Genomic DNA, 71,690 nt, shown 5'->3' on the forward strand with positions numbered 1-71,690 from the left:
ATAAAATAACAGCGGAGAGTGATGGGTGCTTCCCATGTCACTCAGAGGAAGGAAGAAAGCATTAGTGTCCCAAGCCCTAACCCACTTTCATACTCACACATGCACTACCTGAAGCTGGCCAGGCCTGGGTGTAACATAAGAAGAAGACGGGGAAGGGTGGATGGGAGTTCTGTCCTGTGCGCACAGGTCGTGTGGGTCCGCTGTGATCTCCAAATTGTTCCAGCTCTCAGGAGGGTTTTAAGTCCCAGGCTCCTTGTAGGGAGTGGGGCAGGTTTGCTTCATTCAGGGACCTCTGCTCCTGGTGCCCTCTGTGCCAGTCCAAACTGGCTTTCCATGGTGTCTTCAGTTTTCTCAAAACACCCCGGCTCCAGGGACGCAAAGCTCGGCTCCCTGTCTCACCGGTGCAAACCTCACCATGTGATGACTTGGTGTAGTGAGGTGGAGTGGCCTCCCTTGGAACTGGAGTGTGAGGGACCACTACACTCCCCTGGGTGGACAGAGCCAAATCCACCTCGCCCCCCTCACTGGAAGTACCAGAGAGGACAGGAAGTAGAAAAGGATAGCCCTGGAGCTCAGTTGCTGCTGGGCCATGGGAGAGTCTCTTCGTGGATGTCTCTTCTAGGGAGCAGATGCCTCCGCAAGAACCTGGCCCAGCCCCAGAGTGGACTGACAACTTGCCATCAGGGGAGACAGATGAGGACCCCTAAGAGCTGATGGAGCTGAGTACCCTGAGGAGATGGAGGATCTCTGGACCCTGGGGCACTACACCCTGACTCTGGTAGGAAGTAGCCCAAAGGGACCAGACTCTAGTCCAGTTCTGATGCCTGAGGGTGAGTCTGTGTTTCAGGAGGATCCCCACTGACCCAGTGGCAGACCCATCTGCCACTGTTAGGGCCCTGGGCTGGGATCTGGTGGAGTAGGGTGGGCCTGGGCCCCCCTACCTACCTGCTGCCAACCCCACCCCTGGGGTAATGGCCTATGCATCCCTAGGCGGAAGGTCCGTGTGTTGCTTGTACTCTGCCCTGCCCAGAGGGCCAGAATTCCTCTACAGATTGTTTATAGCTCTTTGCCTCAGCCAGGGGGCTGTGGTTAAAGACTGTTTGTGGCTCTGCCCTGCCCAGAGGGCCAGAGCTCCCTGATAGATTGCTAATTATAGGCTGTTAATTACTGTCTGTCCCAGCCAGGCGACCGTGGGCCAAAGACTGTTGTGCTTCACCCCACCCACGAGGTTGGAACTTTCCCCGATAAGACTGTTACTTGCGACCTGCCAATAGTGAGGCAGAGTGGCCTCCCTCCGAACTGGAGTGTGAGGAACCATGACACTTGGCAACACAATATCATGGCATTGTGACATGCAAAATCTGTGGGCCCAACTCTACTTAGAAAATACATACCCACTTCTTAGAATGAAGGCACTTCATATTACTTTTCACCATCTTCTTTGGTTTGGGTCTCATTGTTTGTTTGTAAAATTTCAATCATATCTGGCAATAATAATGCTTCTTCACCTTTGTTAAGCATTTTGAAGTTAGTGGCGATGACGAGGAGAATCTCTACGTCTTAAGTAGTAGTATTATTTCATTAGTATCAGGCAAGTACTTCATTAGGATTGATAGGGCTGCATAACATTCAGTTAAACTATTGAATGACTAAGATTTTATTTTAAATCACTGCCATTAAAATGGCATTGAAAATTATGATAATCTGAATATTTTTTTCTTCCAAAAAATGTTCCCAGGAAACTTTATCAGAAAGGTAAAGATATATTTATCATAAGACTATAAAGTAACAAATTAATATTCGAAACAAGCATCTTCATTCTTTTATCACTTACATGGGGTTTACACAATTGAAACTGCATTGATTTCAGAGGAGTTAATTGTTGTTCACAATGGTGTAACTAAGAGCAGAATCAGGCCCAGTATTAAGAAATATTTATTTTTTCCATAACTATGAAATATTCTGGTGTTTCTCCCAAGGCTTGTCTTCACTGGAAAATATGGTTGTGTTAGAACATAATCCTGAAGAATCATTTTAACTAATGTGATGTTAAACATAACTTAGCAGTCAGTGTAGACATGGAGAAGTTGGGTTTAATGTCATATCAGCTAGCCATTTGAAATATCTCTGAGTGATTCTGGATCATAGCTTCACATACTGCCAAGATCTGACAGAGACCACTGCCAAGATAAAGGCTAGGAATAATATAAGCCACAAACTAATGAGGATCAGCTGTTTACACCTTGTGGACAGCTACTTTGGCCCTTGTCTTCTCAGCAGCTGAACACTGTGCACTAATATAGGCAGGTAGTGCATCTACAAAATTCTCATAGCAGTGCAGTTGAACACTGCTATCAGAATTGTCACAGGAGTGTTGAAGTCAGCACAGCAGTCTGGCTCCCTGAACTCACACATACCTTTCCATCATCCTTTTGAAGACAAGCAGCACTAATACGAGAATACAGCCATGAAGAAATTAACCCAGACTTGCTCACCTATGAAGATCTCATAGACCCCACCCCTCCCCTTCCACCCCCGCCCCCAAGATGCTACCTAAAAGCCAAGAACCTTTTATAGCTAGATGCCAAAACTCTCAAAACCTCAGGACTGTCACCAATAGAAAAGTGGTGGAGGCTGTGGGAAAACAGAACGGTCAAAAATCAACATCTGGTTACAGATCCTACAGATCAACCATCTGGCTTCACCATGCGATATGGATCACAGTGAACTGTATCAGAACCTCAAACTGGTATTGCAATTATCTACTACACAAAGACAGCCTGATATGTGGATGTGAAGAAGACACCCAAACCATGGAACATCAAGTGAACAGCTGCCCACTAAGATCCTCCAGAGGGTGGCCTTGATTCATTCCATGCCCCCACAAGCCATAGAGTAGATGACAAACTTGAAGGTTGACCTTTAATGTTATTTTTCAAGTTCCCCATACAAAAGAAGAAGAAACTGGCCATGGTTTGTCACAATGCTAAAACCAACCTGTTCTGCTCTATATTGACTTTTAAATCATGTTTTACATCATGTTAACATGACTCCTTCAGCTCCTAGTCTAACATGACCTAATTTTTCTAATAAAGATAAGCCCTCACATTCTTCAGACTGCAGCTCTTGTTGGGAAGGAGGTTAAGACAGAAAATATAGCTGATTATTTAAAAAATAGGTATTCAGAACTATTCAAAGCTGTTGCAAGGTAAATCTACTAATACAGCTGGAGTTCTAGGGGTAACTACAGTTAAGGTTACCTAGGAGTTTCCATTCTGGTACCCTGTTTTCAGTTGCTTATCCTTTAAATAATTTTCACCTTGAGAGCTGAAATTTTCCTGGCCTTGTGTCCAAATTGAGAGCACGTTTTTGTAAAATTTGAACAAAAACAGTTCAAAGATGTTTGAGAATGTGGGAAGTAGGGGAAACCCCTTTTTCCCCCTTATGGAAAAAAACCTAGGAGTTTTAAAAATTTCTGTAGCACTGAAGTGGGTGACAGCAGAAAGTTGAAATGTGGTGGGGAGAACAAAGTTCACTGTTCCTGTAAAAATCTGTTTTGATTTGCCCACATAATGGGCATTAAATTGTAGTTTGTGTGTGCAAAGTTTAACAATGATAACACTTTATAATAACATTGTAAAAGAAAGAGCTGTGCTGCACATATGTGACTAATGTAGGACCACAGTTAAAATAGTGAGCCCTTCATTATTCAGGCTGAACAGTGCTGAGAGACAGCACAAAGTCTAGGAATTACTGAAACCCCACTTTTAAGCCTCCAAAATAGGTAGTGAAGCAGGATACTATGAAAGTAGTGTGTATGTGACTGAATGGTTAAGGCACTTGACTACAACCCTGAGTTGCAGTCTCCACTTGATCTCCTGCTGAAAGGCCAACTCCAGTTCACCCAGCTGCAAAATAGGTCTCTGATCCACCAGGTCAGAACAATCAAAGGTGGTTGGATGTGATGCTGGCCACATCACTCCCTTGTGTGCGGTTGGCTCAATGTCACCTATGGGACCTTTGCCATCATTAATTATACTGTTATACTATGTACAACCTTCATTTTGGCAGTTCATGAATTTTTAGTGACTTAACATTGCAGTTTTAATGTTCTTCCTAATGTAGGTTTTTGAGCAGAATACATGGGAATATTCATGTAATGGGAGTGTCTAGGACAGTGGTTCTCAACCAGGGGTAAGTGTACCCTGGGGGTATGCAGAGGTCTTCCAGGGGGTACATCAACTCATCTCGAAATTTGCCTAGTTTTTTACAACAGGCTACATAAAAAACACTAGCAAAGTCAGTACAAACTAAAATTCCATACAGACTTGTTTATACTGCTCTACATACTAGACACTGAAATGTAAGTACAATATTTATATTCCAATTGATTTATTTATAATTATATGATAGAAATTAGAAAGGATGCAATTTTTCAGTAATAGTGTGGTGAAACTATTGTATTTTTATGTTTACTTTTGTAAGCAAATAGTTTTTAAGTGAAACTTGAGGGTACTGCAAGACAAATCAGACTTATGAAAGGGGAACAGTAGTCTGGAAAGGTTGAGAGGCACTGCTCCAGGACGCCCCAGGGAATGGACAATCTAATTATTGCATAGCCCTGGCTGTCTGTGGAGCCTCCTGATGTCTCAGATATAAATGTGGCTCCAGCCCAGCAGTGGTAAGGTAAATGAGGTGAGCCTTTTAGAACCGGTTTTGCACCGAGCCAGCTGTTAGCAACAGGATCAGAGGTCAGGTCAGGCTTGTGAATTGTGCTTTTCAAAACGCCAAGCAGCTCACTGTCAAAGCCACGGCCCTACCTCGGGGTTTTACACCACCTGGGCCCTTCCTCTGTGCCAGACCCGCGGAGCGGGACCTGCTGAACTGCGAGGAGCGGAGAGCCCCGCGCTGAAGGTGGCGCTGTCTGCGCCGGGACATTGTCCTCCCCATCCCCAGCTCCGCCGAGCCGCGCTCAGTGGCTGCTCTCCTCCAGCAGGGCCCGCTCCTGCCCAGGGCGCTCAGCCCCTGTGCACGCAGGAAGGGCCCCTGCCAGGGAATGCCGCGGCCGGCTCGGAGCTCCGCACGCTCCCCTTTGTCACCAGGCCGGAGCCCCGCTGGCTGCTGCGCTAGGGAAGGTCGCTTGTGCAGCGGCTCCCAGCGCAGAGGCGGTGGCGGTCCCCCGTGGGGGGCGATGAGCGGCAGAGCTGAGTGGGCTCCGCTCTGTCACGATTCCAGCTCCCGAAGCCAATGGCTGCATGGGGCTCGCTGCGGCTGCCGATCGGCTCCCCCCCCCCCCCCCCCCACTTTTTTAAATACAGACACGGTGGGAGGCCATTGCTTCTGTAATGCATTTCGCCTCCTTTTTTTTTTTTTTTTTTTTTTTTGTCAATGGAACAGCTACAGCTTGGCACGGGAACTATGTCATGGGCCTGGGAGCCGGGCTATCCCCTCTGGCCAGGCGTCCTCAGGCCCGCGGGGGCTTTGTACTACAGAAATGAGTAACGAGGAAAGGATCCCTCTGCTATAGAGGACTCTTTGATGTCAGGCTTTCAGAACAATGGACAATAAACCTACAGGCGGACACCAAGGCAAATGCCACATGACTTTCTAAAACACACATTAACTCTGGCCCACGCCTAGCCCTATTTAAAACGGGCACCTGGACAATTAGCGTTGCTTGCCTGGAGGGGAGAACAAAACCCGCATTTTCTTACAGCAGGCCGCTTTGTCTCGGGAGCCTGTTTGAGGTCATCCGCACAAACAATGTAAAACCCTTTGCAAGCGACCGTATGTTTATTCTTAAAGTGATAGCGGCGTTCGAGCTCTGTTTCCCAGTCTAGCGAGAGCCCGGTTTGCGTAGGAAATGATTAGATTAGAGCGGTACGCTTCACCACTGCAAAGAGCAATCAAGGACAAATACAACACTTGCCCCGCCGGCCGGAAAGAGGGCTTTAAAAAAAAAAAGTTGTAATTAAAAGCCAGGCTAAAATCAACCCAGAGGAGTTGGGGGAGATACAGCGGCCAAACCCGTTCCTACCAAGATCAGGCTTTTGAGGAGACAATTCGGAGAGGGAGAAGGTCCCTCTTGTTCCTCATACAATTGCACCATTTGTTGTGTAATCGCTCTGCTGCTATGTGTGAACTTTACCAGAAGGAAACATGAGCCTCAGCAGCACGGCCCTGGTGGCTGCGCCTCCCCCCTCACCTGCCCCCACTCCTCCACCGCCTCTTTCTCCTTCCTCCCGCTGAGCTGCTGTTGCTGCTTGTTTGCACTCAGCTTATCCGGAGCGGAAATTCCTTTCCGTTTTTGTGAATGACAAACTCATTAACAATTCATCAACACAACCTGTTCTAGCCGGTCCGTCTCCACGGCAACAGCCCCTTCCGCGCGCCCTCATTGGCTGGGCGAGAGAATGTATCCATTGAGACGTTCCGTGTTTGTATCCATTGAGGAGCTGCCTGGCGCTGGGGGCGTGCGGGGCTGATTCAAAGGGACATTGATCGCATCAAGGGGACGGAGCGGAGGAGGAGGGGATATCACGTTGTGAGAAGCAGGGGGGCGAGTGGGGGGGGAGTCGGGGCTGACGAGGCGCACACAAGGGGGGCAGAGGGAGAGGGATCACACAAGAGCAGGGGCCAGTGCAGTGTTTTTGTGCTCAGCGAAAGGAGGGCAAGTCAGTGGCCCGTTAATTGGATTTCATTCACTCAGGGAGGAGAAAGAGCCCGAGCGGCTGGACTGGGCCGGCGATTAGACAGGTTCATTCAGGGACTCATTGAGAAAAAGCGAGGCAGTCCGGGCGTGCGGCTACCAACCGCATTGGGGAGTCGGAGCACTGGTATCCTCCCCGCACATCTATCGCTGTCCGTGCAGGGGAGGCAGCCCGAGGTGTGTGTGTGTGTGTGTGTGTGTGGAGGGGTGAGTCATTTTCCTGGGGGCCGGAGTTCAGTTTAGGTTTTCAGCCTTATGCCTCAGTGAGCGGGCAGTTTATAAGCCGCACGCCGCTCGCCCCCAGCCTTTCCTCATGCTAGATACGTTCAGGCCCGTTCCCTTCGCGTCCGAGATGGCTGTCAGCAAAACGGTGGCTTGGCTGAACGAGCAGCTGGAGCTGGGCAACGGCCGGCTGCTGCTCATGGACTGTCGCTCGCAGGAGTTGTACGAGTCGTCCCACATCGAGTCGGCCATCAGCGTGGCCCTGCCCGGCATCATGCTGAGGCGGCTGCAGAAGGGCAACCTGCCCCTGCGCGCCCTCTTCTCCGCCAGCGACCAGGACCGGGAGAAGTTTGCCCGGCGCTGCGGGACCGACACCGTGGTGCTGTACGACGAGAACAGCAGCGAGTGGAACGAGAACACGGGCGGGGAGTCGGTGCTGGGCTTGCTGCTCAAGCGGCTGAAAGATGAAGGCTGCAAAGCGTTTTACCTGGAAGGTGAGGGGTTAAACCGACCTGCCTGGGACCGGCCCCAGTTCCGCGGCTCTGGGGGGTTGGGGGCGCCCCGCTAGGACCTGGCGCTGGGTGGGTTTTGTTCTTTGTCTGTCGCCTGCGGCATTTCAGCTGTAGCCGGGCCGTGCACATGCCTCGAGCTTCTGTGGGCTTATGACCCTCCATGGCGTTGAATCCGAAGCGTGCAGGAGCCATGTGGGGACACGCTGCCTCGCGCCTGCCCACCTGGGTGCAAATCCCTGCAAGCCACAAACCGGGGGGAGAGGGGTAAGGAAGGCACCCGGGTGGGGAGCTAGCGGGGCCCGGGGCAGAGCGGACGGTGCTGACCCGTTCGCGGTCCGTGCGGAAAGGAAGGGTTGTGGCTGAAGGAATGCGCTGCTATCCATTTGTGTGGCGAGCCCCAGCAGGAGGGAAATGCATTGAGCCCTGCTGTGGACTGGATTCCTGTCCCCCGCTGGCACCAGTGCGGTTTCCCCAAACCTCGCCGCCTCACGTGGCTTCATTTGTGCCCCTCTCTCCGTGTGTGGCTTCGGGGGGATACAGAGTCTGTCTCGGCAGAGGGTCTCTAGCAACTCAGATTGCATGTGTGCTGTGCTTTCCTCCCCAGGTGGCTTCAGCAAGTTCCAGACCGAATTCGCCCTGCACTGTGAAACTAACCTAGACAGTTCATGCAGCAGCAGCTCTCCTGTGCCAGTCCTGGGGTTAGGGGGCCTGCGAATCAGCTCCGATTCCTCTTCCGACATTGAATCTGACACGGACCGAGACCCCAATAGTGCCACTGACTCAGATGGCAGTCCTCTGTCCAACAACCAGCCTTCCTTCCCGGTCGAGATTTTACCCTACCTCTACTTGGGCTGCGCTAAGGACTCCACCAATCTGGACGTTTTAGAAGAGTTTGGCATTAAATACATCTTGAATGTGACCCCCAATCTGCCTAATCTCTTTGAGAATGCCGGAGAGTTTAAATACAAGCAGATCCCCATCTCCGACCACTGGAGTCAAAACTTGTCTCAGTTCTTTCCCGAGGCCATCTCTTTCATAGGTGAGCCCTAATGAATTATGACCGCTAAAGGACCACCAGATGTTTGTCATTTGCCGAGTTTAAACCCTTAATCTTTCGTATTTGTCAGCCGCATGTCTCACGTAGCCGAGGCGCAATGTTCGGCTTTCAAAACTGATTGAAATTAAAAGGGCGGATAGAATTTGTTTTTCTAGATTTAGGCGACAAGTCCTTTTGAATTAGCAACTGTATTCACAGGTTGCAAATATGTTTATTTGTATGTCGAGCTGATATGGGATCACCCCATAACGATGTATCCCAGTGTGCTAAATTTGGGGAATAGAGAGAATCCGCACTAGTGAATTTATTATTAGTAGTTTTATTATTGTTTATCTAGTTCCTAGTCTTAAAAACAGAGGTGATATTTTAAATTTTTTGTTTGTTTGTTTCCAAGAGAGAATTGCAATTAAAAGTAATTTCAGATTTATAGTGGTATACTTAGCTATATAGCCTGTAAATAATGGTATCCCTTCCAGAGGTATAGTGTCTTTAAAGGTAAATCTCCTATAAATAATTGTATTCCTTTCAGATTTAGCGCTTAAGCTGGAACTCCTTTAAATAATTTTGTCCATCAGTTTCCCAAATGTAAATAGTGAGGAGTTCTGCCTAAAACCGAGGGTGCAAGATAAAGTCACTTCACACATATCACTCTAGGTAGATAGTACACACACCTCAAAACTCTTTCATGTTACTGATTCAGATTGATATTGCTTTTCTCGCTGAACCACCATGGGGATTTCTGATCTCCTCTGAGTTGATTGCTTTTCTTATTTGAGGCGGGGAAGAGAGGGTTATGGATGGGCATATTGTGTGTTGGAAAACTGTGCTGTGATCCGGCGGAGAGATACCGGTGCTAGTGCAGTATGTAGGTAATCTGAGCCCAGCAAGAAGAAATGTGGGCTGGAAGCCGCGAAGAAACTAATCTACAGGCATTGTAATGTATTTCCTTTTACAAAGGAACCCATTTTCCAGCAACGTTGACATCCTGTTCCTCCTAATGGGCTGTCCCCTGTGACTTCCCTCATTCTTTTCAAATGCCTGAATACCTCCATTGTTAGCAGCACAAGAGTTGGAGAATAATTTAATAGACCTTTGCAGCCTGCTGGTCTGTGAAAAGCGTTCAGTGGCACACGGCGAGGTTTCTAGTTTTCACATGCTGGGGGAAATGTGCACAGGGAGACGGGTTTTCTTTGGGCCAGCATTCAGTGCAAATAGCATCTTCTGAAAATAAAAATAAAAAGTCTGGGCTGGGTCACAGCATGTTTCCTCTGTGCCACTGTGAAGTTGCATCAGCCTTCTGATTTCCATGCAGTGCTGAGCTTAGGGTCTGATTCTGATCTCACTTCGGTTTTGCACTCGTGTAACGGTCTCCCTTGACCTCACTGGGGTCACTCTTGATTCACATTGGTAATAAGTGAGATGTGAATCAGCCTCCCCCATTTCTCCTATGTCACAGCTGGATCATGAGCATCTCTTCTGTCTTGTGTTCCCTGTCTCTGTGTGTGCAGATGAAGCTCGGGGGAAGAATTGCGGAGTCCTGGTGCACTGCTTAGCAGGGATCAGCCGCTCGGTCACCGTCACCGTCGCATACCTCATGCAAAAGCTCAACTTGTCCATGAATGACGCCTACGACATTGTCAAGTTGAAGAAATCCAACATCTCGCCCAACTTCAACTTCATGGGCCAGCTGCTGGACTTCGAGCGGACCCTGGGGCTCAGCAGCCCCTGCGACAATCGTGTGCCCAGCCAGCAGCTCTACTTTACCACTCCCTCCAACCAGAACGTCTTCCAAGTGGATTCCCGGCAGTCCACGTGAGCGCTCCCCCGTGGCCTGCCCACCAGGTCTGAATCCTGTGATCATTCCTCAATGGTTTCCCTCTGGCAGCAGGAAGGAGATGGAGCTTTGCTCTCTCGTGTCCCCTGCCAGTGCACGCTGGAAAAGGTTACAAGGGGACTTGCCGAGGTCTCCCAGAAGGAACAGCCCCAAGGCAGGCAGCACACCTGCTGCCTGCACAACCACCCGCCTGGCCAGGGGCTTGGAACTGAGGACTTCCAACAGTAGGGGGAGACTGGGCATTCTGAGCACGTGTTCTCCAGCGACTGGGAATTTCCTACTTCCTTCTTTGCTTTGGGATCTGTAACATAGATTGTTGTCTTCAGTGAAGACTGGTTCTTTTTTAATTTAGAGGAGCCAAAGAGAGAGGTTTCAGCTCAGTGTATTTGGAGTACTTGTTTGCTGCCAGTTCTGTAGTGTGCTATTTGATCAGTGTAAATATTTAATCTTAAATCCATGGGCAATGTTTTTATTTTGTAACTTTCGCCTATAGAAAAGAAATCAACCCAAAGGACTGCTACATTTTTGTGCTCTTCATGAATTATTTTTCTGTCCCCCTGCCCCCTTGCAAAGAATACATTTGCAGCATGCTTGATTTTATTGTTCAATTGAGCTGAGGCAAACTTGAGAGACAGTGGCTATGGTCAGAAATTTGCTATTCACATTCGGGGAATCAGTGGAGTCTCTTCCTTTTTTATTTTTATTTTCCTTGTAAGTCCCCCCTCTCCCCTTGTACTGCTGTTTCTCACTTCTTTTTTTTTAAACCTTTGTAAATAGATCGTCTTGGAAGAGATTTGTCTTCAGAAACATTTCAGATACTCTAAACAGTGCTTTATCTCTGTACAAACTCTTCAGGGAGCTTCACCTCAAATGCAATATTTTGTCTTTTTTTTTTTTTGTATAGAACTGGAAGTACATGTGAGCATGTGTACTTGTGCGTACGCAAGGTGAACTTGCATATGATTGCCAATGAGGGAGAGCCTAATTCATGGTGTAAAAGGTTTAAGCTGGAATTTATTATAAGAATGTACATTTTTAAATTATTAATAAATTACTATTTTTGGCTATTGAGAATCTGAGTGGTTTATTTCCCTCCTAGTGATGAATTGCATATACATTGGAATATTTTTAAGGAGGGCATGTCTCTTAACAACATGTTTGTACAGCCCTTGCACAATAAAGTCCTGATCCCTGCTTTGGCCCACCGTAATCTAAATTAATAGTTACAGCACAGATAGCCCTATCATCTTAGCCTGGCGGGGAGGATGGATTTCTATAGCCTCTGCTTAATCACAGAAAAGACAGAGCATACATAGAAACAACTCAGACTTCCCCCACACTGCCCCATCAATGTACTGCTACCCTGTTATGGCAGGGTTACTTCTAGGGATGGGCGGAATAGTTGGTTTCTATGCTGATTGAATAATTTTTGCCTTTCTGCTGAGCATGTTTTCTGTGGCGTGGTTACTTATCCACTAATAATGGGTTTGGAACTACCAACTCATGTCACTGAGACCCTTAGGCAGTCCACAGAGAGTAAATGACTGTCAGTCACTGCTGACCTGTGCTGGAACGGTGCAGGTTCTAGATACAGTTAACAATGCCTGGGACACCCAGTTTCTTCTTTAGCTACACTGAAACAATTCTGTCTGTGCAGAAGGAACAGGTTAGATTTTAGCCAGGGTAACGCTTCAGACTGTAACTTCCTGTTTGTTCTAGTTCATTTAAATAGCAAGGATGGTAATAGGGTGAAATGTATAAGTCTGCATGTTGTCAAGTCAGGACTGGCTGATTCTCCAGCATACGCTGCGGACTGGGTGCTTTAGAATTCCTGGCAACCAAAAGGTGTTTCCTGTAACTTTAGGAACGGCAAGTGTGTGAAACGAAAAACAAACACAACACAGAAGAAAAAAAAAAAAGTTGGTGTGTCTTGTAGTAGTGACCTAGATTGAGTGCCTAAACTGTGAAAGTAGAAGTGGGTTGCGGTTAAATTTGGCTTGTGCTAATCCAGTTTTGAACGGTTTCCGCTCTTGGCATTCCCCATACTGTGCTGTTCAAAGTGGAGATTTGCAAGCAGCTCTAGCAATTTCCTGTCCAGCTGCAGCTCAAGTGACTTTTTTTTTTTTTTTTTAATATGGTCTGTGGATAATTTTAGGCAGTTTCCTCTTTGTGGATTATTAATCTGCTTTCCTTGTAGAAGCAGCATAGCTATATTCCTACTGTTCTGCTGAAGCCGACAGATGGCCTCTCCACCACTTCCTCTCGTTTCACTGTGGGTTTGTTGTCAGGCCACTTCTGAAATTAATAATGTTTTCTGGCTGAGGGCCACAGGCCGTTACCACAAAAGGGAAGTAACACATGTGAATAGCAGGAAGCCGGGCAGGGTCACTGTGAACTGAACCTGTTGAGCCTCTCCCATTGAGCAAGTGTATGACTTCCTCTTTTTTTTAAGGGAGTCCACTGAACTATCCTGCAACTAAGCAATTCATGCTGTGAAAAGGTTGCTGCTAAATTAGCAAATGCTAATTGTGGTGAGGTACCCAGCAGGTGGAGAGGCAGGGGAGAAGTGCAGCACCAGCTTGACCCATAAAGATCTAGTTTTCTTTGCAAACTTGCAAACTTTGGGCTTTGAGAACTTAGTATTCACAAGGGTTTCCTGCTTCCTTCCTGTTTCACCAAATGACTAACACTAAATTGGTAGTTCTGCAATTCATCATTTTCCCCCCCAGAACTAGCAAATAGCGAAGGCCAGTTCTTCAGCTGTTGGAGATCAGTGTTGCTATGTTGATTTTTTTTTTTTTCAATAGAGCGACACCAATGTACACCAGCTGAGGTGCTGGCCCTGGCTGTTTAGTCACACACGATTTTAGAGGTGGAAGGAGGTCTACCCCTTTCCAGCAGGAGCCCTGTTTAGCCCCATGTGACTCTGGTTCCTGGGAACTAGTAGTTGTCAAACATCCTGAGCCCTGGGTACTCTTGCTAATTCCTCCCCCCTTATTTTATGCCTGCCAAAAAACACTTGCCTTCAATGTTAATTAACATAATTCTCTCCCTCCACCCCTGCTTTGGTCTTTGCTGGGGTTAGTGCAAGGTCTCAGGTTTGGGGGGAGAGGGAGGGTGAGGGCTGGCAGCTGCTGTAGTGGTTTGACTGATCATTTGTAAGTGGGGAGAATAAATCCTCTGTGTTTGTGGGGAAATCCAGTGGGAGGATCCTCCCCTGGAAATTAAAAATAGCCCTGCTCTGCCCTGCCCTGTCCTCTGCTGTAATGTGGTACATTCCAAAGGGAGGCAGATATGGAATTGCTGTTCAGAAGTTTCTAAGATTTTAGCAGAGAAAGTGGTGCCTGGCAGGCTTGAACCGGTTCACCCTACTGATGTCTTCAGCTCTGGGCGTGAAGTCCTGTCCCCTGAAAGTCAATTGGAAAACTCCCCTTGACTTCAAGGGGCCTGGCGAGACTGTGAACCTGCATTAGCATTTTGCTTTCAACCTTCTATTTAATAATGTCACGTAATTAGCACATTGTGTCTGTCACTGCTTTTCCTCTCCCTTCTTAACCTTTTACATCTTTTCCAGCCACTTCCCCCTTTAAAATGTCTTACCCCTTTTTGTCTGTCATTTTTTCTTTCCTCAAACCTATCTCCTCCTTCCCCTTTCTCCTTCTTTGCACTGTTTTCTCCCTCCTCCCAAGCTGTACTTTTACTCTTTTCCTACACCACCTCCATGTCTCGCTCTGTCTCTCTTGACTGCCCCAGGAACCTCCTTCCCTCTCTTTTCTTCCCCATTAATCTGTTGCTGCTTTCCTTATGCCCCCAAATCTGCTCCCACCTTCCTTCACTATCAGTCAGTCATCTCTCCTGCTTTCCCTCTAGATGGTTTTAGTAAAAAAAACAAAACCTCCTCCAGGGTGGGGAAATTCACAGGGGACGGTCTTGATGGACATAGGGGAAAGGTGCATAGGAGGACAAGAGAGAGAAAAATGCCTACTCTTCCCTGTCCAGAGCCAAGCAAATTCCCCTCCTCCCATTTCCTCCCCCACTAGGTCAGTTTCACTCTGTGTAATTGCTTGAGGAGTCATGTGGAGGGAGAATCACTGGGAGGCAGAGTGCCATCAAGTCAGGGGCTTGCTGGGGGAAGTCCTTGAGATGTGTATGTGCTGATTCAATCCGCCATCCATTTCACCAGTTTCTTTCAGGTAGCCAGGTGTGCTGAATCTCTCAAAACCGGGACAAATCACAAGTATTTTATTGTAAAACCAACAGACAGGGCCCCTGAAACGAGACCAATCCAGATACTCAGGGGCAATTCATCACGCTACTCGCTTCTCCAAGTCCTCCCCCACAGCTCTAGTTCTTGACCCTCTCTCTCCTTTCTCACATAGCACAGTCAGTGTTCTCTGATTCAGTGCAGGCGAGAGGCCTCTGACTGTAGACGCCAGCTCCCAGTGCTGAGGGCACAAGCACCCCAGTGAAGGGAATGGTGCTAGGAGCAGTCTAGCTCTCAGCCCAGCTTCTCTGCTGCTCCAATTAAGGAGCTGGATAGAGCTTCTACCTCTGCATAGTACGGGCAGCCCCATTTACAGGTTTGCTTTGTTCAGTCTGATCTTAAATAACTTAAGGGGGGAGGTTTCCACCAAATATTTTGTTCCGCAATCTCACTAAGAGGATGGTTTTTTACTTGATCCCAGTTTTCTTCTGTTTCGTTTCTTCCCATTCCTGCTCATGGTACATTATTGCCCCCATGTGTTCACAGTCCCACCCCCCCACCCCCATTGTCTGAATAACTCACTGCTCAGTGACATTTTCTGCCTGATCGTGAGATCCGTTTCTGGGCGTTTCAGTAAAATCCTTTACTGAGCTCTGGTGACCCGATGAAAGAATTTTCCCAGTCAAAGGTTCTAATCATGCTTATTTAGTCAGGGCTATAGTAAAAACAGCTGAAGTCTGAAACTTTACATTTGGCTTGATCTTGATTCCATTTTGCTGTCTTCACTCCCACTGAAGTCAGTGGGAGTTTTGCATGAGTAAGGACTGCAGTACTGACCTCACAGACCTCAGAGTATGTCCTCACTGCACAGTTAACCCAGGCTGTCACCTGGATTTTAGTCCAAATCCGCCATTCATGCAGGAAAAATCTCTGACTACGTATGCAGGTGCTTTACGCCCAGGCTACCTTACCTGACTGGGGTATAAATTCATTCAACTCTGATGGTCTGGTGCCTCCCCACAGTTCTCCCACCCCCTGAAGGAGAGACAAGTTCTTCCACAATTGACTGGGCAAGAATCCTAGAACATCTCAGCACAAAGAACTGTGGGATATGCCTCCAGCCACACATAAGTGAGTGCAGAAATAGTGAGGACACAGTCGTGTGAGTAGCAGGGCCGGCTCGAGCTTTTTTGCCGCCCAAAACACACACACAAAAAAACCAAAACCGTCGCCAGGACTGCAGAAGCAAAAAAAAAAGGGGCCGGAGAGCCACCGAAGCGTCGCCCCAAGATTGGCCGAAATGCCGCCCCTTCACGGGGGCCGCCCCAGGCACATGCTTCCTTAGCTGGTGCCTGGAGCCAGCCCTGGTGAGTAGGGTCTTTGCTGTGGGAACATTCAAACCTGGGCTAGGTTAACTTGGGTGCTTAGGCACGGAAGACAATTACCTGGGTTAACTGTGCATTGAAGACATACCCTCAACTTATGCAAGCTTCAGGCATGTAGAGAAGCTAGCAGTGCAAGTATTGTGGGTATTACAGTACCATGCAAATATTGCAAAAACAAACACAAGACAAAATTCTGCCATGGGATGTGCACAACCACTCCTGCTGTCTTCAATGAGAGATGTGCACATGTTCCAGAGTGCTGAATTTGGCCCACAGACTTGATGCCAGGATTCCTCATAGCTTGAGGGCAATACAAAGGACTCTCACATTTTCTGATGATAAGTGGTGACACAAAGGAATCCATGCTCCCCCAAAACGTTGGCAGGTATGGATGCTGCATCAGCTTTCCTTCATATTTTGGCAATAAGCATGTGCTATTACTGACTAGACTGGTCAGGCAGAGAGCTAGAGTGGGTGTTTCTCTCTTTTGAGGAAAGTAATGGCCTTCAGAAGGAAAGGGAAGATCCAGAAGTAGAGGGTTTCTGTTGTTAGTTAACTGAGGAGTCTGCACATACCAAGTGGATTCTGGAGTGTTTGGTGAAGGATGTTGACATACAAGAAATATAGAGAGATTGTATAAAACGTAAAGTGGGAGTATAGCGTCGGTTTAGAAAATATTTCCTGATGACAAACTGAAATGCAGGATTGTATGCGGGGGATGCAGGGGTGATGCATCATGATCTATTTCACAACTATCTTCCACAAGGTTCAGGAAAAGCTCTGAATGCTGGCACCATCCCACCATTTAATTGCTCCAGCACTGCAGATACTGGAGACATAAAATGATACTGTGTGGGAGGTCTGTTTGCTTTAGCATGGAGACCAGGATGAAGCACTTTGCTCCAAGTGCCAGAGGCACAGGTGCTTTGGAAATTCCTGCTGTAGAGGTTTATTCAACACATCTGCTTTTCCAAATTGGTAATGTTTTGACAGAAACACAGGGTCTTTGGGTTTTTTAAATGAATTTTTCCATCTTTTTTGTTCAAGATGCAGTTTGGGGGCATTGCTGAATTCTCCTGTTTCTTTTGTCTTTTCTTTGGCTGATTTTATCTGTTGTGACAGGTGGCTACAGGAGAGTAATAGAAGGCAGATATATTAGCCCCAGGTTAAGTAGGTCCCTTTTCCCTGGGTAAGGTAACAGGGAAGGTTCCAGAACAATCAGGAACCTTCTGGAGACAATTAAGACAGACAGGCTGATTGGCTGCAGGTGTTCTAATCAAGAAGCTGCTAGAATCAATTAAGGCAGGCTAATCAGGGCACCTGGGTTTAAAAAGGAGCTCACTTCAGTTTGTGGTGCGCGTGTAAGGAGCTGGGAGCAAGAGGCGCTAGGAGCTGAGAATTAGAACGCATACTGTTGGAGGACTGAAGAGTACAAGCATTATCAGACACCAGGAGGAAGATCCTGTGTTGAGGATAAAGAAGGTGTTGGGAGGAGGCCCTGGGGAAGTAGCTCAGGGCGTTGTAGCTGTCGCACAGCTGTTCCAGGAGGCTCTCTAGACAGCTGCCTTCCACAGGGCCCTGGGTTGGAACCCAGAGTAGAGGGTGGGCCCGGGTTCCCCCCAAACCTCCCAACTCGTGGTCAGACACAGGAGGAGTTGACCTTCACTGTGGGTTCACGAAAACGACCAAACTGAGGGCTGCCGTGAAGCTCCAAGATGAGCAAATCCTCCAATAAGCACAAGACCCACCAAGGTAGAGGAGGAACTTTGTCACACTGTGTAAGAAAGGAATCCCCATCTGAATTTGTAGGGATCTGAAAAACAGACCTCAGACTTCCCACCTGGTTTGCCCAGGGCAGAAGTACTTGCCTCTAGTTTAAATGTGGTGTTTGTTTCCTTTTCACAAAGCTGAGTATATGTATAAAAAATGGGACAAAACTTCTTCTGCTGGCTTAGTATTTGGGAAAACACATCTACAGTTCAGTCAAGGGGCCTGATCCTCAGTGGGTGTAAATCTGCATAGCTACAGTGGGAGCTACAGTGATTTACACCATCTGAGGCTCTGGCCCAAAGGCTTGACCTTGCTCCCATTTATAGCAATAAGCTATTGACCTCAGTGGGAAAGGGCTCCAGTTTGTACACAGAATTGATTAGCAACTGCAATAAATTGCATTCCATTGCAAAATAGCGATTTATTTATTTATTTATTTATTTATTGTTATAAATAGGAAAAAAAGGTACAAAAGAGGGAAGGTAAAAACGTCCTGTTCATACCACCAGAGAGAGCTTTTCATGGTATTTCTAAGAGTGATATTTTTAACTACAGGGACATATGAGAGAACTTGTTAAACCATAAAGGTAACAATGAGAGCTCAAATGTTGTTTTATTGATTATGATCTCCCATGCTAACAACAATATAAATAATACCCTGCCATCAGCATATCTATTACAACCTCTACTTGTGGGGATTTCTAGCTTAACCCTAAAGTTCACTCTGGAGCGAGAACAACGTGGTGTCCTTGTGGTACCTTAGAGACTAACAAATTTATTAGTGCCAAATTTATAATATGCCAAAATAAATTTGTTAGTCTCTAAGATGCCACAAGGACTCCTCATTGTTTTTGCTGATACACACTAACACGGCTATCACTCTGAAATCTGGAAAGAGAATTCAGCATTACAGTTCTCATTGCAGGTGAAATTCAGCACTGCATGGAGGGCCAGCACAGAGCTCATGCACCACTTCTGCGTTAAGTAGAACCTAAATGGTGCATAGGCTTTCTCCAGGCTCTCTGCACAAGGTAAATTTTATCATCTGTGAAGTTGCCTTTGTTAAAAATACAGCAAAACAAAATACTTTGCCTGTAGTTCAGGGGATATAGATTGCTCTTTTCATATACGTTCTTACAGCCCCTCTTTCTTTCTTTCTTTCTTTCTTTCTTTCTTTCTTTCTTTCTTTCTTTATTTCTTTCTTCAAGTGAAATCTTGCAGGCTGCTAATGCTCTACATTGGAACTACTAGTTTTGAATTTACAAATCGTAGGCAGGGCAGACAACGCTCCCTATTATTAAGCTTGCCCAACACTTTGTATTAGAAGACCCCCTTTTCAGTTGCTTATAACGTTGCTAAATTCTAATGGTTTGGGCTGAAATTTCCTTTGTCAGGTTTCTGCCTTGGGATGAATTTCAGCCAAAACGATTCAGACTGGGGGAAAACACGGTGTTTTGCCCATGTTGAAAAATTCTGGCAACCTTTTCTTTGAACAGCTCTCGTGCTCCGATGCTTTTCAGCGGGGATTTGAAATTTGGCAGGAGGGGGATGCTTTGTGCCAGGGATGAGCTGTTTGCTATCCTCATGAAAATCCACCAAACCAGCTAAATTCTAATCTAAGCCTTTGCAAAATTACACTTCGCACATGCTCAGTAGGGACTTCAGTTTTTTTCAGCTAAACTCTTTGAAGATCTCACTGAGCATATTTGAGCCTTTCTCAGCTCCTGTACTGATAGAATTGCCAACTGTCTAATCACACAAACCCAAACACTCTTGCCCCTTCTCCAAGGACCCGCCCCACTCGCTTCATCCCCCCTCCCTGCGTCGCTTGCTCTCCCCAGTCCTCACTTTCACCAGGCTGGGGCAGGGGGTGGCGGTGCGGGAGGGGGTGCAGGTTCTGGGCTGGGGCCGAAGGGTTCCGAGTGTGGGAGAGGGCTCTGGGCTGAGCCTGGTGCAGGAGGTTGGGGTGCAGGAGGGAGGGCAGGGTGTAAATTCTGGGAGGGAGTTTGTGTGCGGGAGGGGGCTCCAGGCTGGGGTACGGGGTTGGGGTGCAGGACAAGGTGTGGGGTGCAGGCTCCAGCCGGGCAGCGCTTATCTAGGGCAGCTTCCAGTAGGTGGCGCAGTGGGGCAAAGGCAGGCTTGAGCTCAAGAGGACCACTCAAGTCAGTAGAATTATTCATGTGCATAAGTGTTTGCAGGATCAGGCCTTGAAATATTATTCTGGTTGTGCTTAAATATGGCAAAATATGGCCTATCATCATCAGTAATATCATCCAGTGTTTGACTAGCCCAGCAATACTTGGGGCAGGGATAATTTTTTAGCTTAAGCTCTATCACCAAGATTTTTAGAAGTGAACAATGATTTGGTGTGTGTCAAATTTTTGGCTGCCCAACTTCCAGGGGACTGATTTTCATCAAATGCTGAGTATTAACCCTCTGATAATCAAGTATTAACCCTCTGATAATCAAATAATTATTCAGGCGTCTCAAGTTGGACACCCTGAAGTTGGGTAGCCAAAAATTTGAGGCACCAAAATAATTTGTCTATTGCTGTATTCTGGTACATTCATACTTGGGTTGGCAGCTACCAGGGGAAGAAACCTTGTTCTATTCCTTGGCTTTTGTCATCTTCAACCAGACCCTTAATATTACATGCATATAAAAGCTTGGGCTCTCAACTTCATCGCTGTGGTTTTATGCCCATGTAAATCAGTGGAGTTACATTGATCTAAAACTGGAGTAACCCTGTGGTAAATCAAGCATAAAAGCATTGCATATGAGTTCCCCTTTCATATAGGGATATATGCTCTGCTGAGCTATTCTTTGAAACAGGAGCTGCTATTTGTTTTCATGGACACAGAAAGACACCAGGTATTGTTTCAGAAATGAATGTCAAATGACTCTGCCACTTGTGCCTACTGCAACATACCTGTTTTGGGGATAGGGACCAATTCATTCCTTGCTGAGCTCCTAGCTACTTTTGGATTTCATAGGTTATGCTGGAAAGTGTTAATGGCTGCCATCATGCAGGTTTTTGATCTACAGACATTCACAGACCTGATTGAAATCAATGGGGTGCTCAGCACCCATCTTTCAGGCTAAATGGAAGGAACAATTAAATGAGAGATATATATACACCTATACACATACATACATATATGTTAGCTGAAAAAATAGGAAGCTACTGCCCAAGGCACTGGGCTGCTTGGCAAAATAGGGCTAAACTGTATAATTTGAGGGTCTTCCCTGGGACTGGTTGCAAAAGCAGTGGGCTGGGAGATTGGATGGCAAACTGTGAGTTGGCAAAATGAGAAGAAGCAGAGAGACAGAGCTTCTTGGGCACAGAAGTCATTGAAGAGGCAGGTTTGGGGATTTCTGAGCAAGGAAACTGCCTGCCGCTGTTTGTTTCTACCGTGTTAGGGAAACAGAACTTTAAATAAACAGGACTGCACTGAACTGTCCCATCAATTTCTTCTTCTAATAGAAATAAACCTGTCAGCCCCTTACCTCTTGGGCCAAAAGGGGCAACACGTTAGCATGAAAGTACTAATTCCTCATGAATGGATACATAATGTAACATAAATGTTGGATTTTTACTTTCCAGTGTTGTTTCCTATCTACATTTTCTTCTCATCTAAGCACAAATCTTTGAATAACAACAGCCATAATATAAAGATGCCTTTATCACTCATAAAATTAAGTCTTAAAGCTGCAATAATTCTACTTTGAAAGTTTAATGTGCACTGTTCCGATGGGCAGCTTTATTTGGTAGCATCAGACTTCACTTTCAAGGGACTAGTCCAAAAAGAATAGGGCATCTCTCTAGGTATTTTGTTGAGGAGATAAAGTGTTAGTTCCCTAAGGCCAGCCAGTTTGTTATATTCACCCAGGTATGAGCTTGCTCCACAGAATTGTCAGGATAATCTGATAATAATTGTCAGGAGTTCACACCCGGGGCAAAGGAAAAATATTAGTCAGAGTCTGTGTTCCTTTTACTATCAGAAAATGGTTATGAGAAAACATCACGCTATCTACTGTACCATTCCCATTTTCATTGCACCATGTCTCAAATAGAAGCCCCCTCTTTGCAGCAATGGGACTGAGCATTGTTACTGTTCCATTTATCTAGGAGAACTAGCAATGTCATCATTACCATAACATGCATTTGTAATTTTCAATCTCTGCGTCAGGAGGGTTAATAATTATAACATACAAAAACCAGTAGGCGAACACTTCAATCTCTCTGGTCACTCAATTACAGACCTAAAAGTCGCAATATTAGAACAAAAAAACTTCAGAAACAGACTCCAACGAGAGACCGATGAATTGGAATTAATTCGCAAACTGGACACCATTAAATTAGGCTTGAATAAAGACTGGGAGTGGATGTGTCATTACACAAAATAAAACTATTTCCTGATGTTTATTCCCCCCGCGCCCCACACCCCCACTGTTCTTCACACATTCTTGTCAAGTGCTGGAAATGGCCCATCTTGATTATCACTCCAAAAGGTTTTTTTTCTCTCCTGCTGGTAATAGCTCACCTTAACTGATCACTCTTGTTATAGTGTGTATGGTAACACCCATTGTTTCATGTTCTCTGTGTATATAAAATCTTCCTACTGTATTTTCCACTGCATGCATCCGATGAAGTGGGCTGTAGCCCACGAAAGCTTATGCTCAAATAAATTTGTTAGTCTCTAAGGTGCCACAAGTACTCCTGTTCTTTTTGCAGATACAGACTAATATGGCTGCTACTCTGAAACCTGTCACCCTGCAGAGGCTGCTCCCCTGCTCCAGGCATTGTGACCTGCCACACAGAGTTGCAGCGCTCATCAGGTTTGGCCTGCCCATCCCTCCGTCTCCATCTACAGAGGGGCAGATGGGCCAACCTGGAGTGGTGTTGTTACCTAGACTCGGGTCACAGTGCCGCTCAAGGTTGGCCTGTCACCCCTCCATTGATGGAGATTGGGCAGACAGGCCAAACCTGACTGGTGCTGGAACCCCATGTGCCAGGTCACAAATGCTACTCAGTTGTATTTTTACAGCCATTTCCAACATATCACGGACTTTGTTCAAATTCATGATTTCCAAGAGCACTGTGACCTCTGTGACAAATGGGTAGCCCTGTGTGGATGGCATGTCTGTGGTCCCTGGTGGGAGTAAAAGGAGCAGCTTCCCTCCTTTTTGTCAGAGAGAATGCGGGGAGGGGGGGGGAATTATGTGTGGGTGTTATACCAATAAAATAAAAACCAGCAGGATCTTATTAAAGGGGAAAAGGCAAAATACCACATTTATTGCGAATACAGAAAGAATCATAGTAAGCAGTTAGTTATGGCTATAACATTCCATTCAATCTCATATTTATTCACACATTCATTCATACAAACACACACTCACAGGTTCTGCAAGGTTGTTATCATAGTTACCAGCCTTAGAGTTGCTCATGCCAAGCCACTGGCCAGGTGGCCTGGACATGAGGAAGGAGCAGGGCCTTGTCAGATGCTCATCTGATGTTCTTGGAAATTGGTTTGCAGAATCAGACCCCAAAGTTCTCACTTTCTAGAGTCCATTTTTATAGGAGTTTCTTCTTATGCCAGTCTATGGGAATTGCTTCATCATGCTGTTGCTGAATCAATCAGCAGATGACAGACACATTCCTGACGGCTCCGTGCTGCCAGATGTTATCTTGTTCTTTGGTTCTCCCATTCTTGAGGCTGTTGGGTGGATTCCAGTCTGCCCTCCGGGGGTCCTCTGGTTATTTCCACTTGACACCTTCTTCAGCCGATGGACACTGGACTCTTAGGCTGGCACCTCCCTGATCATTCAGTTATTATCCACACCAAGCATCCATCCACAGACATCCTCTATCTCTATTTTAATCACAATTGTTAATACAACAAAAGGGCGGGGAGTCTCTGGGTGCTGTTTCTGTTGTTACAGAGTATTGCTTTGAGTCTCTCTCTCTGTGAATTGCTTTGAGAACAGACTCTGTCTTAGAATGTACTAACGCAATTAGCAGCTTGCAAGTTTCACACATAGAGGGAGAGAAACAGTACCAAAAACCAAGAGACCTCTTAATTAGTAATACCCTGGAATTTAAAATATGGGGAATCAAACTCATTTGTTGATTTTAATACAGAACTTCTTTAATATGATCCAACATGGGGAATTAGGGGTGACTGCTCTTCAGAGTTACGGGGTTCTGGGTGTGCGGTGCTTCAGCGTGTCATTGGGTTCCCCTGCCTGATCAACCTGTATAAAAGGCTTCAAAGAGGGATAGTAAGGAAACGTAAGGTGAGTTGTCTTCAATAGGTGGCTGATACTCAGCTCTGTGCCTTCATCTCAACTGATCCTGCTAAGTAAGCAGAATGGATGGTCCACTGTGTGCTCGGAAGAGAACTAGTGCAGGGTGTGAGTTAGCTGTCTGAAGCTCAATCTGATAAAGTGGAGATTGTGTTGGTTGGATGCAGGAAGCAGCTGGAATACCTGATAAATGCAGGAAGCAACTGGAATACCCTGACTGAGGAAGCTGACCTGCCATTTGTCCCCTAGGTGTGAAAATTTGGGGTTTGGTTAGCCCCAACATTTCTTCTGGATGTGTAAGTACATAGTGGACAATGCCAAGGAGACATTTTCCAGCTGTTTGGTGAGGTGAACATGGCTGTTTTCTTGGAATGCCAACTGATATCTAGCTGTACTTGTTTGCACCTTTTGCCACCTTGAGAATCCGCTCTTGTGATGGACTCCACAAGGGGCTACATGTTAAGACCACTCGGAAGCTGCAGAATATGGTGGCCCATTTGCTGAGTGGAACAGTACATTGACAATCTATTACACCAGCTACACTGGCTTCTGGTAAGAATTCATGCTGCTGGTTACATCTTTAAAGGCCTCAGTGATTTGGGATCCAATTACCCGAAAGACTGACTCTCTCTCTCCTTGCGCCATGCTGCCGTAGCTGCAATCAGTGGAGATGTTCAAGCTTCAGCTGCCTTGGTAGAAGCAGGAGGGAGCTGCTGGTAGGGCATTATCCTTGAAGGCTCCTTTGCTCTAAAACTTGTTTCCCCCTCATTCCATCTGAGTTTAGAATTGCTTGCCTTCTGGTCAGGCTGCAAGGCCTATCTCTTCTCCTGGATATTTAGGACCTGATTCCAAGCCCACTGAAGTCAGTGGAAAGACTCCCATGGATTTCCATGGGCTTTATGTCAGGGCCTTAGGGAAGGAGTGGTTTAAGAGAACAATTTTATATTTGCTATTGGATCACTAGGGAATGAGTGGTATTTAGCTGTTTATTGATGAAAGGAACTGTCTATGATTTGTGATGTTAGTTTTAATCTTTAACAGGTTGCCCAAAACACTGAAAGGCACCTATCAGCTGGACCAACATCTTGTAACTTTATTTTAATAGATCAGAAGAATAAAATCAAATACATACACAGAAATAAATCAATCGATGTTTTACTGCTAACTGTGCTCTCTGTTTTAAAAAAATTGGCTATCTTTTCCTGAATCTGAACACGGATAATGTATTTGACTGCGTTTCAAAGGCAAAGGCATTGAATTCTGCATTGTCTCAGTGAGCAATTTTAATTTGAACACTGTCTGCCCTGGTCTTTCTTTGTCCAGTTAACATTTCCTTGACCTACAGTTCAACCCTTTGCATAATAACCTCAAGCTTTGATAACAGTATTTCAACCTTCATCCAGCTGATTCTGAATACAAAAGCTGAAAGTCTAAAGGAGATGATTAACAACCTTTACCCTAATTACCTGTTATTGTGTAGTTGTTAAAAAGATTTTGGCTCCAGAAAATGAGGGTGTAGCCAGACAGAAGGTAGCCTGGGGTTCATAAGTCTAGCAATCTTTGACTCCACAGGCCTATAAAAGCAAAGTGTTGATTGAATGCAAACAGCCTACATTCTGAGAGGCCCAGGTCTAGGAAATGACAGCAGGCCATCAGTCATTAGAAATGGTGGGGTCAGGGGAATTCTTCTAATGTCTCCTCACTGACCTGTTAATGGATAGCTCCATTTGATTTCCCCTTTTGTGTATGCCAGACTTTGTGCTGGCTGTAATAGTACCAAACCTTTTCATGTGCTCTCTGTTGTTAGAACCTATGAATAGATGAGCCCGTTTTGCATATGCACAATTTGAACGAGGTACATTGAATGTATTAAGTGTCTGTAACATAACAATCTAACCTTTCCTTGATGGCTATTTTAGTTCCTTGAAATGATCACTGATTGGTTATTGGGAAGTGTAAAGATGGTTCTAACGGCAGGGTAGGATCAGGAGTTGCTTTGGCAAAGTGTGAAGTAGTCAGTCATCACCTCACCTTCAAGTATTAAATGTCACCCAGAGGTCAAAAGGTTTTGCAAAGAATGCAAAGTTTAGAATTTTTTAAAATTATGCTGCACACTTTGAAATTCTTTCAAGTCAAGTCCCTAACAAGGCATGCTTTAAATCACACACCTTAAAAACACATGCGTCTGTTTAGTGCCTTCATGCAAGCTTTACTAGGTGTCATGGAAAGCAACAAATTTAATTTTAAATCAACTTGTTTTTCAGTTGTGGGTTTGTTTGCTTATTGTTTTATGATCTATTTTTATAAAATGCTTGTTTCCATGTAGTGGGGCGGCTGCCCCACCACAAGGAGAAGAAGGGGTTAAAAGCAGGACCAGGGAGATTGCGCAGAACCCACTAATCAGGAAAGGGCTTATTGAACCCACCAATGCGGGGAAGGCTTTCTGGAGCAGCCAATCAGGGTCAGCGAGGGCCATATATAAAGGGCTGCTCAGCAGACCACAGGGGAGTCTCTCACTGGAAGGCAAGGGAGGAGAACTGGCTGCCTGAAGAAGCGCCATAGATAGAGCTGTGCTGCGTAGGGGCAGCAGAGTGCGAGGGTGAGCTGCTGGCTGACCACTGCCAGGCTGGGGCCTTGCTACAAGGGCTGGGAAGGTGCTAGGGCTACGGGGGAAGTGGCCCAGGGAAAATAGGCAGCAGGTTGGAGGAGGGCAGTAGGTGGCTGCCAGCTATAGGGTCCCTGAGTTGGGATCCAGAATAGTGGGTGGGCCTGGGTCCCCCCCACCCTTGCACCTCACTTGCCAATGAGGAGAGTGGCCAGTATCCAGACTGAAGTTTGCCTCTGAGGCGAGGGGCTGGACATTGGACTACAGTTGGCAGCTGAGGCAAGTGGTGGGACTAAGGACTGCTGGGCCCCCAGAAGAGGGGAGATACCGGAGTGGGGGCACAGCCGGAGGACCGTGCCCAGAAGAGGACACTGCAGTCCGGGGAGTGACGCGGGTCCAAAGAGTAGAGACAGCAGTGATGGCAGGTGTGACATCACTAGCTGAAGGTGGACTGGAAGGGCTGAGAGCTAATTCCCAGGATGGTCAGCAGGAGGCGCGATGGTGGTGAGTCCTGCTTTGTCACACTCCCACAGAATTACTGATTGGGGGATATTTTCATCCTACTATATTTAGATGCTACAGTTACTATGCAAATAACTGTAGTCTGTATTCTCCTGTAGAGGTCCTGGCTTGTTTAAAAAATTTCAGCCAGATAATTCTTACCAAAAATACATAAAAATTAAGAGAGAACATTTAAAAGGTACTAAATCCTTAGTAGAAATGTCTTTCTTACATGTTTATGGAATCTGTCAACCTCAGATCTGTAAAGCATTCATGTTATATTTGTGACAACCATGCTTGGGATTCAAAAGCATCTCTGTAACAAGTTTCAGAGTAACAGCCGTGTTAGTCTGTATTCGCAAAAAGAAAAGAAGTACTTGTGGCACCTTAGAGATTAACCAATTTATTTGAGCATAAGCTTTCGTGAGCTACAGCTCACTTCATCAGATGTAACAAGGACCTTTTGATCTCTGGACAAAATCTTCCAGTACCCTTCTTAAACAACTAGGCAAAATAAAATGATTACCTCATCTATTCTGAAAGAACTTCTTAACTTACTTCTGAAGAGACTGTCTGTAGTGGTCATATAATCCTCTTGGGAGAAGGCTCATTATAGAAAAGTGCACCTATGAGCATGAATTGTTCAGATGCCTGCCTTGAGCCTAGCTAGGCCCTTCTCTGTGCTGTGGACTAGACTTGATCAAATAACTGATTTCAGTTTGCTGGCCAAACCGAAAACTCTGAAGACAGAAAAAAAAGTGTCATTTCCAACTGAAACCAATTTGTGTTTGGTTGTTCATGATGAAACAGAAAAACAAAACAACCCCCCCACAAATTTAGTGTAGGTTAATGAAATGTTTTGAAATGTCATTTCAAATCAACATTTTGATGTTTCAAAACAAAGTTCATTTTGGGGGTGGGGTGGGGCTGAAACTTCACCAATTTCAAATCAAATTTGCAAATGCATTTTTTTGGTGAGTTTATTATTCTCCCAGAAAATGTCACCCAGCTGTACTGTAGACTCTGTTCTGGGTTTCCTATGGCTCTTTGATAGATGTTTGTTTCACTTTCTACTGGTGGTAGCAACAATGGGAAATGTTTTATAGAAAAGGGTAATGTAGACACCATGGCTTGGAGCCATGTCTAAAGTGGGTTTTAAACCATTCAGCCTAGCACAGTTAGAGCACTATCAGCCATTTTTAAGGTAATATCTGTGTTTGGGAATAACCCCGATTCAGCACTTACTGTAGCTGCACTGGTGCTGACTCCTAGAGGTTTAAACAAGGCCATTCTGTAGTTTGAAGTGACTGCGCTAATCAAGGTTTACCCTTACTTTGGCCTAAATTGGTGAAAATCCTTGCTCATCGGTGTCAAGTCAGCATCATTGCAACAACATGGATTGATGAACCTGGTCTAATCCTGAATGTAGGCAAAGTCTACAGCAAGTGCAGCTGGGTGGTAACAGAGAAAACGTAGGAAGTCAGTCTGTACTGTAGTATGGTTTGGGCTGGCACAGGTGTAAAAGAAAAAATAAAACAGAACTGGATAGTGAGAGCATTCTGGAAATGGACTGGCTTGGCAACAACTGAGATGTGGAAACCAGTTGGCAAGCCTGGCAGAACAGTGCTTGATAATAAAGTTTGGAAGATAGTTGCTGCTCACTTGAATCCAGACTCAGAGCAATCAAGGCCTAGAGGAAGTTCATATAAATGTGATTTTTACACAGTTTCATTAGGCTGACAGTCATAGGAAATATCATTGCAGTTTTAAGAGACAATGATATTCTGCACACGACAGTCAGAGTTAATATACGTTAACAGAGAATAATGCTGCATGAGCATTTAGCAATGTATCCTTACAGATCACTTATTCTGCCCTGATTTACACCCTGTGAAATCCAATTAATACCTAAAACTGGCCTAGGGTATACACTTGATTGTAACACATTCAGTAAAATACCACTTAGATACACAGGGCCAAATTCTGCTCTTGCATGGATACAACAGAAGGCAGAATCTGGCCCACAGTCTCACCAAGTCAAATACTTTACAAAGACCATTTGTACTTGCGCTTTTGAGAAGTTCTTTTATGTGAGCAAAGATGCAATTTTACCTGTGATGTTTTTACTTTATGGAGCAAATCCCAAGCTGCCTGAATGCAGGCAAGCCAAGCTCAAACGCAAAAGAAACACAGTGGAGGCCCAAAGAGTGGAGAAACCATCGGAAGGCATTTTGCACCTCACTGCATGATTCAAAAGAGACAAGGCAGTGCGGAGGAGGGAAGCAGATGAAATCACTCAAAAACAAAGGCATGCCTGGTCACTCCATTCACAATACAAATTCATGTGACTGCCAAATTCCCTGTAGGAGAAGAGCAGTGAGTCTGTAAACCACACTTGCCTGCCCTGCCACGGACATGCTAAGCAGATGACTTAGATGTGAAACACACAATGAAGCAGAAGTTTCCTTCCCTGAGCTCCCCCATAATACAGTATCTGCCTGTCTCTGTACTTATATGCCCCTCCATCACCAAAGCTACTGAGTGCCTTTTTTCATCAGAGCACACACCTTTTATTCTGATTGCCCATTTTAACAGGTTTGGATCCCAAGTTTCCCAGTAGAGCCGTATTGCCTATGTGTTTTAGGAAGTATCAATGGCTTTTTGTTGGTCATTTCAGCTGGTGTTGTACAGACTGTGTACAATAGTTCCTTCACTGTTGGATATTTTCTGCTCCAGGCCTGTAGCTTGCAGTCCTTTTGCATGCAGTGACCTCGACTGGAGTCACACATGGGGAAGGACCGCAGAGAGGAAAGTGGTGAGAGTAGAGCAGTAGCCTAGGTCTTGGGACAGCTGCATTCTAGTTTCTGCTTTGCCACAGACTTCTTGGGTGACACTGGGCAAGTCACTGAGCTTCTTTATGCCTCCATTTCCCATCTGTAAAATGGGGATAACAACACTTCCCTACCTCACTGTAGTGTTGTGAGGATAAACACACTGAAGTCTGTGTGGTGCTCAAATACTACAGGAGTAGGGCTGTATAGTTGTTACTTAATAGAACTACTGATTTAAACAGGAGCCTCAGAATGCTTCCTGAAGTACTAGCATCATAGAGCCTTCCTGTAGGAAGCAGATCCCATAGTGTTCCTGGCTAATAAGGTTAGGGCTCAATTTTTAGCATAAAGGAGCATAAGTCACCCAAGTACACGCATGTGGGGCTACTCGTATCATTAGTCTGTGCATAGGGCTGCTACTGACTGAATAGTGGTCAGAGGGCACAGACTTGGCTGCACCTTCTCAATGCACGGGCCAGTGTAGCTGAGGTAGCATAGAGAGGGGTCAAAGGGCTGACACAGATTATTTGCTCCACAGAGCAAAGTGGGAGCAGACTGACTGAGTCATAATCTGGTCCCTGGTCAGTTCCTGAACCTGTTAGTACATGCTGCTGCCCCTTACTCAGGGGCAAAGCTACAACTGAAGCCTTAGGGCGGGCACACACACACACACACACACACACACACGCACACAAAGCCCAGTGGCAGTGAGTCTCAGAGCCCAGGTGAATTTGACTTGGGCTAGTGGGGCTAAAAATAGCTGTGTAGATGTTCCCTGGAGCAGGGGCTCTGAAACCCAGCGAGGGGGATGGGTCTCAGAGCCCACACTAAGTGGGAATGTCTACCCTGCTATATTTCCCCCCATAGCATGAGACCTGTGACCAGAGCACAAGACCAAGTCAGTTGACCCACGCTCTGAGACTCACTGCCACGTTGTTGTTCTTGGGCTTTTTTTCAGTGTAAGCATACCCTTAGGGTGAGCAGATGTCCCAATCTTATAGGGACAATCCCAATATTCAGGGCTTTTTCTTATATAGGTGTCTAATGCCCCCACCCCATCCCAATTTTTCACACTTGCTATCTGTTCACCCTACGTACCTTTAATGGCCAGGGCTCATGTATCTTGCTCAATATGACAGGTTTCAGAGTAACAGCCGTGTTAGTCTGTATTCGCAAAAAGAAAAGGAGTACTTGTGGCACCTTAGAGACTAACCAATTTATTTGAGCATGAGCTTTCGTGAGCTACAGCTCACTTCATCGGATGTTTCCACAGTATGCATCCGATGAAGTGAGCTGTAGCTCACAAAAGCTTATGCTCAAATAAATTGGTTAGTCTCTAAGGTGCCACAAGTGCTCCTTTTCTTCTTGCTCAATATGTTCATTATAGAAACAGGCTATTAGGATTGTGTTACTCCTGCCAGAATTTGGATATTGTTGCAGTTGGACTAAAATCCAGAGATTTTTTTTTTTTCCCTTCCAGGTGCCAATGTTGTGAAAATAGTATTTTTGCAATTAAATCTTGAACACCCAGAGTTATTTACAGTAGGGAGTATTTTGTCTGTTATTTTTGAGTCCCTTCATTTGTAAGCTAGAAAAATAAGCAGTGAGAATTTTTTCCCCCACAGGTTCATTGATATTTTTTTTTATGTTGCAATTAGAAAAATATATTTACAATCTGTGTAAAATGCCAAACCTGGAAAATCCCTTCTTTAAACAAAGCCTTTTAAAAAAGATAGCATTCTCTGAAAGTCCGAGCATTTAATAGTGTTAGTCTCAAAAGAAGATATCTGGGTTGTTTGCAACTCTGATCCAGTTTGAATTATCTTAGTGGGACTTCTTTTAGGTACTCATCATTAAGAATTCATGGGACGCTCTTTTCAAGAGCCATGTGAATGAGGTATTTGTATGGATATGCTGCTTATATTACTACTGATAGTTGTAATACATCTGAATGCATTAGCCTATGGAGCCATGTACTACAATAAGCCTAATGATTGCAACAAGCAAACATCTCGTTTTCTAGATGTCTCTTCTACAGAACACTTGTAAAATCAGTCTTTACTGGACCCTTGCCTGTATAACTAAACCAGGGGTTCCCAAACTTGGATTGAGGTTGTTCAGGGTAAGCCCCTGGTGGGCTGTGAGATGCTTTGTTTACCTGAGCGTCCGCAGGTACGGCCACTCATAGCTCCCAGTGGCTGCGGTTTGCCATTCCCGGCCAATGGGAGCTGCGGGAAGTGACTTCCTGGCAGCTCCCATTGGCCGGGAACGGTGAACCGCGGCCACAGGGAGCTGCAGGCGGCCGTACTTGCGGACGCTCAGGTAAACAAAGCGTCTTGCGGCTCACCAGGGGCTTACTCTGAACAAGCCATGAACCAAGTTTGGGAACCCCAGAACTAAACAATGGCTTAGGACCCATTGACTTTGAACAGAGCTGCATAAGGAAAAAAAGATGACTACAGGAGTATTCTGGGGAATTGATGGCAATTAAGGTCTGGTCTACACTACAATGTTGGGTCAACGTAGCCCACCTTGCATTGACCTAGTTGTGCATGTATCTATGCTTAAATCTGTCTTCCACCAATGTAAGTTCCCTGTTACAGCGCTGCAGTAACACCAGCTCCCCAAGTGCCGTTGAACCACAGTCTATGAATTGAGGTCAATGCAGCGTGAGTGTAGCCACTGCATTACTTATGTCAACCTTAACAGTCCTCCAGCAGCTACCCCACAGTGCCTGATGCTGACTGCTTTGGTCACAATTGTGGAAGCGTGATAAATAAATGCGGTCCAACCAGGAGTGGCTTGACCGATGGGCTTCCACCCGGACAAAGGTGAACGTGGAAGTGTCATTCAGGTGGTGGTCGCGCCAGATGTCCACTAGGGAGTGATGTTCGACTATCTCCCGGATGGTGTCCGCGGCGGCCGGGCTCTGCTCGGTCCCAGCAGTCCTGTTCCTCGACGAAGGTATTAAAGTCCCCTCCCAGGACCAGGCAGTTGTGAGAATGTAAGGTGCTGAGGAAGGCGGATGCCCGCTGGTAGAATTGCAGCCACTCCGGACCCGATGTCGGGGCATAGACGTTAATGAGGTTAACCACGAGCCCCTCCATACGGACCCGGAGATGCAGCAGGTGACCTGGCACGGCCTCGGTGACCCCTAGCACCTTGGGCCATAGGTCAGGGGAGAACAGGGTCGCCACTCCAGCCTGTCGAACCATGGCATGGCTAAAGTAGACCCTGTCCCCCCACTCCAGCCGTCAACTGTCTTCGGCGGTCAGGTCTGTATGGGTCTCCTGCAGGAAAACCACAGAGTACCCCCCGTCCTGAAGGAAGGAGAGCACCTGGGACCTGCGGAGAGCCATCCTACAACCCCAAGTGTTCAACATTGCGATGGTGAGAGGTGTCATGGGGAGGGTCGGGGGGGGTCCTCACTGGCAGGGATGCTCGCATCTCACAGCGGGCCGCGCAGCAGTCCGTGACCCATCTCGTAGGTGAGTAATTGTTCACGGAAGACGCGGACCCACCATAGGCCACGGCATCCTGCTTCCCCATCCCTTTGCCTTCCCCCATGAGGGTGCTTGTGGCCCAGAAGATTTGAGAAGAGTCCCCCATCGCTGGAGAGCAAGTTGTACCTTGTTGCGGGAGCCACGGACATCCTCTAAAAACTTCTGCAGCTCTCCTCGCAGCTCATGGGGGGGGGTGTTACAGTTTCCCGGTTGTTCCCCGGCGGGGCCCTTGGTGCAACCCTGTGGTCCACTAAAACGGATAAGCAGGGTGCGGACCCCCGACGGGGTGCCTGATGGGCTGGAGCTTCTAGGCCCGCCTCAAGCTCTGGGGCGATAGGGGGCGGTGGAGGGAAAATAGCAGCTCCTAATGGGTCGGGGCAGGAGAACACAAAGGCCGCTCCCTGGGGGTCATCAGTTGGGAAAGAGAAGGAGACAGCCCCTAGGGTGGCAATGACATTGCAGGAGGTAAATTGGATAGGGGCAGGGGCAGAGGCGAGGTTCTGGGTTTCGGGAGGCAAGCAGCTGGATGGTGGCGCCTCCCAATCAGGCTCAAGGGTTAAGGGGGTGGGGAGGGAGCTCTCAGTGACACTGGGCGCGCGCTCTGTAGTGGATTTAGCAGCCACAGTATCAGGAGGTGGATTATCTTCTGTAGGGCCCCTGCCCAGGAAGGAAGTCGATTGCTCCGCACCAATGGGGGGTGCCCCTGGCGACTCGTGCCCCAGCCGCTTGGCGCCGGCTGTCACCTGAGCAGGCTCGATGTTCGTCAGCGGGGTGCCATCAGCGGCTGGGTCGGTGGAGTAGTCCAGGGGCTCCTCGGAGGTGGGAACAGAAGCAGCAGTTAAGGGGAAGGAGCATGGGGAACAGTGGGGTGGAGTGAGGTCGCCCAGATCGAGATTTTCTGGCAAAAGGTTGTCCTCCCCCTGGGAGACCGGGATCAGATCTAAGGCCTCGATCTCCTCGAACATGGAGGAGAGGACACTTCCGCCGCCCTGGGGTTCTCCCTGCCGGCACCCTCCACGACGGTTCCCTCGGGGTTCACGGGGGCTTTGGGTAGCGTCAGGACAGAAGGGGCTTCCTCGAGGGTCTCGGAGGGGAGGGTCTCCTGTGGAAGGGAAACACTACCCTCTGGTGCTGCCACGTCTTTCCCGGCTGACACCGGTGGATGGGACGCACTCGTGGGCAAAGCGGAAGGTTCGGCATCAGTGCCCCCCTTCCTGGTCTTCCGGGGGGCCTCCGCCTTGGGTAGATGAGGCGGAGCTCGAGCCTTCCGCTTGCCTCGCTTCCCCTGGACTAGGGCCCAGCCCTCCATGGCATCTTCTGGGGGCTGGTTAGCAGGGGTCGTGTCAGGGGGTAAAGGCGATGGCTCAGGGACTTGCGGGGGGGAACGGTGAGGCAGCATAAGGGAGGGAGGATTCTCCCTGGGGCAGGCTCTCTCCCATGCCTGATGGTATCTCTGCAACACCCTCCTCCATAGGCCCCGCTAGATTGTCAGCAGCGAGGGTGGGGCTCTCCCGCTTGTCTGGGCATTGTAGGGGAGGTGCCCCTTGGGCCTGAGCTGGAGTAGCGGTGGTCCGAAGAGGAGGGGGGGCGGGTTCGGGTACCGGGCGGCCAGGGGCGTCGGCAATGACAGGGCCGATGTCCTGCCAGGTCTCGGGGATCCCAGGTGCCCCTCCTTGCCAGGCTAAGGGGCAGTCCCTCCGGACATGCCCCGATGCCCGGCAGAGGTAGCACCGGACTTCCCCCGTGGAAAAGTACACCCGGTAACGGGCCCCCTGGTGGGGGCTAGGAAGGACCCTTCGAGCACCACTCTGTCACGTGCCGCCGACGGCAGTAAAAGTTGCACTTGCCGGCGGAAGGAAAAAATGTGACGGAGGGTGGGGTCCTTGCAGCCCAACGGGAGAGGGCGGATAACAGAAACAGGTTTCCCCAGGGTGGAAAGGGTGGGTAGCAGGGCAGTACTGGGGAGAAAAGGAGGGACAGAGGTCAGGACCAGGCGGATGCCCAGGTCCTGTAGCGGCTCTAGGGGGACAAACACCCCCCCCCCCACCGCCAGGCCCCTCTCCACCGCTTCCTGGGCGGCAGCCTCCGATGCTAAGAAGAAAACGACCTTCCCGTACATTTTGGAGGCCGCCACAATGGCCGAGGGCCCCACCACCCTTGCCAACGCCCGCATGTAGGTCTCCACGTGGGGCGAGGCGGGCACCAGGAGGCATCAGACACCGTGCTTCCTTGTCATGGTGGGAAAGGGGCCCCAGCCTCTACTGATGGTGGCGGAGGCGGTGGGCGGGAGAGATGACGAGGCGGCAGGTGGGGAGGCTGCCGCCGCCCGGGCATACATCCTGGGGGCTGCGGGAGGGACATCCGCAGAGCTGGTGGAGGGGGAATAGAGGGAGGACGCCGTGGTCGGTGGTGGGGCTGCAGCAGTGGGGGTGGCTCCTGCCATGGAGGGACTGGTGGTTTTAGCGGGGCCCTTCCCCTTCTTCTTGCCCTGGCCTTTCCCGCCGGCTTCCCTAGAGTCTGGGGAGGCGATGGGCATGGCAGTGGCAGAGGTCACCCCGGTGCCCTCCATTGCCGATGCCCCAGCGGGGGCAGGTGATTAACAGGAGTTGCGGTCAGGTAGAAAGGGACAAGCTGTGGGGTGGACAATTCGGGGCGGGGGGGCACATGAACCACCGTACGCTTGTCCAGAGAGTCCTGTTTGGTTGGCTGGTGCTTCTGGCCCACGCGGTGGAATCAGGGCAAGCAGCTGAGTCCAGAGGCAGATGTTGGACAGCCAGCAAAGATGGTGGAGTTGTGGGGTGAAGATCGTAGTGTGGGGGTTGGGAGGACACAGATGGATCGGGGGGCAGCTCCGTGCCACACCCCCTGTGTCCCTACAAACGCACTTAAGACACAGTCAAGGGCTCCCCCCACACGAGAGCACAGTTGGAAAGTTACTCAGTCTTAGGCCCCCTCCACGGCGATTTGTAGATTCCCCGGGCGGTGTTCCTCCGGTGGACGGCTTTTTCTCTGTCTGTTCTGGGCTTTCTTTTTTGCATTCCAGAAATGCCAGAGCAAGTGATAAGAGTCCTCTCGACCGGAGACAGGTCTGCAGACAAACAGCAAGCGGCTGGATCTGGGGGCTGGGTCCTTCCACTCCCCCTCTCTGGGGAAGCGGGCCAGCAGGCCCCCCCCTCTTGGGGGGGGGTTTCAGCTGGTGCGGCAGCAGCGTCCGAGGGCGGGTGGGGGGGGCTAACAGCTGGCCAGCAGCCGGCTAGCACTCTAGCAACAGCAGAGAAAGAAAAAAAAACAACAAAAAGAAAAGAAAGGGGGGAAAGCGTCTGGCCCAGTCAGGGGGGGAAGCCGAAAGCAAGGGCAAAAAGCAAGGAAAGCCCAGGCCAGAGGGCAGCAGCAGGAGAGCAGGCTAAGTAGGTCCTTTTTCCCTGGGTAAGGTAATAGGGAAGGTTTTTTTTGTTTTTTTTTTTGAAACAGAAAAGAATTTTATTGTAACACTTGCAAAGAGTTACCAAGAAAACAAAACAAACTATGCAACAAAACAACGCAAACAGAACTAGGCGCTGGCTCCGTGGTGGTCTTGGCGGCCATGGCATCAGGTGGTGGACCACCTTCTGCAGAGTGCTCGCCCGGGAAGGCAATTAGAGGGAGGGAGCATGGGGAAAGGGGGACTGGGGTGAGGTTGCCCAGCACGAGGCCAGCCGGCAGTAGATCATCCTCTCCCTGGGTGACCGGAGTCAAATCTAGGGCCTCAATCTCCGCATACAGGGAGGAGAGGCCAACTCCTGCTACCCTGGAGCCCTCTCCTCTAGGGCCCGCCTCAACGGTCGCCTCGGGGTTCGCAGGGGGTTCGGGTGGTATCCAGGCAGAAGGGGCGTCCTCAGGGGTCTCTGAGGGGAGGGTCTCCCGTGGAGGGGGGATTCTGCCCTCTAATGCCAGTCTGTCTTCCCCTCCAGACACCAGCGGATGGATCTCACTCGTGGCCGAAGCGGAAGGCTCAAAATCAGTGCCTCCCTTCCTGGTCTTCCGGAGGGCTTCCGCGTCGGATGGATGCAGCGGAGCTCGAGCTTTCCGCTTGCCTCGCTTCCCCTGGACTAGGATCCAGCCCTCCATAGCGTCGTCTGGAGGTTGGTTAGCAGGGGTCGTGTCGGGGGGCGGAGGCGATGGTTCAGAGGTTCGGGGGGGGTAGCGGTGAGACAGCATGAGGGGCGGGGGGTTCTCCCTGGGGCGGGCCCTCTCCTGTACCCGGTAATATCTTTGCCACACCCTCCTCCATAGGCTCTGCCGGATTGGTAATAGCAAGGGTGGGACTCCTTTGCTCACCCGGGCGTTGTAGGGAAGGTGTCTCTTGGGCCTGGATGGGAGCAGTGATGGGTTGAGTAGGAGGGGGGTTGGTTTCAGGTGCCGGACGGCCAGGGGCGTCGGCAACGACGGGGCCAATGTCCTGCCAGGTCTCGGGGGTCTCGGGTGCCCCTCCCCATTGGGCCAAAGGGCAGTCTCTGCGGACATGCCCCGCTGATCGGCAGAGGTAGCACCGGGAGTAAAAGACCCGATAGCGGGCTCCCTGGTAGGGGACTAGGAAGGACCCCTCGAGTGCCTCTCTGTCACGCGCCCCCGCCGGCGGTAGAAGCTGCACTTGCTGGTGGAACGAAAGGACGTGACGGAGGGTGGGGTCCTTGCAGCCCAACGGGAGAGGGCTGATGACAGAGACAAGTTTCCCCAGGGCGGAGAGAGCGGGTAACAGGGCAGCATTGGGTAAAAAGGGAGGAACGGAGGTGAGGACGAGGCGAACGCCCAAGTCTTCTAGCGGCTCTAGGGGGACGAACACCCGCCCCACCGCCAGGCCCCTCTCCACCGCCTCCTGGGCGGCAGCTTCCGAAGCCAAGAAAAAAACAACCTTCCCATACATCTTGGAGGCCGCCACAATAGCCGTGGGTCCTACCACCTTCGCCAACGCCTGCACGTATGTCTCCACGTGGGGCGAGGCGGGCACCAGGAGGCAACGGACACCGTGCCTCCTGGTCAAGGTGGGGAAAGGGCCCCGGCCGCTGGTGATGGTAGCGGAGGCAGTGGGTGGACGAGATGACGAGGCGGCAGGCAGGGGGGAGCCTGCCACCGCCCGGGCATACGTCCTGGGGGCCGGGGGAGGGACATTCGCAGCGCTGGTGGAGGGAAACGCAGGGAGGGGTGCCACGGTCGATGACGAGGCCACAGCTGTGGGGGCAGCCCCTGCCATGGAGGACCTAGATATTTTAGCGGGGCCCTTTCCTTTTTTCCCGCCCTGGCCTTTCCGGCCAGCTGGGGGGGGGGTTCCTAGAATCTGGGGGGGCGATGGGCGCAGCAGTAATCGCCCCGGTGCCTCCTGCTGCCGGTGCCCCAGCGGGGGCGGTGGCAAGTATTTTAACAATAGTGGGGGGGGGCCTTGGGGGTTGGGTGGGGGGGGTGGGGGAGGGACAGCTGATATTGTTAGAGGGGCCTCGCCCCTCTCATTCCCCGCCATTGTGAGCAGGTAGAGACGGGGAGACACCGGGAGGGGGGAGGGGGAGGCAGATTAACCGCTCCTCCCTAGTGGGCTGCAGGCGGGGGAGGGGGGGAATGCCAAATGGGTTGGACTGGGAGGGGGGGAATAACAGAAATTGGGGTCCGGTGATAGGGGCAAGCTATGGGATAAGCAGTCCGAGGGGGGGGGGTGTAGACCCACACACGTTTGTCCAAAGAGTCTCGTTTGGTCGGCTGTTATGTCCGGTCCGAAAGGCAAAGTTCAAAGCAAACAGCTGGATCCGAAGGCAGATGGCAGGTTGCCAGCAGGGATGGACGGCGGGGGGGCCGTGACAGTTGTAGTAATGGTGGAGGGGTGGGGGGCACCGATGGATCGGGGGGCAGCTCCGTGCCACACCCCCTGTGCCGCCACAAACGCAATTAAAACACAGTCAAACTTCCCCCCACGAAAGTATAATTCAAAAAATTACTCAGTCTTACGGCCCCCTTCACGATGATTTGTAGTTTCCCTGAGTGATTTCTTCTCCAGCTTGTTGGCTGTGTACCAAGGCTTCCGGCAGGCCGAGATAAGAAAGGAATTCCAAACAGACAGCAAAACGGCTGGGTCTGGGGGTTTCCACTCCCCCCTCCGGTTAGCAAAATCGGCAATCTTCCCCCCCCCTCCTCCGGGGGGTTCAGCTGAGGCAAATAGCTGCGCCCGAGAGCAGGCGAGGAGCTGGCGGCAAGCTGAAGGCCGACCAGCACTAAAACGGCTGCAAGGAAAAAATAACAAAAACTCAAAACAAAACAAAAAAGCATCTGGCCCGGTCGGGGTGGGGGAGACTAAGGCAGGGTCCCAAAAGTAAGAAAAATCCAGGCCAGGGGGCTTTAGGAAAGAATAGAAAGCAGATAGCTAAGGAGCAAGCGAGGGACAGGTTCCAGAACAATCAGGAACCTTCTGGAGACAATTGAGACAGGCTGATTAGAACACCTGCAGCCAATCCAGAAGCTGTTAGAATCAATTAAGGCAGGCTAATCAGGGCACCTGGGTTTAAAAAGGACCTCACCTCAGTTTGTGGTGCGTGTGTGCGGAGCTGGGAGCAAGAGGTACTAGGAGCTGAGAATGAGAACGCGGACTGTTGGAGGACTGAGGAGTACAAACGTTATCGGACACCAGGAGGAAGGTCCTATGGTGAGGATAAAGAAGGTGTTGGGAGGAGGCCATGGGGAAGTAGCCCAGGGAGTTGTACCTGTCGCACAGCTGTTCCAGGAGGCACTCTAGACAGCTGCCTTCCACAGGGCCCTGGGCTGGAACCTGGAGTAGAGGGCGGGCCCGGGTTTTCCCCAGATCCTCCCAACTCCTGGTCAGACACAGGAGGAGTCGACCTGGACTGTGGGTTCAGAAAAACGGCCAAGCTGAGGGCTGCCGTGAAGCTCCAAGGTGAGCAAATCCGCCAATAAGTGCGAGACCCACCAAGGTAGAGGAGGAACTTTGTCACAGTGTGTAATTGAATTTCCCATTACAATGATGTACTGATAGCACCCCCAACTTAGCAGGACATGGCTATTGACTCTTCATTAATTTACTCTTACTAGAAGAGGTATCTGTACAACAAAGAGAGGTAGAGGAGTTGTTTGCTTTTCATTCCCCATGTAGGGGTGGTGGTGGTGGTTTGAGGAGGTCACATGCGAAGCAGTTTATGTGCACAGGGATATCCCTTGAATCCTCCTCAGAGATCTCGATGAAACTTTCATGGAGGCAATCCTGCAATCCTCTGCCGAAGGTTTCTAGGGATGTCCACCTTACTGCTTCCGCTGCCATGTCAGTCAGTGATAGCTTTGGCAGGCACCATTGCAGTGAACAGCTGAGCAGCATACGGGCCCAGGCAGCAGCTTTCTGAACAGACTTGTGTTGTTAAAGAGGCGAGTGTCATGCACCTTCCCTGACCAGTCCACACTGGTGTCAGTGAAGTTTCCCCAGTGATCCACCAATGCTTGTATAACCATAGAAAAGTAGCCCTTTCTGTTGATGTACTCTGTGTCAAGGTGGCCTTGTGCAAAACAGGGATTTGTGTGCCATCTATTGCCATGGTTCTCAAAAGTCCCCCTTGATCGTGACCCACTTGTTTGTGTTTGTAGTAGTTTACAACCCCTCCTGCCCCAGGGTAACCATATGTCCTGTTTTGGCCAGGACAGTCCCCTTTTTAATCCCAGTCCCAGACATCCCAACTTTTTTGGCAAATTGGGGCATTTGTCCCGTATGTTCTTGTCCACTGGCCATCATGGGGCACCATGTGTTTGACTTTAGATGCCATCAGAGGACCTGATATGACTGGAGGAATCACCTTTGCTAGTTATTCATTGCTGTGAGTAAAATGTACGCAGTAAACTATTTTTTCCTGAAGCTTCTCATGCTCTCCCCCATCCTCAGAATACATTTCACACCCCTGCCCCAGTTTGAGAAATTCTGGTGTATCACTCCACTTCGGTTTAGGAACCTCATTGCTGCAAATCCATCCACTATGTCCTGCACATAGCAGATGATTAATGGCCTTGCACACTTGCATGACAATGGTCCCCACAGTGGATTTTCCAACTCCAAAATGATTTCCCACTGACCGCTATCAATTTGGCACTGCAGATTTCCACAGTGCACTCGTTACTCACTTCTCCCCTCACAGTGCTGCTCTCATTCTGGTGTCCCTGCGCTGAAGGACTGGGGCAGACTCAGCACACAGATCCGGGGATATGGCCTTGTGCATATGAAGGATCTGCAGTCACCGCTCGTCATCACAAACTTGAGTTACGATGCAACCCCACCGGTCAGTGCTTGTTTCTTGGGCCAGATGCAGTACTCCCATTCTCTGCAGCTGCTCTGTGAATGCCACCAACAACCTTGAATTGGTTCTTGCTATGTCCCACAGCACTCTGTCCTCCAAGGAATAGACACATTTCCCACTCATTCAGCTCTTTTTGCAGCTCTGCTGCAAATACTCCAGGAGCGTGCATCCTGTGTTTGCAATGCTTATTACACTAATGCAGAGTTGTGCCGGCTCCATGCTTCTGTTAGTGATGGCGGATAGTAAGGAGGGCCATGTGGGTTCATGGGATTTTTTTTTTAAAAAAGGCATAAAAACTATGGGCTCTTGATGACATTATGGGATGGAGACAGTTGCAGTCTGGGAAATTGACCTCTTACTCCCGGTCACTCCCTGTGCAACTCATTTCAGCCCCACCATGCATTGCCCAAAGTTCCCAAAAGACAGTGTGCTGGATGGTTACAGATTGGGATACCTACCCACGCTGCACATCACTGTGCGTCGGCACAAGCACTCCTAGTGTGCACGCACAGTGGTGACTCAAGGAGCCAAGTATGCACATGCACAAGTGAGGTATTAACTGCAGCAGCTTTATGTGGACATAACTTGAAGCAGCAAAAGTTTGTCATGTGGACATAGCCTGAGGCTCTGTCTAGTTACACTACAAGCACTGCAGCTAGACCATTGTAGTGTAGACGTGCGCTACAGCGATGGAAGGGATTTTTCTGTTGCTGTAGTAAACCCATCCCCTCGAGCGATGGTAGTTAGATTGACAGAATATTCTTCTGTTGACCTAGTGGTGTCTACACCAGGGCTTATGTCAGGTTAACTACATATCTCAGGGGTATGTATTTGTCACTCCCCCTGAGCAATGTAGCTAGGTTGAACTATGTTTTAGGCATAGAGGCAAGCCGTTGGCTGGTCTGAAAAATCATCTCTAGTAAATGTACACACAAAAAGCCAGTGTAACTCATGTTGCTGTTAAGTGCTGTTTTTTGGTCAAAGTGACCAATGAAAATAGAATCCCCTGTGGAAAAATTTGCCTCGTTTATTGAGATGCTTCTAATCTCATTGCTTTGCAGTCAAAAAGTGGATGTTTTGTGAATCAAGTGAACAAAAAAATTTCATACAGGAAAAATTGACCAGCGCTCACATATTACATGGAGCAAGGAAGCTAGTGGGAAGGTCACATGACTGTCAGGTTTAGAGTGAACCCTTTTGAATTTAAAATGAATATTATTTATGTAGGAAGCAGAAGGGATCCCAGTACCCTAGAATCTAGCTGTCTGCTTGCAGCAGTGTCCCTAAGGAAGATGTTTGCTTTTAACATGAATGTCATATCTACTCTCACCGTGATTCAGTTAAAGTTGTTCAAGTATAGAGCACCCATTAAAGTAAAGTTACACTTACAAATGTAAACTTGTTTCTGCCTATGATTGGTTTGTTAATTATCTGTGGTTTTAAACTTGTGCAGCCATTGGCCTAATTTTCCGCAACTCTCCATTTCAAGTACTGTAAATAAAGCGCTGAAGAGCAAGAGAAAAAGGGAAAGTGGAGCGATATGAGAGCTCTGGAGAGGGATGAAGATCAAGAACTAGCCATCCAGGTTAGAGCAACTGGAGATAGATGACGAGACAGAGAAGAGGGACCAATGAGAATGAGCAGAAGTTACAAAGAAACAAATTTAAACAAATTTAACAGATGAGGACAATGGTGCAAATTTAATTAACCATTTATACTGTTCATAAAGCTGTGAACATTTTTATCTCCTTGGGTGAAATTCACCCACGTGCAGAAGACTCTCTCCCATAAGGTCATAGGTCAGAGGTGGGCAAACTACGGCCTGCGGGCCACCTCCAGCTTGCAGGACCGTCCTGCCCAGCCCTTGAGCTCCTGCCCAGACCTTGAGGCTATCCCCCAGCTCCTCCCCTGCTTTTCCCCCTCCCCCACAGCCTCAGCTCGCCATGCCGCCAGCGCTCTGGGCAGTGAGGCTGCAAGTTCCTGCCAGGCAGCACAGCTGCGAGAGCCGCCGACCTGCCCTGGTGCTCTAGACTGCGCGGCAGAGTGGCTGGCTCCGGCTGGTAAGGCGGTGGGGAGCGGGGGGAGGGGGGTTTGATAAGGGGCACGGAGTCCGGGGAGGGGGCAGTCAGGGAGTGGGGGAGTTGGATAGGGGGTGGGACCCCAGAGGGGGCGGTTGGAGGTTGGGGCCCCTGGAGGGGGCGGTCACGGGACAAGGAGCGGGGGGGTGGGGTTGGATGGGTCAGGGGTTGTGAGGGGGGCAGTCTGAGGGTGGGAAGTGGGAGGGGGCGGATGGGGGTGGCGGCCAGGCTGTTTGGGGAGGCACAGCCTTCCCTACCCGGCCCTCCATACAGTCTCAGAACCCCAATGTGGCCCTCAGGCCAAAAAGTTTGCCCACCCCTGCCATTGGTGCTGATTAGCCCCACACTGAGGGATTATATAGTAAATAGGCTGTTGGCTGGGGCATCTGTTATGGGATGTGTTTACCCAGAGTGTGGAACACTTGACTCGGAGAGCTGGTTTCACAGCATCTCTGAGATCATATGAGGAGTGCCTGGTGTGGGGTTGCTATTCTGTCAGCAAAGCAACCAGGATGCAATTGATAACAAAGAGTGTTATGAGCTGGTATTTTGTGTGGTCAAACATAGTGCATGGGCCTCAGGCCAGCTATGCCTCGTGCATCCTGCTGTGTTTGTTGAGCAACTCCGTGTTGGTAAACTTGTGTATTTACTCTCAGCATGATATTCACCTTTGGTTTCTTAAAATGGAAAGTGGCAATTTCATAACACTGGAAACTATTTGTCCACATCATGCCCAATCCTAGTTGAGTAGATATTCTGCTTGAAAGTTTTCTACTGGCTACTAGCAACCAAGTTTTGAAACCGAGCTGTGGGTTCCTGCGGCTATTGGTCCTCCAATGGAAACCAAAAGAGACAAAATGAAGCCTACTGTCATGTAAGCTTCCCCACTCTGTGCCAACAGTGTGCTCCAACCTTGTTTAGGAATGGGCACCTGTAGCAGTGCAAGACTTATTCAGTCTCTGTGCCCAATTAATGCTTAGCCGTGGCTTCCCAGATTAGGCTGCCCCAACCTTACCAGTTTTTACCATTAGTGGTGGCTGTGGTTTGATGAAGTGTGTTTAAATGGGACATTGCGATGGATAAACATGCAGGTGTTCTCCACGAAAGTCAGCGGACGTCATGGATACTCTGCAGTTTAAAGGAGAGGGGCCTCTGTCTGTTTTATCAAATTTTATACATGATGATTTGCACTTCCAAACTGTTAATCCTCACGACACCTCTAAGAGAGACTGCAGGCAAGTGCTGTAACTTATTATGCTCCTGTTTACAGATGGGGACACTATGCAGGGAAGCTGTGACCCACCCAAGGCCAAACAGCAAGTGGGAGCACCCAGACTTAGAACTCGGGATCCTGACGCCACTTCTTTGCTTAGCTCTCTAGACAGCTATGACGTTTGTCACAAATGCAATGAAAAAGCAACAGCATCTCTTTTCTACTTGGCTTACTTTCCACCCTTTAATTAACAAGCATTTTGAGGTTTCAGAATTTGACCAATATTTTAAAACTTTTAATAAACTGTTGGCATTAGTGTGACAATTGTTTCATTTGGCGAAGAAGCTTAACTTGATAACTAAAATGTAATGCATTTGTTTGGTCTATTTTTATCTTTAAACATGAACTCTAAATGTATTTCTAGACAGTTGGAAAGGTGATTGTCTCTGTTCTCTCCATCTAAGGCAATGTGCTTTCCTAATAACATTATTTATAGCTAGCGGCTGTTAAAGTGTAGCACAGACAGTCTGCCTGCATACCATGTGAAACTGCTTGCTGGAGTAATTAGTCATTTTTCTTAGAACAATATGGAGAGAGAGAGAGAGAGAGATGGATGAGTATTAAAAGGCTATACTCCTGGCTGCTTATTCTCTCACCCTAGAATCCCAGTTCACCTGCAGGTTCACTGAGATGTCAGGTTCACTGAGATGCTATAACATTACATTATTATAAAAGGCACTGCTTCTGGAAGTGACGCAAGAGTTAGCTGGTCAGCATTATCCAACTGTGGAACATTAGTCTTGGAGAAACTGCCTTAGGCATGGTTATTTCTTATAGTGACATAATTCTAGATTACTGTTTGACACTAGTAAGAATCTGTAGATGTTGTTCTGGGTAGGCTAATTAGATGATATTACTTTACCAAGAACTAGAGATTTCTGGAAAGGGTTTGGTTGGTTCCTGAATGAGTCAGGAAAGGCTCTTTCTATGACCTGGAAATAGTTTGATGGGATAGTAAACCACTCAGCAAAGTTATCCCATGACCTGTAAACAGTCTTCCCATTATGCAGTACTGTACAGTACAGGCTTTCTAGAAGTTGGAACCATCCACGATGCACTATCCATTACCTAACTTGTAAAATCAGTCTTAACTGGCTATCTGCATACCAAAACGAGAGCCTGGAGAAACATAAAGCCAATTTTTTTCTGTGATCCAGAACTACCTGGAAACAGTTTTTCAGAACCCAGAATAACCCCATTTCAGATTTGGTGTGAGACACTAACATCAGCTGCCTTAATTTTTCTGTTATCCAGGTGGATTTTTTGAACTCCTGATGATTGTTTCTGATGGCATGTTGCCTTCCAACTGTATAATGATGCTGACATGCCATGCAGATGGAAAGCTATTCTCTAGAACTCCACCTGGCAATTCTACAGCTAGCTGAGATGGATTCATTCTGAAAGAATATGATTTTTCACTAGCAATGGGTGTACCTCCAAAGGTTCCCAGGCTTGGTTGTAATAGTGATATGTACTTTTGGATACTTTTTTGAACCATAAGCCATGTTCTGAGCAGGGCCACTATCTGCAATTGCGGGGCTTCACATACTACCCTCTCCCCGAGTGTTATACTGTCCAGACAAGGCAGTGGCTATTGCTCTGCTGAAGTGCTCTCAACCAGTGCAGTCTATGGCAGAACATACTGCTGATAAGCATAGAGGAGAAGGTAAATCTGACCTCCTTCCTCCAGTGAGGGTATTTTGCTAGGGTTGGGTTGAAGAGAGAGCCCAGAAATCTGTGTTTGGGATGGGGCAGAGAAGGGACTTGAGGCATTTGGAGAGTAGGCTCTGTGTATATTTCAGTGTTCTGATTGCTCACAGGATCTAAGGAGACAAGCAGAGCATAGGGAAACCTTGAAACTGGTTTTCTGCAACTAGAAAGTTGGCAACTCTAAATACCCTTGCAGCTAGGTGGCTCTGTGAGCTGCCCCTGCCTGCAGGCACTGCCCCCACAGCTCCCATTGGCCATGGTTCCTGGCCAATGAGAGCTGCGGAGCAGGCACTCAGGGCAGGGGCAGCACATGGAGCCCCCATGACTGACCCTGCACTTAGGAGCCAGAGGGAGGTTCCAGAAGCTTCCCAGGAGTGTGCAGAGCAGGGAAAGAGCCTGCCAGCCCCACTGCGGGCAGCCAACCAGACTCTTAATGGCTCGGTCAGCAGTGCTGACTGGAGCCACCAGGGTCCCTTTTTGACCAGGCATTCTGGTCAAAAACCAGACACCTGGCAACCCTACTTGAAACACACACACACACCCCAAGAGTCTGAAACCAAAAGGACCGAGGCGTCCAGGGCAGCAGGGAGCCAAGTGAGGCCCAAGAGTCCTTGACTCAAAGTTCAAGGGGCCAGGGAAATGGGGGCTGCAGAGGCAGCAGGCAGCCCAGAGGAAAGGTGCCCTTCAGAAGCCCAGACCCCCCAAAAAGGGGCAGAACTAGATCCCTAGGAATCTGTCTTATCCGTAGACTTGGTGGGGTGAATGCGGGTGAGTATGCTGAAGGCCCCGGACACTCAACACCCTCCCTGCTTGGGATGGTTGGTGCCCCTGCCCTGTACTGGCGTGCTGTGCAATACACTCTTCTGCATTTAACCCCACACACTGAAAAACCAACAAACGCACATCTGGTAGGTCTAATTTTAGACTTAAGACCGGAAGGACACTTAAGTTTGGGAGACTCAGCATTGACTTTTGTTCTAATACCTGTTTTCAGAGTCAATTGATTTAATTGTGGGGGACCCTTCTCAAAAAGAAAATACTTCAGCAATTTATACTTTCTACTAAAATATCAACTCTATTAGCTTGACTTCTCGGCAAGCTGGCAATAACAAACCAGCATTCACATGAAGTAAAGGAGAAAACAAAATTCAGTTAGGAAGCAGAGTTTGGTTTCATGTTTCAAAGGGGAGAAAGGTTTCAAACATTCTGAAATATTTTGATAATTTCCTTTTAATTAGCATTGGCTGGTTTTTGAAGTTTTCATCCTAATAACTATGGTCAGGAGTAAGAGCAGATGACAAAAGATTCTCATGGTAACTGAATAGTTTCTGCTGGTCACAGAAAGACTTAATTTAAAAATACTGCTTTCTGAAACTGGTGCAGTTGATGGTCACACAGGAGCATTCGCTGAATGTTTGTAATGTCTGTAAATAGAAGTCCCGTGGCAAACACCCAGTTCTGCACCTGTAGACTTTTTCCAGGGTGTGTGTTGATGTGACTTCATTATCAGATCTGAATGAATAGATCACGGATGGAGTCAGAGCAAATTTAAATCAGGCTATTGTTCTCTGTGGATAGAAAATTCTGGTCTGAACTGTGGTTAGTATTATAACTCCAAGGGAAGCCAATCCTTGGAACATTGTTCTAACATGCCTGTAAGGCTGTTAGCTAAGTTTGTTTTTTTTCCTGTGGCGAGTGAGATAATTCCCATCCTCTGAAGAATAGACTTTAAATTGATTCTCACAGTCAAGCAATTTTGCAAGCTGTTTTAACCCTTTGAGTTTCTTAAAATTATATTCTAGATAAAATATTTTACAGAAATTCAGAAGAGTTGATTTAGTAGCTAGAACAGTCAAATATATTTACCCTTGGAGCAATGGAATTCTACATTTGTAAGAATTGCATATTAAGCCTGTGTAATACATTTTTTCAGTGACCATGACTACCTCTAATAAAATTTTGTGTATGGGCAGTGTTTAAATCTTGTTAAAAAACCCTTTATTGACACTCACCTGGTGTAGCATTTGGCACAATAAAGGAACAACTATGGTTTTAAATTAAACACATACTGGATTTTTCAAACTTGTGAGCCTGATTTTTCTAAATCCCAGTGTTTAGTGCAGTGTGCAAAAATGTGCATGCACAATTATTGCAATTGTGCATGTAAGACACTTCAATGCCTAATTAGCCACTTGCACATACAAGTTCCCAGTTTCCAAGCTCACCTGTGCTAAATGCATGTGCAGATTACTATGGAAACCCAGGCACTGAAGGGTCTGAAAAGACCTCCTGCATGATCAAGTGTTTTCCTCTGACAAGGTGGCTGTTTTATGAGATGAGGATAATGCATCCATCAGATTATATTAAAGTGATGCTGATTTAATACACATACATATGCATTTGTGTTTGGAGATATGTAGCCTGCAAAGGGGCACTATGAGTTCGAAAAGGCTATGCACAAAATCAAGAGGTTCTGCTGCCATCATGGTAACCCTGAAAGGTTGCAGGTGGGTAGCGAGGAACAAAACCAGAAAAGCAAGATACCTGAGACTCAGAGGATTGTGCCAGTTTAGAAGGACGTCATGAACAATAGTATCAAATACATCACTGAAGTCAGAATGGTAGAGGAAAGAGAGGGAGACATTTTCAGATAAATAAAAGGGCTGATTCAGTAAATGACTATAAATAATCAAGAATGTTATTTTGGGAGAGGTAGATAGCTGAGTAATGTTGACTTTTCCAAAATTTTCTAAGGAAGGGAAGGTTGGAGATGAGGCATCAGGGCTGCAGAAAAGGAAATCTGGTGAAAGATTTTTGAGAAGTAAGTGATGGTAGAGGTCTTGAGAGCATCATGGAAAATCCTGGTGCTTGATTATTCCTGTCAGGCTAAGGATTGGAAGGCAGAAAAAGACAAGGCCAAAAGGAGTAGAGCAGTGATCGGCAACCTTTGGCATGTGACTCATCAGGGAAATCCACTGGCGGGCCGGAACGGTTTGTTTACCTGCAGGGTCCACAGGTTCAGCCAATCGCAGCTCCCACTGGCCGCAGTTCGCCATTGCAGGCCAATGGGGGCTTGCGGGAAGCAGCGGTTGTCACATCCCTCAGCTTGCACCGCTTGCCGCAGCCCCCATTGGCCTGGAACGGCAAACCGCGGCCAGTGGGAGCTGGGATCGGCCAAACCTGCGGACGCTGCAGGTAAACAAACCATCCCAGTCCACCAGCGGATTTCCCTGATGGGCCACATGCCAAAGGTTGCTGATCCCTGGAGTAGAGGCATGAAGAGCTTAGACTGTATCTGGTGAAAGGATAATGTCCCAGGAAATGTCAAAGACTGATAATAAAAGATGGTGGAAAAGTGAATAGTGAGGACATGGATTGATATGCCTACACACTGGATTATTGTGTGTCACTTTGGTCAGTAATTTTTTCTTGGATATCCCTGTGAAGGCAGCCAGTCTGCAAATATGGTTGGATTTATTTTCACTGTGCTCCAGCTTATACAGACTTCGTGTAGCTTTGATGTGTGGGCAAGTCAGTCATTGTCCTGCTGTCTGTGTGGTCCGGATGTCAGGAACTCAGAGAATGGTCTCCAGGCCAGCCTTGATAAAGCTGCCAAAGGTCTCTCTCCTCTTCTGGTACCTGCAATGCAATGCAGTGAAGAGTAGAGCAGAACCCTGAGGGACAGTAAAAAACTTCAGTTAACTGGAAATGGGTAAGTTGGGGGTTGTGTTGAGTTTGTTTGGTATTGTATTGTATGGTGCTGTAGCTTTGGTTGACGAGGCACTTTCATTCCAAGATCTGGTTTTCAGGCATTTTATGCTCTCTGAAATTACCATTTGGGCTGCAATTTCTTGTTGTTGTTCTTGACCCAAAGGCAAACTTTTCCAGAAAGTTTAATTTAACTGTTACTGAATTAGAAAAATGCGAGAGAGCAATTTACTTGCTTTCAGAGAAATCAAATAGCCTCAGATAGGACACTTATTAATAATATTTATGAAGAGCTAATATGCCTTTCTCCCTGCTATAAATGCAAGGATAGGTGCGGGGAGCTTTAGAAACCACTGTGGTAGCTCTATGCCCCACATGAGGATCTGCTTGTGCAGTGGGAATCACCCAGTGGCTAGGTGAGTGCTGCACTGGCTTGAGCGGTGTAAACTTGCATTAACACAGCCCAGCATTTACTGTAATTATTTTGCGTCTATATGCTCTATAATTACAATACCATGGTTAAAGTAAATGTTCATGTAACTCAAAAGTGGCTTAATCCTTAGAGCTGTAAAGATGAATAAGCTAGTCCTGAGTGCTCTTTGCTCTATCTCTCTCCTTCTCTAAATCCTACTATTTTCTATAGTCTCCCAAAGGAGATGCCTGTTACAACCATAGCAATCCCTTAGCACCAAAACACACACCTCCCCCTTCATCTCTCCCTGCTCCCAGACATTTCTGGCTCTATGTCAGTTCCTCCCCTCCTCAAACCTCATCTTTCCAATGCATCCCACCTACCTCTGTTAATTCTTGACACAAGGGAGGGAATGGGAACTGCTGCTCGCGGCAAAAGGCTGGTCACATCAGATATGAAGGAAGGAAATCTGGGAAACAGTAAGAAGGGCAACTGACCCTATTATCCCAACCTGACCCCGCTTTTCAGTGGCCAGAACGTTCCCTCACCCTGGCATAGCTTCTCTTGTGGCCACCACAAACCTTAGGCCACTCAACATGGTCTTAAGCACCTGGGGATTAGTCATGGTATTAAGGTTTGCTTTAAAACATGACTTGTCATGGACTAAGTCCTTAGTGAGGACCAATAACTTTGGTATGTATGAAGAAGCATAATTTAGAGACTAAGTCTAAGTAAGAATTCACATACTGTGGTGTTTTCAGTGTAGTGGGCCACCAGATAACATCAGCTCTTCCACAAACATGACTGTCCTACAGCCACACAGAGTGAGGCAGAGCATGGAAAGGAAAAGGTGGGTTTATGTATTATTTATCACATTGTGCGAGAAGAAAGAGAGAGAGAGAGACTAAGAAAAGCTGTATTTAAAAAGGACACCAGTGCTGGGTTTTTATTTTAAATAGCCTTGCCACACCACGAGAAAATATCCTCTGATGATAGCATTTATTAAATACTTCCATGTTCTATATTCATCATTACCTTTTTCAGATTTTAAAGACATGATTTATTTTCCATTTTTTTGTTTGTTTTCTTTGCTAATTCAAAATTATTTTACTGAGTACACAAGGAAAGTAGCTCCAATAACAGAATTAATGAGGGTGGCAGATTTTGACTTCCATACAGAATTAGAAAACTGTGTCCATGGAAACGGAAGGAAAAGTAAAACCTGAGATTCCCTTTCTTTTCTTCTCTGTTGAGTAGCATGACCAGAGATAACCAGCGTAGTAGTGTCTGAGGCCAATTTCCTGTTGTCATACCTCCCATGCCGAAGGTGCCAGGAAATCAGTATCGCACAGCATTCAAATTACAACACATACAAAAGGGTAGCACCTGCTATTTCTCAGCCATCATGACTTGGCACGTGACTTTGGACTCCGTCTCCTGAAGCTATTTAGTCTGTGGCAAATGAAAACAGAAATTAGCTTTGGTACTTGGTAATGAAAATGCGAGACAATGGCTCTTTAAACACGAGATAATGTGTTAACGTATCAAACACTGTTTAAGAGAGTATCTCCTGCATTCAGGTAGCTCTGTTTTTTGTTGCTTCTTTATAGAAAGACACCAGGAAGCTATAGAAGATTATGGGGTATTTAGATCCTCTCATTTGAATTAGCTTTTATGGCCCACTATATTGATATTTATTTATCTTCCCAAATTTCTTTTATTTTCCATTAAAAACTCTGTGGAGGTTAGTTCCTCTCAGTAGATTGCTGCATTTATACAGTATATTAAATTCTGTTTTAATAAATGCCAGCTTATCACTATAAAGTAATTCTCACCCCCTTTTGTTTTCTCTCTGATACTAGGTCAAATAGACTTGTAATATCTTCCTTTTCTCTTTCATTTAGAAATGAGTCTACCAGTGTTATCCTGCCTTCCTTTCTTTTCCCCAGAGAATGCACAGCTGGTGTCCCCAGTCTTTCTGAATATCTGAACTTTCCTGGGGCCTGGTTGCTCTCTAGTGACCCTTCTCTAGTGCCTCAGGTAGGCCATTACTGCCTCTGCTTTAATTACTTATGTCAGTCCTTCCCGTTTAAACCCATCAGGTTTATATCTTGTCAGAAAACAACAAAATTATTCCAGACTGGCACTTAGCGAACAGTCTCAGCTCCAGAACAACATTGTGAGTCATACCAGGGTAAAAAGAAAATATAGAAGCTGATCATGAACAGAGATGCAGTTTTGTGCTTTTCTAATTTAAAAATGGGCTTAATTTAAAATTTGAAAGACATCAAGCAATTGATGTTTTCTTTTATGGAGTGCCATTGTTGGGCTCAGCATTGTACAGATACTACATAGAGATGGTCTCTGCCTCAAGAATTTACAGTCTATGGCCTCGCTTCTTCCAGTTACTCAGGCTGAGTCGCACCTTACCCCTTTCATGATACTGGAGTCAATCCTTACATGAGAAGTAAGGTATTACTTGGCCTGAACAATGTTGGCAGAATCTCACCTTATATTAGACAAGACCTGCTTCTGGTGTTAAGAACCAGGTAAAATATCCAGGTTTATAAATTGCATATCGCAAATAAATTATTTTCACAAACCTTCCCCCAACAGCTTCTACTGCCTAATTCTAGGCTATGTTAATGTGTGAGATGTCTGTTCTGAAGGGTCATTGTGGCTGTTAGAGGCAGAACAGGGGCAGAAAAAATTAACCAGAAACTCAAGTTTGACCATCAAATCATCCATTCTGGGCAGGGTTTTATTGCTGGAGTTTTAGCCCTGGTCTACACTAGAAGTTGAGGTCGAATTTAGCAGCATTAAATTGATTTAACCCTGCACCCGTCCACACAACGAAGCCCTTTTTTCAACTTAAAGGGCTCTTAAAATCGATTTATTTACTCCACCCCCAACAAGGGGATTAGCGCTGAAATCAGCCTTGCTGGGTTGAATTTGGGGTAGTGTGGATGCAATTTGACGGTATTGGCCTCCAGGAGCTATCCCAGAGTGCACCGCTCTGGACAGCACTTTCAACTCAGATGCGCTGGCCAGGTAGACAGGAAAAGGCCCGCGAACTTTTGAATTTCATTTCCTGTTTGGCCAGCATGGCAAGCTGCAGGTGAGTGCAGAGGTCATCAGCAGAGATGACCATGATGGAGTCCTAGAATTGCAAAAGATCTCCAGCATGGACCAGACGGGAGGTACGGGATCTGATCGTTGTATGGGGAGAGGAATCTGTGTTATCAGAACTCCGTTCCAGTTTTCGAAATGCCAAAACTTTTGTCAAAATCTCCCAGGGCATGAAGGACAGAGGCCATAACAGGGACCCGAAGCAGTGCCATGTGAAACTTAAGGAGCTGAGGCAAGCCTACCAGAAAACCAGAGAGGCAAACGGCCGCTCCGGGACAGAGCCCCAAACATGCCGCTTCTATGATGAGCTGCATGCCATTTTAGGGGGTTCAGCCACCACTACCCCAACCGTGTGCTTTGACTCCATCAATGGAGAGGGAGGCAACACGGAAGCAGGTTTTGGGGATGAGGAACATAGTTCACAGCAAGCAAGCGGAGAAACCAGTTTTCCCGACAGCCAGGAACTGTTTCTCACCCTGAAACTGGAGCCAGTACCCCCCGAACCCACCCAAGGCTGTCTCCCGGACCCGCCAGGCAGAGAAGGGACCTCTGGTGAGTGTACCTTTTTAAATAGCATACATGGTTTAAAAGAAAGTGTGTTTAATGATTAATTTGCCCTGGCATTTGCGGCCAGTACAGCTACTGGAAAAGTCTGTTAACGTGTCTGGGGATGGAGCGGAAATCCTCAAGGGACATCTCCATAAAGCTCTCCTGGATGTACTCCTGAAGCCTTTGCAAAAGGTTTCTGGGGAGGGCAGCCTTATTCTGTCCACCATGGTAGGACACTTTACCACGCCAGGTGAATAGCATGTAGTCGGGAATCATTGCAGAACAAAGCATTGCAGTGTATGTTTGCTGGCATTCAAATAACATCCGTTCTTTATCTCTCTGAGTTATCCTCAGGAGAGTGATATCATTCATGGTCACCTGGTTGAAATAGGGTGCTTTTCTCAAGGGGACATTCAGAGGTGCCCGTTCCTGCTGGGCTGTTTGCCTGTGGCTGAACCGAAATGTTCCCCATGAACGAAAGCACATGTGCTATGTATGTAATGTTAACAGCAAGGTTTACTGTGAAAGAGTGTACACATTGTTGTATAAATTGTGTCTTTTTAAATACCCCTGTCCCTTTTTTTTCTCCACCAGCTGCATGTGTTTCAAGGATCACAGGATCTTCTCCTCCTAGAGGCTAGCGAAGATTAAAAGGTGAAAAAAACGCACTCGCGCTGAAATGTTCTCTGAGCTCATGCTGTCCTCCCACACTGACAGAGCACAGACGAATGCGTGGAGGCAGACAATGTCAGAGTGCAGGAAAGCACAACATAAACGCGAGGAGAGGTGGCGGGCTGCAGAGAGTAAGTGGCGGGCTGAAGAGAGGACTGACGCTGATAGGTGATGGCAGCGTGATGAGAGGAGGCAGAATTCAATGCTGAGGCTGCTGGAGGATTAAACTAATATGCTCCAGCATATGGTTGAGCTGCAGGAAAGGCAGCTGGAGCACAGACCGCCGCTACAGCCCCTGTGTAACCTACCACCCTCCTCCCCAAGTTCCATAGTCACCTCACCCAGACGCCCAAGAATGCAGTGGGGGGGCCTCCGGCCACCCAGCCACTCCACCCCAGAGGATTGCCCAAGCAACAGAAGGCTGGCATTCAATAAGTTTTAAAGTTTTAAAATGCTGTGTGGCCTTGTCCTTCCCTCCTCCACCACCCCACCCAGTGCTTCCCTCCTCCACCACCCCTCCTGGGCTACCTTGGCAGTTATCCTCCTATTTGTGTGATGAATTAATAAAGAATGCATGAATGTGAAGCAACAATGACTTTATTGCCTCTGCAAGCAGTGATCAAAGGGGGGAGGAGAGGGTGGTTAGCTTACAGGGAAGTAGAGTGAACCGGGTGGTGGGGGGGGTTCATCAAGGAGAAACAAAGAGAACTTTCACACCGTAGCCTGGCCAGTCATGAAGCTGGTTTTCAAAGCTTCTCTGATGCGTACCGTGCCCTCCTGTGCTCTTCTAACCACCCTGGTGTCTGGCTGCACGTAACCAGCAGCCAGGTGATTTGCCTCAACCTCCCACCCCACCATAAACATCTCCCCCTTACTCTCACAGATATTGTGGAGCACACAGAAAGCAGTAATAACAGTGGGAATATTGGTTTCGCTGAGGTCTAACCGAGTCAGTAAACTGCGCCAGCGTGCTTTTAAACATCCAAATGCACATTCTACCACCATTCTCCACTTGCTCAGCCTGTAGTTGAACAGTTCCTGACTACTGTCCAGGCTGCCTGTGTATGGCTTCATGAGCCATGACATTAAGGGGTAGGCTGGGTCCCCAAGGATAACTATAGGCATTTCAACATCCCCAATGGTTATTTTCTGGTCTGGGAAAAAAGTCCCTTCCTTCAGCTGTTCAAACAGACCAGATTTCCTGAAGATGCGAGTGTCATGTACCTTTCCCGGCCATCCCACGTTGATGTTGGTGAAACGTTCCTTGTGATCCACCAGTGCTTGCAGCACTATTGAAAAGTACCCCTTGCAGTTTATGTACTCGCTGGCTTGGTGTTCTGGTGCCAACATAGGGATATGGGTTCCGTCTATGGCCCCACCACAGTTAGGGAATCCCATTGCAGCAAAGCTATCCACTATGACCTGCACATTTCCCAGGGTCAGTACCCTTGATATCAGTAGATCTTTGATTGCATTGGCTACTTGCATCACAGCAACCCCCATAGTAGATTTGCCCACTCCATATTGATTCCCGACTGACCGGTAGCTGTCTGGCGTTGCAAGCTTCCACAGGGCTATTGCCACTTGCTTCTCAGCTGTGAGGGCTGCTCTCATCTTGATATTCTGGTGCTTCAGGGCAGGGGAAAGCAAGTCACAAAGTTCCATGAAAGTGCCCTTACGCATGCAAAAGTTTTGCAGTGGCTGGGAATCGTCCCAGACCCGCAACACTATGCAGTCCCACCAGTCTGTTCTTGTTTCCTGGGCCCAGAATTGGTGTTCCATGGCATGAACCTGCCCCATTAGCCACCATGATGTCCACATTGCGAGGGCCCGTGCTTTGAGAGAACTCTGTGTCCATGTCCTCATCACTCTCATCACCGTGCTGACGTCACCTACTTGCCTAGTTTCACTTTGGCGGGTTCTGGTGATGCATATACTGCTGGATAATGCGCGTGGTGTTTAATGTGCTCCTAATTGCCAAAGCGATCTGAGCAGGCTCCATGCTTGCTGTGGTATGGCATCTGCACGGAAAAAAGGCGTGGAATGATTGTCTGCCATTGCTCTGATGGAGGGAGGGGGCGACTGACAACATGGCTTACAGGATTGGCTTACAGGGAATTAAAATCATCAAAGGGGGTGGCTTTGCATCAAGGAGAAACAAAAACAACTGTCATACAGAATGGCCCCCTCAAGGATTGAACTCAAAACCCTGGGTTTAGCAGGCCAATGCTCAGCCCACTGTGCTATCCCTCCCCCTGGTGTTCCAGGCAGAACTGAATCTCCATTAAATTTTTCAAGGTGCCCCTGACAGACCTCACCGAAATGATTGTCAGCCGTTGATTTCACGGAGGGAGGGAGGGAGGGAGGGGGGAGCAAATGAATACAAAACAAATCTGGTCTATTTCTTGTTTTTATCCACTCCATCTATCTTTTACATCTTTGGCTGGCAGCAGACGGTGCAGTAGGACTGCTAGCCATCCTCATCTCCTGGCTGCTCGGCAGAAGACAGTGCAATAGGACTGCCGGCAGGACTAAAGAGAATGACCTGGTCGAGTCACTCCTATTTCAGTCCCTGCGCCCATGTCTGCCCTGGCGCTCCTGACCAACCTTACCGAGGTGGCCAAGAGCACCTCGGACATGATGACAATGGTTATCAGGCCTATTGCACTGTCTGCTGCCACAAGGCAAGGAGCTGCTGCTGTGTAGCAATGCAGTACCGTGTCTGCCAGCACCCAGGAAACGTACGGTGACAGTGAGCTGAGCGGGCTCCATGCTTGCCGTGGTATGGCACCTGCACAGGTAACTCAGGAAAAAAGGCGTGAAACGATTGTCTGCCGTTACTTTCACAGAGGGAGGGAGGGCCTGATGACATGTACCCAGAACCACCTGCGACAATGTTTTTGCCCCATTAGGCATTGGGATCTCAACCCAGAATTCCAATGGGCGGTGGAGACTGCAGGAACTTTGGGATAGCTACCCACAGTGCAACGGAAGTCAATGCTTGCCTCGGTACTGTGGAAGCACTCTGCCGAGTTAATGCACTTAATGCACTTAGAGCATTTTGTGTGGGTACACACACAATCGACTATATAAAAATGATTTCTAAAAAACCCGACTTCTATAAATTCGACCTAATTTCGTAGTGTAGACATGCCCTTAGACTAATCCACATTGGTACCAAATGGGCAAAAATCCCTAGTCACATTCCTTCTCAGCAGTTTGGCCAGCAGCAAACTCCAAAATACAAAAATGTGCAAGCCATATCTAGTAGTCCCACTATTTGCCTAGACAGCTTTGCTCTGTCTTCTGGTCAGCACGAACCCATTCATTAATCTGTACATCTGTCTATCCATCCGTCTACCTGAACAGTGATGTCTGTTCAAAATGTGGAGCCTTACTAGGCGCAACTGCACTTAATAAGCTGCCAGATGGCAGCGCCTCTGTGATGTGCCCCTGAAATCCCATTGGGGATGAACCTCTGATGTACTAGCCTATAGGCTTGCTGAGCAGAAGGCAACACCACTGTGGCCTTGTTTAGACAAGGGGGGGAAAAAGGTGCCTTTTACTCAACTTGCTATAATTGAGCTAAAGGTGTTAAACTGTCCACACTGATTTTAAGTGGGGTTTTCAACTGAGTTAATTTAGCCCGATTAAGTTTGACTGGAACAAAGGCATCTTTTCTCCTAGTAGACAAGGCCTAGGGCAGCATGTGGGAGGGCTTCCGGGTCCCCTCCAGGGGCCCCAAAAATCTGTAGACCCATCACAGTGGTAGAGGGTATATATTTTCTTTCCTTCGGATATGTTTGTTCATTCATGAGAAACATCAATTATGTAAGTTACCCCAAGGGCAAATTTCCCCCCAAAATTTCTGTGTAGTGCTCCAGTAATTACACCTCCTTCAGTCCTGAGCTATCTCCTCTCTCTCATCTATCATGTCTTCCATAGAAAAGTCTGTATTTGTCATCCAAATTAGCTTGCTCAAATGCTTCCTCTCAGTAGCTAGACATATTGAATCTCTGGCCTTTATAGAGTAAAATTTTTGGTGGTACTTTATTGAAAGCTTTCTAAAAGTCCTGGTTAATTAAGTCCATGGCTTCTTTGTTAAATCTTTTATAAATCTTATTGAAAAATCTTCTGATTATCGGGCATGATCTCCTATTTTTGAATTCATATTTAATATCCATCATTAAATCATAACTCATCAGGTGTTTCCCTGTGCTAAACCTGAAGAATGTTGCCTGTATCTTCCCTGTTAAGGAAGTCTTATAAATCAGTAGTTTCTTGGCTATGTCCTAGAACCTTCTCTAAATAATAGATGCAAGATTAACCTCTCTAATCCACGGAGACTTGCCTTGTTTCTAAAGATATTTAAAATATGTTAGGGATCTGTTTTCCTTGAGAACTACATGCTAAAGCTTTTCTGACACTGGAGTGTTATTGGTCTTTCCAAGTTCATAGATTCCAAGGCCAAAAGGAATCTGCTCTTCAACCCAAGTGCAGTGCATTCTTGGGAAGCAGCCTTGGTTATCAGGCCACATTCATCAAATTACTGGGAAATTTGCAGACTTGTGTGGACCAGCTTCAAGGGTTCCACAACTTGCTTCCTGATTGGCCACATGGTCTTGACCCTGACTGGCTGGTGACCATGTATAAACTTCCTGGTTCCTTTCTGAGAAACAAGCCATTGCCTGTTAGTTGCTACTTGGACGCTGCCTGACTGCCAACTACCTTGCTGTACCTTCCCCTTGGATTGGATCTCCCGGCTATTGGATGTCTTCTGTGAACTCTGACCACTGCTCAGGACTGCCCTTCAACCAACCTGACCCCTGGGCAACCTGCCGGCCCATTGTGATCGTCTAATCTGACTTCCTGTGTAACATAGGCCATAGAACTTTGCCAAAATGATTCCTAGAACATATCTTTTAGAAAAACACCCATTCTTGATTCAAAAATGGTCAGGGATGGAAACTACAACCCTTCCTAAATTGTTCCAATGGTTCATTACTCTGACTGTTAAAAATGTATGCCTTATTTCCAGTTCTACTAAAAGAAAGTTTTTCTTTCTTCAAAACTTGTTCTGGTGAGATCCCAATTTCTTTCAGTAATCCTTCTTACCACAGAAGGAATCTTTCTGGCGTCTGTTTCTTTTCTTCACCTGAGAACAGTCTGGCAGAGATCTAATGTTTTAGCAATGTAAATTGCTAAATTTACAGATTGAAATGGTGGTAGACAGGGAGCTATAGATCACAGAGACAATCTAAGAGGGGTTGGACCACTCTTGGTAAATGGCCATCTCTTACATCCCCCACGTTCTACTTCAGATGACTGTTTTTCATGCATTAGAAATGGCTGACTTGTCACTTATTCCTTTGTTCAATCTAGTTCCTGTCTTTTAGTACTGTCTATATTGCAGTTTGGCCTTCAGGGCCCATTGGGCTGGACGCTGTTCCCACACTTTTGGGAGCAGAACAGTCTCTCAAAGCTTACAGTCTAATTAGATAAGACAGACACAGGAAGTATTAACCATCTTTTGCAGAGGCGGGGAAACCGAGGGACTAAGTGTCCTGACCAAGGTCACGTGGGAAATCTGTGGTGCACTTAGGAGATGAATCCAGATCTCCCAAGTCCTAGTCCAGAGCCTTAACCACAAGACTATCCTCCTTCTCTGCTATTGCTTTTCTGTCCACTTTTATGCAGTTTAAGATCGTTCAAGGCCACTTCCAGGGTTTCCCTCTGTCCTCTTAGCTTACATTTGAGATTTTATGAACAAATTTTCTTTCAGCAGGTTTGACAATTTGTTTTGTTGACCTGTGTCATGGTTATAGGGCATTCGGTGTCTTAGATCCCATTTAGTCTCTCTCGAATGCACCCTTCAGGTGACAGGCCTGGTTTCCTGCACCTCACTCTGGATGGAACCCCACAGTCCTACTGCTCTTAGACTGCATCTCTTGACTATAGCCCGCTCTTTACTGACTGTGTTAATCCAATGGGCACGTCTTATTTTCACCTTAATTTTTCCTTGCCAGTTTTTGTAAATTCCACTCAGTCCAGCTAACCCCCATTTCTGACTAGGAGAAACAGACTGTCCTGCTCATACCACGCTCTCTGCATCTCTGGATGACCCATTGTCACCCTGTCAGCTTTTGCTGGGCAGCTTCTCTAGCCACTCCTGCCCTTTTCTAACTCCTGGAGTCCTCTAATATTTTAGTGCTCCCTTTGACCTCTCCTTCCCAGCTGGGGCAAAAATAGTGTGTCATCTCTTCACTGCTATAAATTTAGCGATTGTGTTGTTGGGATGCTTTTAATCTAGGTCATTGTTTTACCTTTTTTGCTTGGGTCCCCTAACAACCTCTTTTGCTCTGACTCCATAACAGTAACCTATCATAAACAAACACACATAGAGGTATGCACCATATTGGTAAACAATAACACAGGTATTTCTCAATTCATCACAGGCTGTGTCTTTCTGTCTTTAGTCTGCTATGTTCATGGGTGGGGGTTACAATAAAAAATGTGATCTTGTTGAGGAAGATTCTTTTGGAGCTCCAAAAATGGGAGGAAAATGAGGCCCAAGGTCAAGGGGTAGCATGTCAGGCTGACAAATGGAGAATTTGAGTCTGGGATCAGAGTTCAAGTTTCCAGATTGGTCTCTCAGTCCAAGGGTTGGTGGTGTTGTCTTGTGTCCTTTTCAAGTGACTTATGTGTCTTAACTTTGGACTTACTGAATACGGCAGTGAGCTCCCAAAGGGCTGACCCAGCACCCATGCAGAGTCCTGTTGGAATCAATGGGAACTGTGGGGGCACAGGGATGCACTCATGCAGACTTTGCTGCAGGATTGGCTCCTTAGACTGTGCAAAAGAACTTCTGTCTTACTTAACCAAGGACTAATAAATCTTTCCCCTCAGTGCCACCACATCCAATAAATAGGATGTTACTGTGTCTTTAGTTCACACATCCTAAAGAATTCTCTGTAATCAGCTAAGAAGCTGAAGCACAAATGTCCCTAAGCTTTAGCACATAATTAAAACCACAGAGAGGATTTAAAAGATCAGAGAGAACTAATATCACATTCTCTAGAACATAATTCTATTTTTGCATAATTGTCATTTGTCAACTTTATAATCCCTAAACTCTTCTAAAAGTGCAACAAAGAAAAGAAAGTAGTTGAGGAGGCATGCATAGAAATTGTCATTTGATTTGCTTATGACATGTTATAAGTATAAATACAAAGCATATTATAATTAATATGTCCCTGTATTACCCATCAGGCTATTGTCTGAGATGAGGTTATGAGACTATGGCTCCTATTCTGCAGCACTTATGCATATGAGTAACTTTCCACATATGAGTAGTCTTATTGAATTAAAGACACTGGGTGAAATCCTGGCCACTGAAATCAAAGGTAAACCTCTCAGTGACTTTAATGGAGCCAGGGTTTCACACCCTGCATTTGAGACATTGAAGCTTATTTCACATTGAGAACAGATGCTGTTGCACATCAACTTGTTCTTCTGCGGCTGTCACAATAGAGCTATGGCAAGCATTGTGGGTCATAGATTCATTTAAAAATCAGTGGGGGGAAGGTGTGTGTGTGGTGGCTTTTTGGGGGGGGAGGGGTGCAGGAAGGATGTTGACCATTAAAAGGATTTCACCCCTTTAGCTTTTCCTGGTCTGGAGGAATCGGGACCACCACCACCAAACACATGTCAAAACACCAGCATGCCAAACAAACAAAAACTAATCTTGAGCAGTAACCTATGCATTTCAATGGGAGGCTGCAGTGCTGAATTCCTAGCAGTAGCTGGCACTAGGTGAGGATATAAATAACAGCTCTGCGAAGGCTCCTTATGTGATTCAAAATGGTGTCTGCTACTGTTGATGGTCTCTCTTAGATTCAGAAGAAACACAGACTAGTAAAACTACTTCTCTAAGGTAGGAGTTGCCTGGTCTCATATTAGAAGGTTAGGAGGAAGGCAGTTAATGGTCCCCCGGCATCTCTACATGTGGTGTGTGTATATATAATAATAAAGGGTATAATAAAACACACAGATTGACTAGAGATTTTAGTTTATTGGGAATTCTATTACTTCTTGGGTTGAAAAAGTAGCAGACAATGCACAATAACAACCTCAGTCTGCTACTTCAGGCATTAATACCTGTTGCTCTCTAACCTGCAATCTTCCATTAAATGTCATTCAATATGCATTAATGACATGTTAAACTTGAGACCACATGCACTCAAAGGTTAGGAAACTGCAAAAAATACTTTTCCCCCTGGAATATTAATTCATCTTTGTTGTACATCCTGAGTAATTTATGGTATTGATTGAACAACAGTTACACATTAATATGGGATTTAGCTTGGAAAACTTAATCTGGAATTTTCTGCTTTTTGAGTGGTTGATTTCTTACCCTTACTGTTGCATTAATGTTAACTTCTGTATTTAATTGCCCTGTTATTTATTAGGATTCTCTCTCTCTTTATTTTATTTTTTTTAAAGACCTTTGGAAAGGGAGACAGGAGATATCAAAAGATATTTGGCTTGTGTGAAGCTGGAAATTCCTTGATCTAGGGCCTAAAGTCCATACCAGTGGCTGCCATGTTTCTGATCAGAATGAATATACAGTAAAGGTCAATCTATAAGTGATTATATACATTTTAATTTTATGGGTTACAGTGATTGCATTACCCATGCGTATTGGAGCCATAACTTTGAAGTCAGTATTGAAACAGGTGAAAATGGAGTGAATAAACTAGTCGTCAGAGCTATTACCGAAGTGTAGCATCTCTGAATCTACAATTTTAGCGAACTATAATGGACAACTTCTCTTAATTGCTGTGCAGTCAGATGCAGATAATGTATACTGACATCTTTGATGTCCATGGAGTCACTGTTCAATACTGGGGACTACATATGCTTATCTAATTTATCTTCAATAGGGATAAGGGCCCAATCCTGCTCACCTTACTCAGACAGTCAGTAAACCTGACTCTCCAGTACATCTGGGCAAAGTGGGTATGAAGAGTTTATACTCTGACTTAATGGCAATTTACATTCACTTTTCACAGGTGTAAATGACTATACAGTAAGCAAGGCAGTGGAGAATCGGGCTGAATGGGTGGATGCACATTACTAAAGCAATCTAGATTTGACCCTATGTAATCCTGAAAAAAGAAAAGGAGTACTTGTGGCACCTTAGAGACTAACCAATTTATCTGAGCATAAGCTTTCGTGAGCTACAGCTCACTTCATCGGACGCATCCGATGAAGTGAGCTATAGCTCACGAAAGCTTATGCTCAAATAAATTGGTTAGTCTCTAAGGTGCCACAAGTACTCCTTTTCTTTTTGCGAATACAGACTAACACGGCTGCTACTCTGAAATATGTAATCCTGAATTACCTAAAAAGATAGGCATATTTCTTAGGTCTAGAGGGACAGAAGAATAGATAATTGTCCCAAGGGCAAGATTTATTTATGGCTAGTAAAATGTAGTGACTTCTGCATATGTAATTCACTTCTGTGTGTATTTATATATTTGGACAACGTGCATAAAAAGTAGTAGTATTCAGATAAAGCAGACTATGCTCAATCTTGTTTAATGATGCAGTTTTTCCAACAGGATGCTTAAAAGGGGTTCCTTCAGGGGCAAACTAGAAAGAGGTGAAAAACCTGCAATGATTTTCAGAGTAAGAAGACTTTATATCATGTCTGATCTAGAGACCACTACAAATGTTTTCCTAAAATCCTTTAAAATTCTTTACTTTTACTACTGAGTGGATGGAGACAACCCTCCAACGGTATCTATTCTTGTGTAGAAGCGAAAGGCCAAAATCAGCCATTATCTTCAAGTAAGTGACATAAGCATTGAATCTGGCCTTTTGAATTTTGGTATTTAGTTTAGAAAAGTGGACAAATACTGTTTTTAAATTTCAAGTAAATATTTAAAATACAGTTACCTTCAGCTTTACCCATTCCTCTTTTATGTTTTCTATAAACGAACTGATGAAAGGTTTTACCATTAGGATGTTTCATACAATCAGTTTTAATCTAATGTTAAAGAATAATTAATTTTGAACTTGTACAGATACTCAAGTCTACCAGAAACCTGATTCAGAGTCACACTCACACTGCCATGGAACAGAAGTAATGCCTATGTGTCCACTCAAGACTAACCAACACAGCTCAGATTTCAAATACTGAATATTTTCAACAAACTACTCAAACTGCGCCTGATTCTGCCAACTTGGCTCATGGCTCTCTGCAGTTTACTCTGCAAATTTATTTTATTTTATTTTATCTCATATCAGTGGGACTCTTTGCAAAACCACCTGAGCAATGGTAGCAGAATCAGGAGGACCCAACAATCTATAGAACAAGAAATATTCTTGAAATAGAAATAGTTATTAAAAGGTATTAGATAAATAAGAAACCTGAGAAAAACCAACTGCTTTTTGTGGACAGAAAGAAGCTGAATCTGTAGAATAATTATTCACTGTATGTTATTACTAGTTCCAGCCAAGCAGGTGTGTGGCTGATACATTGCAGGTGGGAGCAGATGGAGAGGATCATGTAAAGAACATCTGATAATCAAACAGATTTTACTGTTGCAAGAATAAACTTGGTCATTGTGATAATTTTTTTTGTAATGATCACACCACTAGGAGAGTTGAGGCTGAAATCCATCATGTTACCTTTCAAAGGTACTAAAAAAGGAGTACACCATGTATAGGCTGCATGGAAGCATATTTTTGTGTTTCCGATATCCTTCAGAGATAGCACTAGATCCCTGAAGCATTTTTCTTTTGCATATTTAAGACTAATGGCCTCTGACCAGAGGCATAAAAACTTGCCTCTGTCATTGTTTCCTCTGCTTTGATGAGCGACTGTCAGTGAGTCAGGGCATGCAGGAAAAGAGGGATTCAATTATAGTCCTTGTCAAGGTTCCTCCCCCACTCTGAACTCTAGGGTACAGATGTGGGGACCTGCATGAAAAAAACCTCCTAAGCTTATCTTTACCAGCTTAGGTCAAAACTTCCCCAAGGTACAAAATATTCCACCCTTTGTCCTTGGATTGGCCGCTACCACCACCAAACAAATACTGGTTACTGGGGAAGAGCTGTTTGGACACGTCTTTCCCCCCCAAATACTTCCCCAAACCTTGCACCCCACTTCCTGGACAAGGTTTGGTAAAAAAAGCCTCACCAATTTGCCTAGGTGACTACAGACCCAGACCCTTGGATCTTAAAAACAATGAACAATCCTCCCAACACTTGCACCCCCCCCTTTCCAGGGAAATGTTGGATAAAAAGCCTCACCAATTTGCATAGGTGACCACAGACCCAAACCCTTGGATCTGAGAACAATGAAAAAGCATTCAGTTTTCTTACAAGAAGACTTTTAATAGAAATAGAAGTAAATAGAAATAAAAAAAAAATCCCCCCTGTAAAATCAGGATGGTAAATACTTTACAGGGTAATTAGATTCAAAACATAGAGAACCCCTCTAGGCAAAAACCTTAAGTTACAAAAAAGATACACAGACAGAAATAGTTATTCTATTCAGCACAATTCTTTTCTCAGCCATTTAAAGAAATCATAATCTAACACGTACCTAGCTAGATTACTTACTAAAAGTTCTAAGGCTTCATTCCTGGTCTATCCCCGGCAAAGACAAAATATAGACAGACACACATACCCTTTGTTTCTCTCCCTCCTCCCAGCTTTTGAAATTATCTTGTCTCCTCATTGGTCATTTTGGTCAGGTGCCAGCGAGGTTACCTTTAGCTTCTTAACCCTTTACAGGTGAGAGGAGATTTCCTCTGGCCAGGAGGGATTTTAAAGGGGTTTACCCTTCCCTTTCTATTTATGACACGCCCCCCAAATCTCAGCTAGGGTGAAACGCTGGCTGGGATTTCTTCCTGGAGCTCTAGGAAAACAGAGTTAATAAGACACATGCATCTCTAAATATGCTACCAAGTACATAAAGACTAACAATATTTTCCACATCTCAAGGACGATTTTAACCAGTTGAGTCTGGGAAACTTTCACGTGAGAGTGCATCAGCCACTTTGTTAGAAGCTCCTGAGATGTGTTGGATGTCGAAATCAAAATCTTGGAGAGCTAAACTCCATCGAAGAAGTTTTTTGTTATTTTCTTTGACGGTGTGAAGCCACTTCAGTGCAGCATGGTCGGTTTGCAGGTGGAAACGCCGTCCCCAAACATATGGGCGTAGCTTTTCCAGAGCGTAGACAATGGCGTAACATTCTTTTTCAGTGATTGACCAGTTGCTTTCCCTCTCAGACAGTTTTTTGCTGAGGAACACTACAGGGTGGAATTCTTGATCAGGTCCTTTCTGCATTAAAACTGCTCCCACACCACGCTCGGACGCATCTGTGGTTACTAGGAACGGTTTGTCAAAGTCTGGGGCCCTTAGTACAGGGTCAGACATGAGTGTCGCTTTTAGCTTGTTAAAGGCCTTCTGACACTTTTCGGTCCACTGAACAGCATTTGGCTGTTTCTTTTTGGTTAGGTCTGTCAGTGGGGGCGGCGATTTGGCTGTAGTGCGGTACAAATCGTCTGTAATAACCGGCCAAGCCTAAGAAGGATTGAACCTGTTTCTTTGACTTTGGGACAGGCCACCTTTGGATAGCATCCACTTTGGCCTGTAGGGGGCTGATAGTTCCTTGACCCACCTGGTGTCCAAGGTAAGTCACTCTGTTTAGGCCTATTTGACACTTCTTAGCCTTAACAGTTAGTCCTGCCTCCCTTATGCGCTCAAGGACTTTTTGTAGATGTTCCAGGTGGTCTGCCCAGGAATCCGAAAATATGGCCACATCGTCAAGGTAGGCGACTGCATATTCTCCTAATCCCGCTAGGAGACCATCTACAAGTCTTTGGAAGGTGGCGGGTGCATTTCGCAGCCCGAAAGGGAGTACATTAAATTCATACAGCCCGAGATGTGTGGTGAAGGCTGACCTTTCCTTGGCAGATTCATCTAGCGGTACCTGCCAGTACCCCTTGGTTAAGTCCAAGGTAGAGATGAACTGGGCCCTTCCCAGTTTCTCTAATAGTTCATCTGTGCGTGGCATTGGATAGTTGTCTGGGCGAGTTACAGCATTTAGCTTACGGTAGTCCACGCAAAAACGTATTTCCCCATCTGGTTTGGGAACTAGAACCACTGGAGATGCCCATGCACTTTCAGAGGGGCGGATTACACCCATCTGTAACATATCCCGGATCTCCCATTCTATAGCAGTTTTAGCTTGAGGAGACACCCGGTAAGGTTGGACTCTAATTGGGCGAGCATTACCTGTGTCAATGGAGTGGTATGCCCGTTCAGTCAGTCCTGGGGTGGCTGAGAACGTTGGCGCGTAGCTAGTGCACAGCTCCTGGATCTGCTGTCGCTGCATACGCCCAAGGGTCATGGAGAGGTTCACCTCTTCCACACCACCAGCACATTTCCCTTCGTAGTAGACACCTTCAGGCCACTCAGCGTCGTCTCCTCCCTGGGCTGTAAACTGACAAACCTTTAATTCTCTGGAATAAAAGGGCTTTAGAGAATTAATATGGTACACCTTAGGCTTTCGATTGGAGGTGGGGAATGCTATGAGATAATTAACAGCTCCCAGGCGCTCCTGGACCGTGAATGGCCCTTCCCACGATGCTTCCATTTTATGGGCCTGGAGCGCCTTTAAGACCATGACCTGGTCCCCTACTTTGAAGGAACGCTCTCTGGCATGTTTATCATACCAGGCTTTTTGTTCTTTTTGAGTATCCTGTAAGTTTTCTTTAGCAAGGGCTAAAGAGGTTCGGAGGGTGTTTTGTAGGTTGGTTACAAAGTCCAGAATGTTAGTTCCTGGAGAAGGTGTAAATCCCTCCCATTGCTGCTTCACCAACTGCAATGGCCCCTTAACCTCACGGCCATATACAAGTTCGAATGGGGAAAACCCTAAACTGGGGTGTGGTACAGCTCTGTAGGCAAAGAGCAACTGCTGCAACACTAGGTCCCAATCATTGGAGTGCTCATTTACGAATTTACGTATCATGGCCCCCAAAGTTCCATTAAACTTCTCCACCATGCCATTTGTTTGATGGTGGTAAGGAGTGGCAACCAAGTGATTTACCCCATGAGCTTCCCAAAGGTTTTTCATAGTTCCTGCCAGGAAATTAGTCCCTGCATCTGTGAGGATGTCGGAGGGCCAACCTACCCTGGCAAAAATGTCTGCTAGTGCCTGGCACACACTTTTAGCCCTGGTGTTGCTTAGAGCTACTGCTTCCGGCCATCGGGTGGCAAAATCCATGAAAGTCAGTATGTACTGCTTTCCTCTGGGTGTCTTTTTTGGAAAAGGACCCAGAATATCCACAGCTACTCGCTGAAATGGAACTTCAATGATGGGGAGTGGCTGGAGAGGGGCTTTGCCCTGGTCTTGGGGCTTTCCCACTCTTTGGCACACCTCACAAGACTGGACATAGGTAGAAACATCCTTGCCCATTCCCTCCCAGTGGAATGACCCCCCCAAATGGTCTTTGGTCCTGTTCACCCCAGCATGGCCACTAGGGTGATCATGGGCTAAGCTCAAGAGCTTGGCCCGGTATTTAGTTGGAACTACCAACTGTCTCTGAGGATGCCAGTCTTCCTGGTGTCCACCAGAAAGAGTTTCCTTGTATAAAAATCCTCTTTCTACAACAAACCTGGATCGATTAGAAGAGCTGAGAGGCGGTGGGTTGCTCCGTGCCGCCGTCCAAGCTCTCTGGAGGCTTTCATCTGCTTCCTGTTCGGTCTGGAACTGTTCCCTTGATGCTGGAGACATCAGTTCCTCATTGGATTGTGGACCTAGGCTTGGTCCCTCTGGAAGCGATATAGGGGATGGAGCTGTTTCTGTTGACTGTGAACCGCTCTCCGCTGGGACACCATGTTGGGATTCAGGCTCCGGCTGAGCCTCTTGTGTCGGGTTATCGGCTGCTGCCGGTTCAGGGTCGGTGGGGCCCTCTGGTGTTGAGGTTGCAAGTACTGGATTCAGGGCTGACAATGGGTCTGGTGTTGGTTGTTCGGCTGGTTCCGGTTCTGGGACTGGTTCCGTCTGGGTCTCTGGGACTGGATCCACTACTGCTGTTGCAGACATTGGTCTGGGGTCCGGGTCCATCACCTCTGACCGGGTCCTGATAGAAGTTTCCGGAACAGAGCTAGGCCTCACGGCTTGTTTAGCCTGGCTGCGGGTGACCATTCCCACCCTCTTGGCCCGCTTCACATGATTGGCCAAGTCTTCCCCCAACAGCATGGGGATGGGATAATCATCATAGACTGCAAAAGTCCATGTTCCTGACCAGCCCTTGTACTGGACAGGCAACTTGGCTGTAGGCAAATTGAAAGAGTTGGACTTGAAGGGTTGAATCATCACTTGGATCTCTGGGTTGATTAAATTGGGGTCCACTAAGGAAGCATGGATAGCTGACACTTGTGCTCCGGTGTCCCTCCACGCGGTGACCTTCTTCCCGCCCACACTCACAGCTTTCCTCCGCTCCAAGGGTATCTGGGAGGTATCTGGGCCTGTGGACCTCTGGTGCGATTCCGGTGCAATGAACTGTAATCTGTTGGGGTTCTTGGGGCAGTTGGCCTTTACATGCCCCAGCTCGTTACATTTAAAACATCGTCCAGCTGACTGGTCACTGGGGCGAGGAGGGTTGCTGGAGAACGGGGTGGAGGGACGATAAGGGGTCTGGAGGGTTCTTTGGGAGGTAGGTGGGGCTTTGGGCGGCCCCCGGTAATAGGGTGTGGTCTGGGGTTGTCCCTTCTGGTCTCCGCTCCAACTGCGACCAGTTTTCTTCTTCTCTGCCACCTCCACCCATCTGGCTCCAATCTCTCCTGCCTCGATTACAGTTTTGGGCTTCCCATCTAGGATGTATCTTTCTATTTCCTCAGGAACACCCTCTAAGAACTGTTCCATTTGCATTAGGAAGGGCACATCTACTGGAGATTCAACACTTGCTCCTGATATCCAGGCATCCCAATGTTTCACAATGTGGTAGGCATGTCGGGTAAATGACACGTCTGGTTTCCACCTTAGGGCTCTGAACCTCCGACGAGAATGCTCGGGTGTTATCCCCATTCTGACTCTCGCCTTGGATTTAAACAGTTCATACTCGTTCATGTGTTCTCTAGGCATTTCAGCCGCCACCTCAGCTAAGGGTCCACTGAGCTGCGGCCTCAGCTCTACCATGTATTGGTCAGTAGAGATGTTGTACCCAAGGCAGGCCCTTTCGAAGTTTTCTAAGAAGGCTTCAGTATCATCACCTGCCTTGTAGGTGGGGAACTTTCTGGGATGGGGAGTGGTACCTGGAGAAGGATTGCTAGGGTTTGTTGGTATATTCTGCTGAGCCTTTACCTTCTCCATCTCCAGTGCATGCT

The 71,690-nt window shown here is 47.1% G+C and overlaps 1 protein-coding gene across 1 annotated transcript; it reads left to right on the forward strand.

The window, feature by feature from the left end:
• Positions 1 to 6,270: 6,270 nt before the first annotated feature.
• Positions 6,271 to 11,401, forward strand: DUSP6 (dual specificity phosphatase 6). The gene is made up of 3 exons (XM_007059207.4): positions 6,271 to 7,425; positions 8,048 to 8,482; positions 10,009 to 11,401. Exons 1-3 carry the CDS (start codon positions 7,023 to 7,025, stop codon positions 10,314 to 10,316), a joined length of 1,146 nt encoding a protein of 381 aa, XP_007059269.1. The 5' UTR covers positions 6,271 to 7,022; the 3' UTR covers positions 10,317 to 11,401.
• The last annotated feature ends 60,289 nt before the right edge of the window (positions 11,402 to 71,690 follow it).

Source organism: Chelonia mydas, chromosome 1, assembly GCF_015237465.2.
Source record: "Chelonia mydas isolate rCheMyd1 chromosome 1, rCheMyd1.pri.v2, whole genome shotgun sequence".
Taxonomy (NCBI): domain Eukaryota; kingdom Metazoa; phylum Chordata; order Testudines; family Cheloniidae; genus Chelonia; species Chelonia mydas.

What these genes read in the sequence shown, in the direction of transcription:
- DUSP6 (XM_007059207.4), top strand. Translation starts at nt 7,023, where the DNA reads ATGCTAGATACGTTCAGGCCCGTTCCCTTCGCGTCCGAGATGGCTGTC. An exon ending in CAAAGCGTTTTACCTGGAAG is followed by an intron (nt 7,426 to 8,047) that starts GTGAGGGGTTAA and finishes TTTCCTCCCCAG; the next exon opens with GTGGCTTCAGCAAGTTCCAG. An exon ending in CGAGGCCATCTCTTTCATAG is followed by an intron (nt 8,483 to 10,008) that starts GTGAGCCCTAAT and finishes CTGTGTGTGCAG; the next exon opens with ATGAAGCTCGGGGGAAGAAT.